The sequence below is a fragment of the Dipodomys merriami genome, unplaced genomic scaffold, assembly GCF_024711535.1.
Source record: "Dipodomys merriami isolate MVZ:Mamm:240054 unplaced genomic scaffold, mDipMer1.0.p SCAF_24, whole genome shotgun sequence".
In the NCBI taxonomy this organism is placed as follows: domain Eukaryota; kingdom Metazoa; phylum Chordata; class Mammalia; order Rodentia; family Heteromyidae; genus Dipodomys; species Dipodomys merriami.
In genome coordinates, this window is record NW_027203826.1 from 2,206,441 (window position 1) to 2,278,529 (window position 72,089).

Here is a 72,089-nt window from a genome sequence, read left to right on the forward strand (position 1 = left end):
TTCCTGGGTCAGCCTGCTGTGCAGCTCTGCTGTTGGGTGTTTCTGTACCGTACCCCTTAGATTGGGTTGCTTATGTGCCAAAGGACTTTGTAGCAGAAGACGAAGCCTACTCTTCTGGCTGGACAGTTCTCTCTGGTCTGCTCCTAGAAAGATTTCAATTTTTCTCTGGTCCTCTCCACTTCCAGAGGAACTTTGGTGCTGCCAGTACCTTCTCATCCTCAGTCTTCTTTTATATTTACCTGGTCATAGGGGGGATTTTTTTTCCCCATGGGATCTGTATACTTGCTCTTGGAATGACCTGCTTTTTTTCTCCCCTCTTCCTGGAACCTAAGATGACCAAGATAGAGGTAGACTGTTTCCATCTAACTGCAGTCAATCACTTCTGAACGAGAAATGTCTCCAATTCCACCTTTAGGGCTTTCAAAACAAGAGAACTCCTTTTCATGTATCTTGTCAGGAATCTGCAATGAAAAAAAAATTACATTCCTAAAGTGAAATACCTTCTCCATGAATTAGTCAGTTCTTCAGATAAACAGAACTGCTATCATATCAATGTATGCATAGATATAGAAGCATGCCGGTAATTGAGAAGGGATTTAGTAGAGAAGCTGACTTAGATGACTGCAGAGGCTAAGGGGGTCTTATAACAGGCTTCCAAGTCTAAGTCCCTATTGTGCTGAGAGGCTCAGTGCAGGTAGGAGGTAGTCCAAGTGGATGGTGTGACTTTCTGTCTGACCCTGAAAGCCTGGAGACATAGGAGCCACTGCTACAAGTCCTGAAGTCCAAAGCCTGATGGTTGTTGGCAGAAGCAGATTCTAGGTCTAGAACCCTCTCTGCCTTTTTATTCTATTTGGTGACCCCCACTCACTTTTTGGATGATGCCTTCCCACAGTCAGGGTGATCTTTCCAACTCAGACCCCTGAGTCAGTCCTCTGGAAACCCCTTACAGTCACAGTTTGGCCAGTCCAGTTATTGTAACCAAATGTCAAAAACAAATAGATTTCTAGAAGAAGAGTTAGTGCCTACTGACCTTTGAGAATAGTTCTTCAAATATCTGGGTATCCTTTTATCCAGTCTAGTTTACAGCTGAAATTTAACCAACATTTATTTTTCTTCATTAACTTGGTACTCATATGCTTGCTTTTAATCCTGACTTAATCCCTAAATAAATTCAATGAAATAGTAATCATTCTGACTAACATGACACAAAACTGAAAAACCACTAACCCTTTCCTAACAGTGGACATAAAGTCCTTCGGTGATATTACTCATGGTCTCTTAATATTCCAAATTCAAAAACTGTGATGAATAATTTGATAATGCTTAAAAACTCATAAAGCCAATAAATACTAAATTAATAAGCTAGCAGTAAGAGAAATAAAAGCATATGTGTTATCCACATGCATGCACATATACTCAGAAACATATTCAGAACAAAATAATGGGGGAATATTCATGACAATGTAGTACCTGTTGTCTGTAATTGATCATATGATCATATTATCTTTTTCTGCAACTCTTTTTTTCCAGAAAGAAAACTATCTTAAGCATTTAGAAATAAAATTTTCATGAATTCCCTGTCCCAAGGCAATAGTGAGCTAGAGAGGTTCCCCATTACAGTGATTTCCCTCTTGCTCCATTATTTTTATTTTATTTTAGATCTTGAGAGCTAGTTGCTTATTGCTCTGACTAAATCACTAGTAACTCTGGCACTTGGCAGTTTTTTAGTCTTCAGCTGTAGTCTTTATTCTTTAGCTTCTAGCAATAGTGAATGTCATCAGTAGACAGTATAAGCAGCAGCAGCTTCACCTTCTCATGCAAAACTAAAAAAAAATTTCCTTTAAAATCAAATGGTTAGCCATCAAAGCTGACCAATTAGAAGGAAAAGAGATAAAAAACAAAGTAGAGAGTCTTGACAGCAGGTTAGACCATGCAGAAGATCGAATCTCAGGGATTGAAGACAGCCTAGATATTATAGAGAAAGAACATACAACCATCCAAGACAAGTCCAAGAAATATGATAGCTCTATCCAACACCTGGAAGACACCATCAGAAGGCCTAATCTAAGGATAAAATCAAATGGTTTCAGGTTTCTGAAGCCCTCTGTACTGTTGGGAGGGAGGGGGAAGGAGGGAGAGAGAGAAAAAGAGAGAGAGAGAGAGATAAAGAAACCATTCATTAAGAATCTTATAAGAAGCCTCTGGCATCTAGCTTTAAGATGTTTTTAATTGTGTATTTTAACATCTGTGCTGCAAACTGAAGCCTTCATGCATGAGGCCCTGGGTTCGATTCCTCAGCACCACGTAAGCAGAAAAAGCTGGAAGTGGTGCTATGGCTCAAATGGTAGAGCGCTATCCTTGAGCTGAAGAGCTGAGGGACAGTGTCAGGCCCAGAGTTCAGGCCCCATGACCAGCAAAAAAAAAAAAAAAGAGTTAAAAAATACCAGTAAAAAGCACAATTTTTTATTATAAAGGTGTTGTACAGAGGGGTTACAGTTACATAAGTAAGGAAATGAGTATAACTCTTGTCGAATATTGTTATCCCTCCCTTGTTTTCTCCTGCTATCCTTCCCTCCTGACTCCCCTACCTCCCCAAGTTGTGAAGTTCATTTCCAACATAGTGTATTGTATCACTGTTGCATTGGTTCACCCTTTGTCCTTTTTCTCATCATTTCTGTGATTCCCTTTCCCATCCCCAAATCAGATAACCTTATATACAAAACAAAGGGTACTAAAATACAATTAAAAAACACTGAAAACAAGAGGTAAACCAAAGGGGGGAAATAAAAGAAATAGAAGTATCTGTGTACATTCCTCCCCCATGGTATAACCCCTGCTTTCACTGTATTTGATGTTGGTATAATTTGTGGAGGGGAAGGGAAAAAACAAATCGTTTAAATAGGGATACAGGTGGATCCATTGCAACAATGAGATGTACAAGTCATTATGTGGAAAAACGAACTTTACAATGTTGGTGGGGGGGGGAGAGTTGGGTGGAGGGGCAGGGGCAGGATGAGAAGGGATGGGAAGGGGAAACAAAGGAGGAGGCTACAATGCTTGATAAGAAATGTACTCATTATCTTGCCCATGCAATTGTAACCCCTCTGTACAGTATTTTCACAATAAAAAATAGAATAAAATAATAAAAAAGAAGTAACTGTGTACAGTACAGTAAGGGAAGAAAAATTTCTTGTTTCTATATCTTGTAGTTCATTTCAATTATCATCATTTTATAAAATCATATATACATAGCTATAAGCTATTGTGATCTTCTGCTAGGACTATCCTAGACATATATTAATTATTACAAATGAGGGAAACCAAGCAGCTGATATATTTTGGGTCTGGCTTGTTTCACTTAATACAATGTTTTGCAAGTCCTTCCATTTCCTTATAAATGGAGTGATGTCATTCTTTCTGATAGAAGCATAGAATTCAGTTGTGTATATATACCATGTTTTATTGATCCATTTATCCACCAAGGAGCATCTGGGTTGATTACATGTCTTAGCTATGGTAAATAATGCTGCAATGAATGTAGTTGTGCTGGTAGATTTAGTGTGGCCTTGTTTGTGATCATTTGGGTAAATGCCCAGGAGTGGGATTGCTGGGTCATAAGGGAGCTCTATGTTTAATCTTTTGAGGAACCTCCATACTGATTTCCAGAGTGGTTGAACTAGCTTACATTCCCACCAACAGTGTAGTAGTATTCCCTTTTGGCCATACCCCCTCCAGCATCTGTTATTATTTGTTTTCTTGATAATGGCCATTCCAACCTGGGGTGAAGTGGAATCGCAATGTAGTTTTTTTTTGTTTTTTTGTTTTTTTTTGGTTGGTCCTGGGGCTTGAACTCTGGGCCTGGGCGCTGTCCCTCAGCTCTTCAGCTCAAGGCGAGCACTACCACTTGAGCTACAGCGCCACTTCCGGTTTTCTGGTGGTTTATTGGAGATAGGAGTCTCACGGTATCTCCTTGCCCGGGCTGGCTTTGAACCACGATCCTCAGATCTCAGCCTCCTGAGTAGCTAGGATTACAGGCGTGAGCCACCAGTGCCCGGCGCAATGTAGTTTTAATGTTGAACATTTCTTCATATGACTATTGGCCATTCTCATTTCTTCTTTAGAGAAGTCTCTTTTTAAGTCTTTAGCACACTTATGAGTATGGTGGTTGTTTCTTTGACGATGTGTTTAATTTTTTTGAGCTCTCAGTATATTTTAGATATGAGACCCTTGTCTGTTGTATAGCTATGGAAGATCTTCTCCCAATCTGTGGGCTTTCTATTTATCTTATTAGCTATGTCTTTTGCCATGCAGAAACTCTGAAGTTTAATGCTATCCCATTTATCCAACATGTATTTGATTTGTAGTTTCTGGGTCATTATTATTATGCTGTGCCATGGAACCCTAGGGTTCCCCTATTCCTTTCTGTAATATTTTCAGGGCATCTGATTTTTACATTGAGGTCTTTGGAGTTGATTCCAGTGCAGGGTGATATATAAAGATCCAAGTTAAAATTTCTACACGTGTATAGCCAATTCTGCCAGTGCCATTTGTTGAAGAGGTTGTCTTTCCTCCATCCTGTCTTTTGGGCTCCCTTATCAAAGATTCGGTGGCCAGATGGCTGTGGGTTCATTTCTGGGTCCTCTATTCCACTGGTCTTCAGGTCCATTCATAAAAAAACTCAGAATTTTATTTATAAATTCCTACCAAGATAGATTAGCTTCAGGAAGCCAATTTGGGTTTACTTCATGTTTTAAAAATATTCATACTTAAGTTATTTTAACCATTTTTATGCGTTTCAACTGTTATGTAGATATTTCTATATACTCATTTATAAAAGAGTATATCTGCTTGTAGAATACATTTGATGATTTTCTAAAGCAGTTATAGCAATTATAAATAATATTAGTACATGCTTATTAACTAAGCAAAGGCTTTGTAATGACTCAGGACAAATAGAAATAATGCCCACCACACAATGTTTACTCATTTATTTCCGTTCACCATGGCGAATACATCTAAAGTATGCTGAACCAGCTGCCAGAAATGCCAGGCCAAATGTTGCCATCTTTATCCAAGAGAGCCATGAGGCCGAGTGACTGTCTTCGCTGACAATGCGAGTCCTCAGGGGCTTAATGATTCTCTCTCTCTGGGTCAGGATGGCTCTCCGGGCTCCAGCCCATTTCCCTGGCCCCTGCAGGCGGTACTGGTATGGGGTACAGGGGCCAAAGAAAACCTCCATAGCCAGCTTTGGATCTGAGAGAAAGAGAAACAGCAGGTTGGGCTTCACCCCCACCAAGGTGGCAATCTCATCCATGTACTCAATGTGGTCCACTTGGATCGTGTGCCGGGCTGTTTTCACATAACTGAAACACAAGGGAAGAGATGTATGACATCTTAGAACTGTAAGACCTTTACTTTTGTTCATTTTACAATGTAGAACCTGAGAACTAGGAAGCTGTCCTGACAACACTTCTCAGCTGTGCAACGGCACTGTAGACACAGAATCTGGGCTTCTGTGCATACTGCCCCATTATCATTTGATTGTGGCAGGGTGACTGAACTGCAGATTTGAGCTTTAAAGTGATCCTTATCTGTTAAGATAATCTGTTTTTTTCCAAAAGGGATCATGCTATAGTAAATATTTCCTTCTGCACTGTATAGGTGCAGCTCCTCCGTGTTTTCAGTCAAGGAGTCTGGAATGGACAAGCAGATAGTCATTGATAATCTGACCCAAGGAGCTTTATAGCCACCTTGGGGTAACAAGGTGATGAATGTTGCCTCCTTCGAGAGCAAAGTGACTTCAGTTCTGCTGGGAATGGTGGGTGCTGGGTAGATCAGTTGCTTGAGATGTGAAGATGGTGCATACCATGGACTGCGAATTTCAAGAGGCCACAGTCACAAGGTGGATACTGTGGATTTGATGTTTGCTATGTTTTACTTTCCATATTTGGAAATAAGGTGTTTTGAGGAAGGAGGGCCATTTCTAAAGTTCTACAAATGCATTTTATAGAATGTTCAGCTGCTGTTCCACATGAGGCAAGGTAGTGTATTTCCCTGATGTGATAGTGTCACTTAGAGGCGGTGTCAACTTGGTGATAGGTGGAACTAGCATCTGTCCTGCATGAACTGAATGTTTGTTCCATGTGACAGGCAGTTCCTTCAATATAGTGTTCATAGCCTTCAGAGCTGAGTAGAAAAAGATGTTTCAGTATTGTCACATAGGAACAGCAGTTCCTCCATTTTTATACTGCTTACCATTTGCTTTGTGAGTCATCATGTTGTAAATGTTTAGCAACATGCCTCTCATAGTGAACACAAAGTAAAGTTTTAATGTATAAAATAGAAATATCTACCCATTCTTTTAAGTACTGGTGAAAATTGCACTTAAAAGAGACTTTTACTGCAAATGGTTTCCCAAAGTTTCTAAAACTGATTATAAAGTATGTAGGAATCATGGCAAAATGTCTAGGGAGAATGAATTCCATGTTTTTATATGAAAACCATTAGATTGCTGATATACAGAAGCAAGATTAAAGTACTAATGTCTATGTTTTCTGTCTATGTTTCTTCCTTCCATATTTCAAAGAATTGGTTGACTCTTTCTTTTGGGTTTCATTATATGACCAAAGACATATTTTACTTGCAAGACACATTCCTCTTAGCTTTTGTTTCTGGGTTCATGGAGGATAATAAGTTTCATGTCTTTAAAGGAAAAAATAGAAATAGAAGTCTGGACTGAAAGAGTCTAGAGACCCATGCTTGCCATGTTAGTGGGAACTGGGCAGGACTTCTGTGAAGTCTGAACCCCAAGATCATCTTCTCACCTAGAGCTTCACCTCAGCAATGATTCCTACATCTTACTTACTATATGGCACCCCAAATTCTACAAGTATTTTAGATTTAGGCCACAACCATGGTAGTAAGTCACATAATTGTGAAGGAAATCAGACATGATTTGGAAAATAAGACCAGCTTCCTGAATTATGGTGACATCTCAGAACAAAGAACAATAATGATTGAGACTGAAATAGAAGTTATCATTTCAGATTCAGTATGATGTAAAGAGAATAAATCTGCATTTAATTGCTGTGCTATAAAACAATATAGCATAGGGTATGGAGAACAAATGTGATTGAGTAAGATGAGGGTCCTTATTTGAAATTCCCTTATCACTATGGTTACAGATTCTTTACTTACCGTTTATCCATAGCCCTTTTTCTTTGAGCAATGTTGGCCATCATGGTTTTTGTTGAGGGTAATTTGCTTAGCCCTAGAAGGGAAATATCCAGTGTGTTAGTATTTGTGGAAGAGAAGAAAACCAGTCAAGAGAAAGGAGGATTAACTTTGTTCACATACCTTTGAACACTCGTGTAGCCCAGCGAGACTGCAGTTCTGCAATAGGCAAAACAATTCCCAGTGGCTGGATGAGCCCGATGACAGCTAGTGTTGGCTTCTCCAAGTCAGGAGGAAACATCAGTTTATACAGGGACACTTCATTATTAGCCACGTCAATCAGACCATCAAGGAAAGGAAAAGAAAAAGAATATCCTGTAGCAAAAACTACAACATCCACATTCTCTTCTACAGTGCCATCCTCAAAAATGACATCTCTCTCTGTGAACTCCCTCACATTAGGCTTCACATGGACTCTTCCAGAAATTATGTGATTTGGCAGGTCATCACTGACAGTTGGATGCTGACTGAGAAGTCTGTATACAAAAGGAAAAGCCATCAACAAGAAGCTATTTAAAAAAGAAAGTAGTGAGTACAATGAGGAATCAAAGCTAGCAAATTGGATTTTCCTGTAAATCTGTGCAGGTCCCTGTCTGCCTCTCAGAATACAGGGGAGTACATTGTAGGCTGAGTGCTTAGTGGTTACCTCAATTCCACATTTCTCCAAGTTTCCCATTATTATCTTGAAAAGTATGTGTAGATCTTGTGTTGTGTGTCATATGTTTATCTTAGTATTCAAATATTTACACTTCTTAGAAATGAAAATGACCTGTGACTGTTATTCCAGTAGAAAACAGTCATAGTTTGAGTCTTCCTTCCACTTCATTTTCTACCAAATTTTCATTATTGTAGGCAAAATCCATGTCCAAATGAGATGTAGAAAATATTTATTACAGAATTGCCCACATATTTCATATGCATTTAATATGCATTCTAGAGAGGAAGAGTGAGAAATAGAGAGGACAGAGATGTTCATTTGCTGAGATTAGCCCTTCTTAAAGACAAACATGAGCCTTCCCAGAAATTCCACTCAGAGGACTTATGTTCCCTCTTATTGGGAAACATGATGCTATGTTACCACCCTGTCCAGAAACCTTTGTTTAAAGAGCTTGATAAACAATCCAGAAAGTCTAGCTACTGATGTCTTAAATTAGATTATATCTTTAAGTTCCCAATACTAGTTGTGAAGAGCTTGAATCTCCTTAATATCTCTTCCTCTTTTTTATGGATGCTGACCTTCTTTTCTCCTCTACTTCCCACAAAGTATGTGTCCTGATTTTCTGAATTTTTTTTCTCTCTAGGGGTTCAGTTACATAGAGATGATATTTTTTTCTTGGTCAGTTCCTGGGAGCTCTTGTCCTGGGAGACCACTTAGGGTGATGGTGCTGCATATGGTACGAAGCAAAGTGGACAAGTTCTCTATGGATCAAGGCGCAGGAACTAGGAAACAGTTCATCTTTTCTTGAAGTAGCTGGAGAAAGCCATTCTGTCCTTTCCCTCCCTGGCTTCTTAGAGAGTGCTACTCATTTCACCTTTTTTTTCTAAACCCCATCAGTGGTAGGAAGGACACTGTTAAAGAGAGCTGATGTGGACTTGCACCAGCATTCTACACAAAGTTCTTCTGAAGATATGTCAGGTCTCATGTTAGAGATCCTTGAAATGAATCTTCAGGCACTGGTCTACAGGAAAGAAAGACTTGCATGGAACTTAAAGACTTAATGAGACTTCTTGTTCTTTACCTCCAACAAATGATTGGCTCAGAGACAGAGAGAGACTAGATGTAATTGGGATTTGAGGGAAAGGGGATCCTATACATGTTTTTCTGTTTCCAGAACCTTTCTGATTTTTTGGTAATTAAACATTTTAAAGATTTGACTTGAATAGTCATGGGATTGTGTTTGCACAAACACACATATATGTATATATGTGTATGTGTATATACACATATACATGAATATTTGTATATGTGTATGTGTATATGTTTGTATGTATATATGTATGTATATTTATCTGTCTCTATATAGATATATGTTTCTGTCTCTATATAACTCTATATATTCTATATAGAGATGTGTAGATATATATCTGTGTGTGTGATTGTGATTCCTGTTAGAAAACAGGTCATAGATTATGAGTCTCCTTCCACTTCATTTCCTACCTAATTATCATTTTTAGGCAAAAATCCATGTCCAAATGAGATATAGAATTTATAACAAAATTGCCCACACATCTACTCAGATATTTATCAAATGTGACTAGTTTGTTGTCTTAAGTAACTCTACCCCAGGCAGCACTGAATTAACATTCTAGAGGGGAATAGATAGATAGATAGATAGATAGATAGATAGATAGATAGATAGATAGATAGAGCATCAAAACATGTGGTACACTATAAACATATAGAATAATTTATAAATTAGAAAGAAAATCCAAACTTGCCCCCATTACCTAGAAATATGTTTTGGCTGCTGCCTTGTTGTAGTCCACTCACTGACTTTGTTTCTTCCTTTCCTTGCCTCAGTATGCGCAAATCTGCTTCTTAGGTCAGAACTTTTAAGAACTTGCAGATCCTTCTATGTAAATGTTTCCTCCTGTCTCTTTTCATTGTGGCATCTTCTTGCCCCTCAAGTCTTAGCTTAAAGACCATTCTCAGAATCATCTTCTCAATCATTTCAATTGATTAGCTGCATGCTCCCATCCTCAGATACTCTTGACCTGTCTTTCATTAGTTCTTTCATAGTTATCCTATTCCACAATTTCTTTAATTATTTGTCTCCCTCCATACAATGCAATATTATTTTACATCTGTAGCATAGTCCAAACTCTTGAAGGATTTTTAATGAATGAGCCAATAAATGCCACATTTCTTTGTCTCATTTGTTGAAATAGTTGAGGAATTTCCTTTTCTGAATTGCCTTTAGAGACAAGTAAGTGCCCACATAATAGTGATATTCTTAAGTTGGTTGTTGGTGGCTCACTCCTGTAATCCTAGCAACTCAGAAGACTGAAACCTGAGAATTTCAGTTTGAAGCCAGTTCTGGCAGGAAACATTTTTAGACTCTTATCTCCAACCACCAAAAAGCCAGAAGTGGAGCTATGGCTTAAATGTTATAGTGGCAACCTTGAACAAAATAGCCTAGACACTGAATTCAAGCCCTAGGATTGGCACACACACATACACACACACACACACACACACACACACACACACACACACACACACACATACACAAAGAGAATATTTTGTCATATGTGTGTGTATGAGCGCACGTGCTTGTGCATGTGTGTGTTTAATCTATCTCTCAGATATTGCTATAGCAATATAGAGATAGTATTGGTAGTTAATTTAAAAAAAAACAAAGTTTATTTACTCAGCTCCCAATTCTGAATACCCAGGGTCAAGGGGCTTATCAGGGGAAGGCCCTCCTTCTGGAGGGGATCTTACAGTCTGAAGTGACTCAGGGCACTGAGAAAGAGAATGACAATTCAGTTTTCTCTTCCTCCTCTTTCAAATCAGTAACCTCTATGAATTATCTACACTTGCCTCCCTTCTAAAAGCACCACTCCAAATATCATCAATACATGACTTGGGAATTTAATTTTCCAACAAGTGAATTCTGGAACACTTCTTTTTTAAATATCATTTCTTCATTCTGTTTATTTTCTTTTCTTAATTCTGCTTCTTAGTGACTAGACTTCAGTCTTTTACCTTTTCAACAGAAGCTAAAGATAAGGGCTGGGAAAGTGGCTCAGTGGTAGAGTGCTTGCCTTGCACGCATGAAACCCTGGGTTTGATTCCTCAGCACCACATAAGCAGAAAAAGCCTGAAGTGGCATTATGGCTGAAGTGGTAGAGTGCTAGCCTTAAGCTGAAATGCTGAGGGACAGCACCCAGGCCCCGAGTTCAGGCCCCATGAGCGACAAAAAAATGTAATTTCTGAGCCAAGAAGCCTCTACAGCATAAGACCTGAAGTCATAATGGCTCTTTTGTAGAAAAAAAAGACCACAGAGATCTTGTTTCATGTGAACTTGCCAGACATTTCACCTCAACTAGAACTAAGTCAAATGTTCCACTTGGGCCTCAGAGTACCCCATTCTGACATCTGTCATTATATTAACCACATTGCTTTGCCCTGACCTGTTTTGTCTTTCCCTGTCCTCTAATGTTGAAGTTTTGCTCAAGGAGGGGGATTATATTCTTATGTGTGTTTGTGTGTAAGTGTGTGTGTGTGTGTGTGTGCATGGCTGGCATAAAACATTTTAATGTGCTGGGTGTCAGTTGCTCATGCCTGTAATCCTAGCTACTCAGGAGGCTGAGATTTGAGGATCTTGGTTTAAAACCAGCTCATGCAGTAAACTCAGTGAGACTCTTATCTCCAATAAACCACTCAGAAAACCGGAAGTGGCACTGTGGCTCAAGTGGTAAAGCACTTCCTTGAGCTGAAGAGCTGTGCCCAGGTTTAAGCCCCATGACTGACAAAAAAAAAAAAAATGCTGCTACATGAATAGACTGTGAAAAGCAAACCAACTCATTGTAATCTATACTTTGTGTGTTATAAGTTCTTAACATTAATTAATGTATTAGATAGGTTAACCAAAATCCATGTCAATTGCTAGCTTCTTGAAGGCCAATTCCATTCTGTATCTACACTTAATTGCATATATGAGGTCCCCTGGTTATATCACCTGTGCTTGGGTTGCAGGCCATAGTGGGAATGATTGAATCTGGAGTTCAGTATCTTCTCCAGGTAGTTATTAATCAGTGAGGTAGTTAATATTTTTTGGAGAAAGCTATTGAACCGAGTGAAAAATGAACTATCCATGGGATAACCATTCTCCCAAACACGGTGCAAAATCCACGATCCTCTTCTGGTGCTGAGGAACACCTGAGGGAGACAGAAATAGAACAAGCTGGCAGTATCGAGAGAGAAACTTTTCTACACTTTACTTATTACTCATTTTTAAGACTGCTCATATTGTGGAAGCCCAGAAAAAGTATTTGATGGTTGCCATGCTCTGCTTTGCCAAAGCAGTAAGTTACAGACTTTCAGTAAAGGAATGTTTCTATAACAACAAATTTTATGAATGAAACTTTTATCAATGAAAAGTAGAATATTTTTACTAGTCTGTATACTTTGGAAGCATTATTTTCAAAGTATTCATTGATACTATTATCACTGTGCTTCACATATAGAGTTTGAATTTAGAAATGAATTAGCATGTTTACTACTGTATAATTCTAGATTGTTACCCATTACAACAATGAGGTGTACAAGACGTTATGTCGAAAAACGAACTTTACAACTTTAGCAGGGTGGGGGGAGGTGGGGTGGTGGTGGTAGGAGGGTGTAGGGGTGGCGGGGGTGGAGATGGGAAAGGATGGTATGGGGAAGCAAAGGAGGAGGCAACAATGCTTGATAAGAAATGGATGTGAAGGGTAAACAAAGGAGGAGGCTGCAATGCTTGATAAGAAATGTACGCATTAACCTGACCATGTAATTGTAACCCCTCTGTACAGTGTGTTCACAAAAAATTAAAATTAAAATTAAAAAAAAGAAAAAAAAAGAAATGTACTCACTATCTTGCCCATGTAATTGTAACCCTCTGTATGGTATTTTCACAATAAAAAAAGTTCTAGATTGTCTTGAAGTAAAACTGTACATATGAAGATGTTATTAAAAATCTCACTGAAATTTACTGAACAATAAAAGCGTTTGGAGATGTAGAAAGAGACAGTAATAGAAGTGTTTATTCTGACAAAATATAATATTTGCCTATGTAAAATACCATAGTGAAACCCTTAGTATAATTAACATGCACTAAAAAGAATGATTGGAGAGCAAATCAGTCTCTGTTTGGCATTGGATATCAGAGGAAAAGAACAGGTGAACAGAGAGGATAAATGAGGGTGAATGTTGTTAAATTTCTTCATATGCATGTATAAAAATAAAGCAATGAAACATGTTTTAAAAAAGAGGGGGAGATAATGCAGAAAGATAAGGGATATGGTTGATGGTGCACAGTGTATGAAAATATCACAAGGAAAAAGAAAGGACTGAGTTTGCACATTTTACAAAGTTAATTAGCTCAGTGAACAGTAATCTGTTTTCTAGTTTGTCCCCATTGTCTATATGAGGGATCTATTGTTTATATTTATTCTCTGCTCAGCCAAGGTCCATAGATTTCTCTGTCTTTTCTGGTCTTTCTAAAGTCATATCTGTCTTCTGGATGGCACATAAACACAGTTTCTCATTAGTGAAATTGTTAAAAACAAACAAACCTGTTTTGCCACACGACTGAGCTCCACAGCAATATCCACACCCGAATTCCCAATACCCACCACTATGATTCGCTTTCCTACAAAGTCCTCAGGACTTTTGTATTCTCGGCTGTGGAAATAACAGCCTTCAAATTTTTCAATGCCTGTGGTGAAAAGAAGATATTTTTTCATTACAAGGAGAAATTTCAATGTAATTCAATACATAGAAAAAAGTTAAATTATGAATAATCTGAAAAGGCAAGACAGAGTCTGGGCCATTCAATTGAATACAGTTGTCTCTCAGTATATCATGGTTCACTTATTGTAGCTTCACTCTATCTTATTTTTGTTTTTTTAAATATGTAAATAGGGATCCCTCACCTATGGTGAGAATTATGTTCCAGAGACCCCTATGATAGGTGAAAATCTGCAAAGTAACAATAGATGAACCACTATATAGCAAGAGACAACTACATAATGTTGCTACTTTGTGGATAGTACATCTCAACATGGTATATCACTCTTCCTAGAAATCCAAGTATATGTTCCCATACATCTCTCTCTCTATATGGGGATTATCTCTCAGCCAGAAAGAAAGTAAAAAAGAAGCCAAATATAGAATAGTTTGTCCTCTAACCTATAGATATATAATAGTTATAAATTGTTTACAGATTCAATATTTGAACATTCAAAAGATCAAGCATTCTTATTTTACAAATATTTCTGTTAGTGGGTAGACCCAAAAAGATAAAGTATTTGTCATTCATAATTCACTTCATTGTTCACCCAAATCCACATTGAGATCCTTTTATTTCCATCTGGGATTCTTTTTCTATTTACTTTGTCTTGATTTACAAGGAGGTTTGGAAGAGCACCTAGTGGTCAAAAAGATCTTGAATGACTACTGATAGCAATTGATGGAACTAGAGGGTAAATGGGCAGAGGTAAAGGGCAGAGGGTGTAGCTAGTAGGAAGGATGGAGACCATCCTTTGAATGGAGCAACAAACAGCTAGTTTTGTTTTATTAGCCAATGAAAATCCATGATACATAAGAGTTAGTAAAGAGTTTTCTCCATACTCTAAGGTTTCTAAATTTGTGGATACACAGGCTTTGCTTGTCATTTGTCTCTACACTCCCCATTTTGAACTAACTTCACTCTTTGAAAGTCAGGCCAAATAAACTTATAAAAATTGAAATGTCAGCTCTGTTGTTTATTGATATCTATGTCGAACTATATTAAGTAAAAAGCATTCATTGCTTTTTTGCTTATGTTTCAATTTCAGTGTAGCATATTGTCCTGTTAACATATATGTTGGATAGTTCTTGTTACCAAAAATTTTTCACTGAGCTTTAATAAAATTCATACCCAATCACTTTGGCATGTAAACGATGTGTAAGAATCTCTGCAAACCTTCTTGTGAACTCACCTGGGAAGGAGTGAAGGGGTAAGTAGGGGTCTGTGTGGTGCCCACTGCAGACTAAGATTCCATCAAAGACCAAGGTCTCTTGTTTTTCATTCATCTCCACAACAACATCCCACTGTCCACTGTTGGAGAAGTCTGGACGCTTCCGCACACTGCACACTTTGGTCTGAAAGGGAGGGAAGAAATACAGGTGACCCACTTTCATGGGTCTCAGGCTTGATTCCTCCTTCCTAAGTCCCACAAGTAGGGTTCATCTGAGGCAACATAATACTGCAATTCCCACTCCCATTCCTGGGAACTCCTGTAGTGAATTTGCTGTACATTTTCAAGATAGTATGGGAATTTTTGTTTGAAATCTATTTTTTTGTGTAACTAGAAACAGTGGAGATTTAACTATAAAATAGCAGAGGGGAGACTGAAGCCACAGCAATGATATCTTCTTTCCAGGAGTACTTTCATGTGGAAGAAAGTAGGATTCCTTATACTTTTTGTATTTTAGTATAGACCTGTTCACTTTTCCTAGACTTGAATTTTGAGTTTCAGAGAATTAATATTTCACCATAAACATCGAGAAAAGATGTTGGTATGTGTGAATTGTGGGTGATAGTGTTAGATTTGGGAAACAGAATGGATGTGATTTATATGAGGTTGATTCTTATTCTATAGGCAATGGGATTTGGCTCAATTATTACTGCTACTGTTCTAAGTTCTCAAATAATTAGATATTTGTAAGGTCAAGGGCCCTTTACACTGCTGCACTGAAGTGCTATAAGAATAGGTTATGATGAGAAAAAATTTCCAACCTCATCTTCAACTGAAGTTTTCAAAACATTACAATAGAGGTGGTGGTTTTCTAGAGTAGACATTCACTAGTAATCTTTCTGGTCACAACAAAAGAGGCCATGAATAACTGAGGTGAATGAGGTTTCATGCATATACACGCATTCACATGCACACACACACACACACACACACACACACACACACACACACACATAAACACAACATAATGTTTCAATTATATTTTACCTTAAAGCAAATGTAATTCAGAAGACCAAAGTGTTTGGCATACATCCTAAAGTAATCCATGAGTTTAGTGTTATGCATATAGTTGGGGAAATGGTCAGGTATGGGGAAGTCACTGAAGCACATCATCTCCTTGGAGGTGTTGATGGTCACAGATTTGTAGATACTGGGCATTTTCTCTGAAGGATTTTTCTATAGGAAGAAGGACCTCTTATTACAACATACTTTATAATTAGAAGGTAATTAAAATAAGATATTTTAAAGAAAAAAATCTCAGGTGTAATAAATCAGTACATTGCCTTTATATTCTCCATGAATATTTTCTCCCCAATGATGATAAAAAAATTTACATTTAATCCACAATAAATCCTTTTTGTTGTTGTTGTTGGTCATGGGGCTTGAATTCTGGGCCTGGACACTGTCGCTGAGATCTTCAGCTCAAGGTTAATGCTCTACCACTTAAGCCACAGTGCCACTTCCAGTTTTCTGGTGGTTAATTGGAGATAAAAGTCTCACAGACTTTCCTGCCCAGGCTGGATCGGAACCACAATCATTAGATCTCAGCCTCCTAACTAGCTAAAATTACAGGTGTAATCCACTGGTGCCCAGCTTCCAAAATAAATCTTGTATCTGACTTCTTAATATGAAGGAGAGAAGGGAGAAACAGGAGAATGATATCTTTGAAATGTTGAAATGTTTGCCTAGTCTCCTAGGGCTAGTGAAAATACACTTTAAAATGGAGGTGAATACATCTTCACACACAAACTCGGAGACTTTGTTGCTAGCAATCTAAAATATGGAAAAAAGTGAAAGTCAATCCTCCAGACGATTTGGGAATGAGCCAAAATGCAAGTATGCAAATGTAATATGGAATAAAAAACACTAGAAATAACAAATATGTGACTCACTATGCAAATATTAAGTATTTTACATGTGATCATAACACAATCAGAAAGTCAAATTGTTGGAGATAAGCTGTTGGAAAATATTTTTTTAGAAATTGGGGAAGTCGTAAATATTAGATAAAAATAATAAATCAAGATGTATTTGAAAATTTGGAGATTCCCATTAATAATATTATTAGGGTCGATCTTTAAATAATTAATATTGAAAAACAACAGAAATAGCTGGTAGCCATGAAACATGCCTGTAATCCTAGCTACTCAGGAGGCTGGGATTTGAGGATCATGATTCGAAACCAGCTGGGGCAGGAAAATCCCTAAGGCCCTTATCTCCAATAAACTAAACAGAAAAGGTTGGAAGTGATGCTGTGACTCAAGTAATATAATACTGGCCTTGAACACAAAGAAACTCAGAGACAGGCTCTGAGTTCAAACTCATAGCAGACTACAGCAACTGAGAGAAGTACATCCAGCACACCCGATCTTGCCAAGAGCACCTGTAGAAGTAAACAGGAGCAGTCTAGGCTGCTCAGTCCTTCTAAAGGTGGGAACTGCCAGTGATCTACAGCAGACAGCCGAGAGCCCTACGTGGGTCAGACTAGCAGCTGGAGGTACAGACTCTCTCCGCCAACACAGAAACAGCAACCAAGCAAAGGCAAACACCGATTGACCAAAACAAAATTTCAGATTAGTCTCCAATAAACCCTGAATTTCCATGCAAAAATCACAGAGAAAAATTACAGGGTTTATAAACACCCAGGATATCAAGCTACCCCAAAAGCCAGTAGCCACCCAGGGGAGAGCCCCAGTGGAAGCAAAGCAGGAATGGAAGACAAAAGCTACATCCAATAGTTGCTGGAGGCAATTACTCAAGAATTAAAGTGAGAAATAGACCAGACATTTAAAGAACACAGGAACAAACTATCAAAAGAGATGTAGGACTTCGAACAGGAGATGCATGCAAAAACAGAGGCAGTAGACACCTAAGAGATGAGATTAGTACTTTGAGAATCAACATCAAACCCATAAATGAGTCGATTTCCTCCATGCAAACCACAACGGAAGCCATAGTTAACAGAGTGAATGAAATGGAATTTAGAGTGTCAGATACAGAAGACAGAATGCACCAACTGGACCAAAAAGTCACAGATATGAAAAAATCACTTAAATTATGTCAAAGGGAAATCCAAGAGCAAGCAGATAGTGCCAAGAAATTTAACCTTCATATAAATGGAGTGGATGAAGGCAAGGAATATCAAAAAGAGAATGCAACACATATTCAACAAGATTATCAATGTAAATTTCCCCCACCTTAAAAGAGAACATCTTCCCTACATAACAGAAGCATATAGAACAACTAACAAGCAGGATCCAAGGAGAAACACTTCTAGGCACATTATAGTAAAATGATAGATCTGAATAATAAGGAAACAATCTTGCATGCAGCAAAAACAAAGAAGGAGCTATACCACAATGGGAAAAAATTAGAATCTTTGCAGATCTTTCCACACAGGCACAGAATGCAAGAAAGGCCTGGGAAAGTACAATCTGAACCCTGAGAACCAATAACTGCCAGCCCAGATAGACCCAGCAAAATTAGCATTCACATTCTATGAAGAAACTAAAATTTTTAATAGTAAAGAAAAACTAATTGAATTCATAAACAATAAGCCAACATTGCAACGAATACTAAGATGGGGGACACAACCTGAAGAAAGCAACCAAGAATGGGAACCTGCACCAGACAGGTATAAACAGAAGTCTAACTAAGTAAGCACAGGAGGAAAAGAAAGAAGAAAAACAGGAAAACAAGGAATGACAGGAACCACAATGCATCTCTCTAGAATAACCTTAAATGTTAATGGACTTAATTCAACAATCAAAAGAAAAAGAACTGCAGATTGGATCAGAAAACATGACCCATCTGTTGCCTTCAGGAGACCCCTCTCAGTCAAACATAAAAACAAACTCAGAGTGAAGGGTTGGAAAGGGAGCCACCAATCAATTGCCCCCAGTAAGAAAGCAGGAGTAGCTATCCTGATATCTGACACAATAAACTTTTCATTAAAATCAATACAAAAAGACAAGGAAGGACATTACATATTAATACAGAGAACAATCCAAGAGGAGGATATGACCATTATCGACTTATACTCCCCAAACACTGGAGCACTCAAATATGTGAAACAAATACTCTCGAAATTACAGAATAAAATAGCTCCACATACAATAATACTAAGAGACTTTAATACCCCACTCTCACCAAATACAGCAATACAGAAAACAGTCCAAAAATTCATATGGAACAACAAAAGACCTAGAATGGCCAAAACAATTCCAGGGAATAAAGACAATGTGGGAGGGATATCCATGCTGAACTTCAAACTCTACTATAGAGCCATAATAACAAAGACAGCATGGTACTGGCACAAAAACAGACCCAAAGACTAATGGAATAAAATAAAAGATCCAGAAATAAATCCACAGGCCTACAGTCAGCTGATATTTGACAAAGGTGCCAGATAGGCAATAGAAGAAACACAGCCTCTTCAACCACTGGTGCTGGGAAAACCGGGTGGCCATATGCAGAAGACTAAAAGTGGACCCCAACCTATCACCATGCACCAACATCAACTCAAAATGGATTAAAGACCTTAACATTAAACCTGAATCTCTGAAACTACTGCAGGACAGAGTAGGAGAGACACTTGAACTTATAGGCACAGGAAGGAACTTCCTGAACAGAGTCCCAGGGTCACAACAAATTGGAGAGAGACTTGACAAATGGGACTACGTTAAAATAAAAAGCTTCTGCACAGCTAAATCTATCACAGCCAAGCTAGAAAGACAACCAACTAATTGGGAAAAAATATTTACCAGCAATATATCAGACAAGGGGTTAATATCCAGTATATATAGGGAACTAAAGAAACTAATCCCTCCCAAACCTAACAAACCAATTACTAAATGGGCAAGGGAACTAAAGAGAGACTTCTCAGATGAAGAGATAAAAATGGCAAAGAAACACATGAGGAAATGTTCACCATCCCTGGTTGTGAAGGAAATGCAAATAAAGACAACCCTGAGATACCACCTTACCCCAATCAGAATCTCCTACATCCTAAAGTCAGCCAATGACAAATGCTGGAGGGGATGCAGAGAAAGAGGAACCCTATTACACTGCTGGTGGGAATGTACACTTATACAACCACTTTGGAAAGCAGTCTGGAGGGCCCTCAGAAAGCTAAATATTGACCTCCCTTATGACCCAGTCATACCACTTCTAGGCATCTATCCTGAACAACAGGAACCAGTACACAAGAACACATGCACCTCCATGTTTATTGCAGCACTGTTCACAATAGCCAGGATAAGGAAACAACCCAGATGTCCCACCACAGATGAATGGATCCAAAAATTGTGGTATCTATACACAATGGAATATTATGCAGCCATTAGAAAGGACAAAATAATGGCATTTGCAGGGAAATGGATGGAGCTAGAAGAAATCATGTTGAGCAAGGTAAGCCAAGAGCAAAGAGACAAATGGTACATAGTCTCCCTGATAAGTGGATGTTAAATCCAAAATGTTAGGTGATATAACAAAATTAAAAGGACTTAAGAAACAAAGAACTTCCACTCATCTGGTCAAATCACTACTAAATAACCCCCATGCTGCTGATCACATGTATGGTGTATATGTGTACACCAGAGGGGAACCAGGAAGATGACAAAGAACTAGAGGGAATAAGGGGGAAACATACAACAGCGGGACCCAATAGCTCCACAGGACATTGACCAAAATGAACTAAGCAACTCAATGGCAGTGATGGGAGGGAGGGAACAAATGGGAAAGAGGGAACAGCTGATTCTATGCAAAACAAAAGAAATGTACATATCACCCAATGTGGAAGAAATAACTGCATCGCAAAGCTAATAGAAGTCATAAATGTTATAGACAGTGATAGACAAATTGCTCCAGAAAAGATAGAATGTGTTTGTGACTTTAACTGAGCATCACTATCCCACAATACTGTGAAATTTGGGAGATTATGTAATCACTTAATAACAATAAAAAAATCATACACTACAACCAGATAGGCTTCATGCCAGAGAAGCAGGGATGGTTTAACATATGTAAATCAATAAATGTAATCCAACACATCAACAGATCCAACGTCAAAAACCACATGATTATCTCCATTGATGCAGAAAAGGCTTTTGGTAAGATACAACATTTATTCATGTTAAAAGCTCTAGAGAAGATAAGAATAGAAAGAAGATTCCTTAAAACAATAAAAGCCACATACGACAGACCAATAACCAATATTATACTTAATGGGGAAAAGCTACAACCAATTCTGCTAAAATCAGGACCAAAGCAAGGATGCCCACTGTCTCCACTCCTCTTCAATATAATCCTGGAACCCTTATCCAGGGCAACAAGGCAAGAAAAAGACATTAAAGGGATCTGCCTAGGGAAGGGAGAAGTTAAACTATCCCTTTTTGCAGATGACATGATACAATACCTTCATAATCCCAAAAACTCCACTCTGAAACTCTTAGAACGTATAAACCACTTTGGCAAAGTAGCAGGATACAAAATCAACCCACAAAAATTATCAATTGCCTTTCTGTATACCAACAATGTACAAGCAGGAAGGGAAATCAAGGGAACAACTCCATTTACGATAACCTCAAAAAAATAAACTATTTAGGAATTAACCTAACCCAAGATGTAAATGAACTATTTAATGAAAACTATAAAAACTTAAAGAAATTATAGAGGACACCAGGAAATGGAAAGACCTTCCATGTTCTTGGATAGGCAGACAATATAGTGAAAATGGCCATACTGCCAAATTAATATACAATTTCAATGCAATTCCTATTAAAATCCCAATGACGTTCATTTCTGAAATACAGAAAACAGACCAAAAATTCATATGGCACAACAAAAGACCTAGAATTGCCAAAAGAATTCGAGGCAAAAAAAGACAACATGGGAAGGATCTCGATGCAGGACTTCAAGCTCTACTATAGAGCCATAATAACAAAGACAGTTTGGTACTGGCACAAAGACAGACCCGAGGACCAATGGAATAAAATAGAAGATTCAGAGATGAAGCCACATGCCTACAGTCAGCTGATATTTGACAAAGGAGCCAAATACTAGATTTTGATGGTGTCAAAAAAAATCTGTAAAACTACAGGGCTCTGGGTTGACTATTGCCTTAAAATAGTGTTCTAGCTCAGAATTGGTTTTGTGTTCAAACTCAAATGTGCTGAACAAGCTGTAGAAATATAATAAAAATGGCAAGTCATACAACCTCATCTCCCACTCATGAGAAACAAGCAATAGAGCAGTTAATGAATAATCCAGAGGAGAGTCCTCAAAATGCTCTACAAAAACTATTGGTAAACATGGTGAAAACTGAAAGCCTGAAAAGGACTCTGTGTGAGCATGAGAGGGAAATGCATGACCATGATGAAGCTAACCAAATATTAATAGAGGAAATGCATAAGCATGATGATGATAACCAAAGATTAATAGAGGAATTACATGAGCAAGATGAAGCTAATCAAAGATTAATAGAGGGATTGTGTGAGCATGATGAGAATAACCAAATATTAATACAGAGATTCATGGAATACACAATCAGAAAGCTGGAGAAATCCAGGTAGGCCACAAACAGAAAGTTGAATGAATTCAAACAAAAGGAAAGGGAGTCCAAGGGAAATATAACTACTTAATTAAGGGAGTTGAGAGTGAACACTGAAAACAAAATCAAGGAAGGAAAGAAGTCCATACAAGGTCTAAAACAAAGCTCCAACAAAGAATTTGAAGCTATCAAATCTGTCCAATTAGAAGGAAAGGAAATAAAAAACAAAGTAGAAAGCCTTGACAATAGGTTAGGCCATGTAGAAGATTGAAACACTGGGATTGAAGACAATCTAGACATTATAGAGAAAGAACAGCCAAGTATTCAAGACAAATCCAGGAAATATGATAGATCCATTCAACAGATAGAAGATACCTTCAGAAGGCCTAATTTAAGGCTAATGGGTATAGAGGAGAGCCTAGAGACAGAAGCTAAAGATCTAGGAAATTTATTTAACAGACTCCTAGCAGAGAACTTCCGAAACATACAAAAAGATAGGCCCATTCAGATACAAGAATCCTTTAGAACCCCAAATAGACCAGACCAGAACAGGAAACCCCACTGTCCTATTGTAATCCACACAGGATCAATAGAGACCAAGGAAAGGATCCTTAATGGTGTCAGAGAGAAAAGGTCAATCACCTATAAAGAAAACCAATCAGAATAACTACAGATTTCTCAGCAGAGACCATAAAAGCAAGAAGAGCCTGGAATAATGTATGCCATGTGCTAAAGACAAACAGCTATCAACCAAGAATACTGTACCAAGCTTAACTCTCCTTCATAATGGAGGGACAAATAGAAACCTTCCACAGGAAAGAAATATTGAAACAATATATCTCCACCAAACTAGTCCTACAAAAGATACTTAAAGAGTCTTACACATAGAAAACCAACAAGAACACAATGAAGGCAGAAAACGGCCTGCAAACAAAGAATCATATAAGCATAGTAAGAACCCAGTAGTCACAGCCCACAAGAGGGTGGATAACACGGCAGATACTACCAAACACCTCTCAATCCTAACCCTCAATGCTAATGGATTTAACTCTCCAATTAAGCGACATAAATTGTCTAGTTGGATCAAAAAGCAAGATCCTTCCATCTTCTGCCTTCAAGAGACACACCTGGCTCACAAAGGCAAACATATTCTGAAAGTGAAGGGCTGGAGCAAAATCTACCAACAAATGGCCTACATAAACAGATGGAAGTAATATCAGATAAAATTGTAATATCAGATAAAGTAGATTTCAAGGCACTGGGAAGGTGGCTCAGTGGTAGAGCGCTTGCTTTGCATGCATGAAGCCCTGGGTTCGATTCCTCAGCACCACATAAGCAAAAAGAAAAAAAGCCAGAAGTGGTACTGTGGCTCAAATGGTAGAGCACGAGCCTTAAGCTGAAGAGCTGAGGGACAGAGCCCAGGCCCAGAGTTCAGGCCCCACAACCGGACCACCCCCAAAAAATAGATGTCAAATTAGTGGGAAGAGATAAAGAAGGACATTGTAAACTAATAAAGGGATCTCTCCTACAGGAGGATATAACAATTCTAAACATTTATTCACCAAATACTGGACCACCCAAATTTATCCAATAAATAATACTTTCCCTAAAATTACACATAGATCTAAAGACATTAATTATTGGGGAATTTAACATACCACTATTCCCACTGGATAGATCAACCCGGCAAAACTCAACAGAGAAACCTCAGATCTACACAACTGCATAGATCAACTAGACTTAACAAACATCTACCAAATATTTCACTGAACAGCATCAGAATACATGTTCTTCTCAGCAATACATGGAACACCCTCCAAAATTGACCACGTTTTAGGTCGCAAAGAAAATTTGTTCAAATTCAAAATCATAGAAATTATGCCCTTCATTCTCTCAGACCACAAGGCAATGAAATTAGAATTCAACACCAAAAACCACCAAAGAAAATCCTGTAACATGGACTGGGAAGGTGGCTCAGTGATAGAGTGTTTGCCTTGCATGCATGAGGCCCTGGGTTCAAGTCCTCAGCACCACATAAGCAAAAAAAAAAAAAAAGCCAGAAGTGGCACTGTGGCTCAAGTGGTAGAGCACTAGCCTGGAGCTGAAGAGCTGAGGGACAGCGCCCAGGCCCAGAGTTCAAGCCCCAAGACCGGACCCAAAAAAAAGAAAAAAAGAAAATACTGTAACATTATTTACCATAGCTAAGATATTGACCTAACCCAAATGCCCCTCAGTAGATGAATGGATCAAGAAAATGTGGTATATATATATATATATATATATATATATATATATATATATATATATATATATATATATATATATATATATACAATGGAATTCATTGACTCCATCAGAAAGAATCACATCGCCCCATTTGTTAGGAAATGGAAAGACTTGGAAAAAATTATATTAAGTCAAATGAGCCAGGCCCAATAGGTCTTATGGTTTTCCTTATTTGCAATAACTAGTATATGTCTGGGACAAGCAGAAAAGGTCAAAAGCTATGTATATATGACAGGATAAGATGATGTTAAGCAAAATGAACCTCAAGATAGGGATACAAGAGGTTTTTTTATTTCTTGCTATTGTTTCTAATATATTTATAATGTGCCATGTGATTTTTTTTGTTTTTTTTGTATGTTCCTCCCCCAAGGTATAATCCCTGTTTTCACTGTATTTGGTGTCTGCACTGCATCTTGTATATACAATTCTCTAGCTTGGGGAGGGAAAGGGAAAAAACAAAATATTTAAATAAGGATATAGTTGACCCATTGTAACAATAAGATGTACAAGACACTATGTTGAAAAATGAACTTTACAATTTAGGTGGGGTGGGGAGGGAAGGGGGATTGTAGTTGTGGAGGTGGGAGGGAAGAGAGGGTAGAGGAAAAACAAAGGAGGTAACAATGCTTGATAGGAAATGTACTCATTACCTTGCTCACGTAACTGTAACCCTTCTGTTCAATATTTTTACAATAAAAACATTTTTTAATTTAAAAAGAAAATCCTGTAACACATGGAGGCTGAAAAACACACTGTTGAACCAACAGTGGGTCATGGAAGAGTTAGAAAGGAAATTCAAATGTTCATGATATTTACCAAAAATGAACATACAAAATACCAGCTCCTCTGGGACACAGCAAAGGCAGTACTCAGAGGGAAATGTATAGCTCTACATCAACAAATTGGAGAGATCTCAAACCAACAATTTAAAAAAAAGCACCTGAATCTCCTTGAAAAAGAGCAACAAACTAAACCCCAATCCAGTAGATAGAAACAATAATTTATATTGAATCAGATTTAAATGAATTAGAGTCCAAAAAAACATAGAAAAAATCAACAAAACAAAGCGTTGGTTCTTTGAAAAAATTAACAAAATTGACAGACCCTTGGAAATCTTATTAGAAAATGAAGAGAACACGCCCAAATCAACAAACTCAGAGATGAGAATGGAAACATCACCACAGAAACCAACAAGATTCAGAACACTATGAGGGAATACTAATCAAACCTTATGCTAATAAATTTGAGAATCTGGATGAAATGGAATTTCTAGCAAATATTGATATACCCAAACTAAACCAAGATGATTTAAACCAACTTAACAGACCCATATTAAGCATCAAAATAGAAAGGGAAATAAGAGACCTCACTTCCAAGAAAAGCCCAAGACAGATTGGTTTATTGCTGAATTCTACAAGGTCTTCAAGGCAGAACTCACAACAATACTCTTTCAACTCTTCAATGAAATGGAAAGTGAAAGTTCATTACCAAACACTTTCTATGAACCCACCATATCCCTCATCCCAAAACCAGACAGAGACTCATCAAAGAAAGAGAACTATAGGTCCATTTCTTTGATGGACAACGGTGCAAAACTTCTCAAGGAAATTCTGGCCAATCGACTTCAACAAGTCATCAAAAAAATTATACACCATGATTAAACAGGATTTATTCATTTCAGGGATGCAAAGGTTGTTCAATATATGCAAATTAATTAATGTAATTTATCACATCAATAAGGGTAAGGATAAGAACCACATGGTTATCTCAATAGATGCAGAAAAAGCATTTGACAAGATCCAACACCGCTTTAAAGCTCTGGAAAAACTAGAAATCCATGGAACGTTCCTCAATATAATAAAAACTGTGTATGACAAACCTACAGCCAGCATTATATTTAATGATGAAAAGTTAAAGCTGTTTTCTCTAAACTCAGGAAGGATACAAGGATGTCTACTCTCTCCGCTCCTCTTCAATTGAGTATTAGAATGCCAAGCTATAGCAATAAGAAAAGATACAAGCATAAATGTGCTCCAAATAAGGAGTAAAACTCTCCCTCTTTGCAGATGACATGATCATGTATTTAAAGAACTCTATGGATTCAACTACCAAGTTATTCGAGCTGATTCAAAATTTTGGCAAAGTAGCAGGGTATAAAATTAACGCTCAAAAACCAATGGCTTTTCTCTATGCCTATAATGAGAAGATTGCAGCTGAAATCAGGAAAGTAATTCCTTTTGTAACAGCCCCATAAAAAATAAAATACCTAGGAATTAACTTAACTAAAGAAGTGAGGACCTCTATGACAAAAACTTTAAAAACCTGAAAAAGGAAATTAAAGTAGAACTAAGGAAGTGAAAAAACTCCCAAGCTTCTGGATTCTGAGGATTAACATCGTGAAAATGGCGATACTGCTAAAGACTATCTACAAATTCAATGTGATACCCATCAATATCCCAACCTCCTTTTTCAGTGAAATAGAAGCAGCAATCCAAAAATTCATATGGAACAATAAAGACCCTGAAGAGCAAAAACAATCCTTCACAGAAAGAACAGTGCTGGAGGAATATCAATACCAGACTTCAAACTCTACTACAAAGCCAGAGTAATCAAAATATCTTGGTACTGGCACAAGAACAGACCTGAGGACAAATGGAATAGAACTGAAGACCCAGAAATGAACACAGAGAATTCAGCCACCTAAATTTCGATAGGGGAGCTTAAAAAAGTAGAATGGAGGAAAAACAGCCTCTTTAGTAGATGGTGCTGGCACCATCTACTAAATTCGATCCTTATCTATCTCCCTGCACAAGAATCAACTCCAAATGGACCAAAGACCTCGAAGTCAAAGCAGACACCCTGAAATCATTACAGGAAGGAATAGGAGAAACTCCAGGGTTCCTTGGCCACAGGCCGAAATTTTCGTAATAAAGACCCAAAAATACAATAAATCAAAGACTGGTTGGACAAATGGGATTGTATTAAAATTCAGAGCTTCTGCATGGGAAAGGACATAGCTAGCAAGATCAATAGAAAGCCCACGGACTGGGCAAAGATGTTCACTAGCTATAAAACAGAAAAAAGTCTCATATCTAAAATATACTTAGAACTCAAAAAATTAAATCCTCCAAAAACAAATCGTCAAAGAAACAACCATCACATTAATAAGTGAACTAACGACTTAAAGAGAGACTTCTCTGAAGAGGAAATAAGAATGGCTAATAGACACATGAAGAAATGCTCAACTTTTCTGTACATAAAAGAAATGTAAATCAAAACGACATTGAGATTCCCCCTTACCCCAGTTAAAATGGCTATAATCAAGAAATCTAATAACAACAGATGCTGGAGGCGATGTGGCCAAAAGGGAACCCTACTGCACTCTTGTTCAACCATTTTGGAAAACATGGAGTTTCTTCAAAAGACTACACATAGACCCTGTGACCCAGCAATAACACTGCTGGGCATTTACCCCAATGATCACAAACAAGGCTATACTAAAGCTACCAGCACAACTATGTTTATTTCAGCTTTATTCACCATAGCTAAGATATGGAACCAACCCAGATGCCCCTCAGTAGATGAATGGATCAAGAAAATATGGTATATATATACACAATGGAATTCTATGCTTCCACCAGAAAGAATGACACCACGCCATTTGTTAGGAAATGGAAAGACTTGGGAAAAAATCATATTAAGTGAAGTAAGCCAGGCCCATAGAAACCTAAGTTCCATGCTTTCCCTCATTTGCAGCAAGTAGTATATGTCTAGGGTATTTTTATCAGATGAGCAGAAAAGCTCAAAAGCTATGCATATCTATCTATCTATCTATCTATCTCTATCTATCTATCTATGAGCATATAAGATGATTCTTAAGATATGGATACAAGAGATCTTTCTTGGTTGTTGTTTTTAATGTATTATGAGATTTTTTTGTTTCCTTTGTATGTTTTTCCCCCTATGGTATATCCACCATTGTCACTGTATTTTATTTTGGTACCCTGCATCTTGTATATACATTTGTCTAATTTGTGGAGCAGAAGGGGAATAACAAAATGCTGAAACACAGACACAGGATGACCCATTGCAACAGTGATACCCACAAGACAGCATATTGGAAATGAACTTTACAACCTCAGGGGTGGAGGAGGAGTGAGGGAGGTGGGAGAGGGAAGGGATAGTGGGAGAGCAACAAGGGAGGGGTTAATAATTCTTGACAAGAAAAGTACTCATTTGTTTTTAATGTATTTAATGTACTATGTGATATTTTTGTTTCTTTGGTATGTATAGCCGGTGTTTTCACTGTATTTGATTCCAGTGCCCTGCATCTTGTATATACATTTTTCTAATTGGGGAGGGGAAGGGAAATAACAAAGTGCTTAAATAAGGATGCAGGATGACTCATTGTAACAATGAAATGTTCAAGACTCCATGTTGAAAACGAACTTTACAACTTCGGGGGGGGGGTGAAGTAGGGAAGGTGGACAGAGAAGGGATGGCAGGGGAAAAACAAAGGAGGAGGTAACAATGCTTGATAGGAAATGTACTCATTACTCTACTCATGTAACTGTAACCCCTCTGTACAGTATTTTTATAATAAAATACATATAAACAAAAAAATGTACTCATTGCTTTACTCATGTAATTGTAACCCCTCTGTAGGACATCTTTACAATAAAAAAGGAGTTAAAAATAACAAACAAATCAAATATCATTGAAAAAATAAATAAGAGATAACCAGATATTCCTCAGTATGGCATAAAGGTAAATTCTACAGAAATGCATTTAAATCTTAAATTGAAATATACCTAAAACTCTCCCTCTTTCAAGATGCCATGATCTTGCATTTAAAGAATCCCACAGACTCCACTCCCATATTACTCAAGCTGATTCAAAACATTGACAAAGTAGCAGGGCACAAAATTAACCCTCAGAAATCAATGGCTTTTCTATATGCCAGCAATGAGAAAAGTGGGGCTGAGATTAGGAAAGCAACTCCATTCATAATAGCCCCACAAAAAAATAAAATACCTAGAAATTAACCAAAGAAGTGAAGGACCTCTATGATGAAAACTTTAAAAACATGAAAAAGGAAATCAAAACAGAACTTAGAAAGTGGCAAAAACTCCCATGCTCCTGGATTGGAAGTATCAACATTGTGAAAATGGCAATACTTCCCAAGGCTATCTACAAATTCAATGCAATACCTATCAAAATTCCAACCTCATTCTTCAAGGAAATAGAAGTGGCAACCCAAAAATTCATATGGAACAATAAAAGACCCCGAATAGCAAAAACGATCCTCATCAGAAAGAACAGTGCTGGAGGAATATCAATACCAAATTTCAAACTCTACTATAAAGCCATAGAAATCAAAACAACTTGGTACTGGCACAAAAATAGACCTCAGGACCAATGGAATAGAATTGAAAACCCAGAAACGAACCTACAAACTTATAGCCATCTAATCCTCGAAAAGGGAGCTAAAAAAAATAGAATGGAAGAAAGGCAGGCAGTTCAGTAAATGGTGCTGGCAAAATTGGTTAACTCTTGTAGAAAACTAAAGCTAGATCCTTATATATCACCTTGCACCAGAATCAACTCCAAATGGATCAAAGACTTCAGAGTCAAAGTAGACACTCTAAAAACATTACAGGATGGAATAGGAGAAACCCTAGGTCTCCTTGGCACAGGCCCAGATTTTCTTAATAAGGACCCGGAAACACAACAAATCAAAGAAAGGTTGGACAAGTGGGATTACATGAAATTGCAGAGCTTCTGCATGGCAAAGGACATAGCTAGCAAGATCAACAGAAAGCCCACGGATTGGGAGAAGATCTTCACTAGCTATACAATGGACAAGGGTCTCATATCTAAAATATACTTGGAACTCAAAAAATTAAATCCCCCAACAACAAATCTTCAAATAAACAACTGCCCAATAAATAAGTGGGTTAAAGATTTAAAGAGAAACTTCTCTGAAGAGGAAAGAAGGATGACCAATAGACACATGAAGAAATGCTCAACCTCTCTAGCCATAAAAGAAATGCAAATCAAAACAACACTGAGATACCACCTCACCCCAGTTAGAATGGCTATAGTCAAGAACTCTAATAACAACAGATGCTGGAGGGGATGTGGACAGAAGGGAATCTTACTGCATTGTTGGTGGGAGTGTAAACTTGTTCAACCACTTTGCAAAGCAGTAGGGCGGTCCCTCAAAAGACTCCACATAGAGCTCCCCTATGACCCAGCAATCCCACTTTTGGGCATTTACCCAAATGATCACAAACAAGACCACACTAAAGCTACCAGCACAATTATATTTATTGCAACATTATTTACCATAGCTAAGATATGGAACCAACCCAGATGCCCCTCAGTAGATGAATGGATCAAGAAAATGGAATTCTATGCCTCCATCAGAATGAATGACATCGCCCCATTTGTTAGGGAATGGAAAGACTTGGAAAAAATTATATTAAGTGAAGTAAGCCAAGCCCAAAGAAACATAGGTCCCATGGTTTCCCTTATTTGCAATAACCTTTGTATGTCTGAGTCAAGCAGAAAAATTCAGATAAGTTGATGTTAGGGAGATGAACCCCAAGATTAGTATTCAAATGTCTTTTTTCTTTCATGCAATTGTTTCTAACATATTTATAAGATGATTTCTTTGTTGCTTTGTATGTCCCTCCCCCACAGTATAACCCCTGCTTTCACTGTATTTGATGTTGGTATAATTTGTGGAGGGGAAGGGAAAAAACAAATTGTTTAAATCGGGATACAGGTGGACCCATTGCAGCAATGAGATGTACAAGTCGTTATGTCAAAAACAAACTTTACAACTTTGGTGGGGGTGGGGAGTTTCGGGTGGGGGGGAGTGGGAAGGAATGGGAAGGGGAAACAAAGGAGGAGACAACAATGCTTGATAAGAAATGTACTCATTATCTTTCCCATGTAATTGCAACCCCTCTGTACGGTATTTTCACAATAAAAAATAAAATAAAATAAGAAATATATCTAGTGATAGTTCAAAATATAAATAGTATTAAGAGAATAAAAAAGAGCTTAGAAAACTCACATTTATAGTTAAAGTTTTAATTTTATCTAAGTAGCTGCTAGAATACCAGAGCAAATATTTGTAAGCACATAGGAAACTGGCAAACACAAATATACCCCACAACTTTATACATCCATTTTTGTTTGTTTTTTGGCTGACTGGTTGGCTGGTTGTTTCAGTCAGAGATTCGCTATGTAGTTGTCTTGACTTTGCAATTCTCCTTCCTCACCAGGGAATGTAGAACACTAGAACTGTCTTTGTAATATATATACTTTGGAGTTATATATAATATACCTTCCAGAACTTGCCATCTGCTTGAACATCCACAAAGTATAAAAGAACTCCAAGCATTAAAATAAGAATATGTTCTTCAACAATAGTGGAATGAAATGAGAAATTTATAGGAGAAACATAATCAGAAAAGACCCAATTGTATAGAAATTAGGAACATATGTAAAATAGTTTTTTGATCAAACAACATATCATGAGTAGTAGAACAAACTTTCAATAGTGATGAAAAAGTAATGTACTAAACTTGTGAATAAACAAACGAATGATTAGGATAAATGTGAACATAAAAGATCAGGCTGGATAGAAATAAAAAGTTGCAAGCAAATCATCTGAAGCCTAAAGTCAGATCCTAGATAATAGTGAAATGATTTCAAATCTTTAGAAAAAGATAGATACAAATAAAAACCAATTAAATGCAAATTTAATGTACAGTGGAAGAAAAACATGACCTTAACTTCATTTACTGAAGTGACTAATAAGGTTGACAGAAATATTGACCAAAAAGGAGGGAAAGAGAAACCATAAACTATCAAAATGAGGACAGAAATAGAACATCTTTACAAAATATATAATAAAATGATTTTGTGAGAATTTGATGAATAAAATCCCAAGACTGTCAACTTAGAAAAAGACAAATTCCTCAATAAATAATATTTAATCAATCTGACATGAAAAGAAGCAGAAAATTTGACATCCTTGTATCTGTTGAATTTATCATTAAAAACCATCTTACAATAAAACTAGGCTCACATAACTTCATGGTTGAATTCATCAGGACATGTAAAGAAAAAGAATAATGAATTACATGAATTCTTTAAGAAAACAGAAGAGCAGGAGACGTTTCTTAATTATTTCATAACCTTGAGACAGAGAATGTGTTATCAAACCTCATATAGACATGATAAGGAAGAAAACTTAAAGCATAACTTCCTAAAATTATAGTATAATATCATAAATGTAGTGAAAATATTAAAAGAGGTTTCTATATTAGCAAGATATGAATGCCAGCATAATCTGTAAAACTAATACAGCAAGAATATTTACAACAAACAGGTAGGAGTATCTCTAGGAATGAAATTTTGCCTTATCATTTTAATATTCATCAGTGAAATGCATTTCACTAGAATAAACAGAAAGAGTAAATGATAGTATTAGATGATTTAGAAAGATCACTTGATAAAAGCTCACATGGGTCTCTGACTTGGGAGCTGGAGAATAAGAGAAGAATATGTTATATTGTTGCTTTCATGCAACATCGTTGTAGACAGCTTGGCTAATGCATTAAGAGACAAAAAGAAATAAAGGTCAAAATTATTGAAAAGGAAAAAGGAAAGATGTTACGAGGCATAGAAGTGATGTGAATAGAAATGTCTAAGCCAAAATAATCTCCATGCAAAGCATTAGTGGATTTAGCAAGAGATATAAAGATACCAAAATTGTTTTTCACACTGGCACAAATTAAAGTCAAAATTTTGGAACAAGAAAATGGATAGAATTGAAGATTGCAATGGTAAGGGAAATAGACCTAAACAGATAAAAATAACATGCTTCTTCTCATATGCAGAATCTAGATTCAAAAGAAAAGGACATGAAAGTAGAAAGTGCACTACTGGGTCAAAGGAGAACAAGTGGAAGAAAGGAGGAAAAGAGAGGATGATAGAGGTGGGTCAGTATGATCAGCATGCAGAGAATGAATGCATGGAGATGTTATCATGCAATACATAATTTTATACAGTTAATAAAAAAATCCAAAAGACTGCATTGTCTGGGTAGTAAAGCAGATGGAATAGTTAGGAAAACACTTGCATATCTAAATACACATATAACTTAAAATTTTATATACATAAATCTATATCTCCAAATCTTACCATATAAAAAAGATATTTAAAATGGGTTCAAAAGCTAACCATTAAAAGTAAATCAATAAAGATTCTAGATGAAAATATGACATAGTAGCTTCAGGACCTTTGGATAAATGATAGTCTCTTAAATATGTCACTACAAGTACAAATCATAAAGAAGTTATAAACTTGACTCTATTAAAATTAATAGCCTGTCAAAAATTGGCACTATGATAAGTAAAAGACATTCACATACCAGAAGATACTTATAATAAATGTAAAAATAACTTTATGAAACAAAAAAGGGATACTACCAAACTAAAGAGTCAAAAGACCCAAACAAGTGATTTCCATAAAACCTCGTCCAAATTGCCAGTAAACATACCAAAAGATGTTTGTCATCTATATCCATAAATGAAATTCGAAACAAGGCTACACTCGAGTTCACCCAACAGAAAATGACCAAAATAAAAATCTTAACAATGCCAAGTATTTGGAAAGACATTATTGGTCGACATGGAAATGGATATATTGGTTTTATAAAAATGGCAGTATCTACTGAAGCAAAATATGTGCCAATAGAGCCATAATTTTACCCCTAGAAGTGTATTCAAGATAAACTAGTGAATATCTAGTGAAAGACATATACAGGAATGTTCACAGTAGTTTTATCCATAGTTGCTAGATAACTGACAACAATCTGAAAGCCAATCAGCATAATAATGGATGGATTGATTGTGGTACATTCAAGTAACATTACACAGTAACAAACATTTTAAGTATTTTACTGCAATTCTCATAACATAAATGGGTTTGATTTGGAATGGGAAAGAAATCAGACATAAAGCCACATGGTAAAAACAACCCAAATGTCATCAACAGAAAAATGAAGGAATGAATTACAGTATATATTCTTATATGGAAAAATTACACATCAACAGAAAGTGAAATACAAACTACTATTACAAGCTCAATGTAAATGAATTTCAAATACATAAGTGAAGATAAATATATGATTCCAAAGGCCAGCAAGAATAATTGAAGTGTTAGAAATGAAAGAAGTGCTTACTTTAGGGATCCTGATTACTGACTAGGAAGAAACACATGGAAACAAAGTTTCTAAAGTTCTGCAAATAGGAAAACTCTTAAATTCATTAGAGGTTGCAGAGATGTGTAAATATATAACAAATTTCAAGCTGTATGTGTAAGCTGAGTATATTTCATGTACTTAATGCATGTATTATTCCTCAGTATGTTTAAAAAATTATTTGAAAATCTAGACTTACTTGATATTTCCACAGGACTCTGTTATCATGTTTTTCCTTTCTTTCAAATCAGGTGGTACACAAGCATCATTCTTAAATCATGACTGCTATGGGTTCCATTAAGGAAACCATCTGAATTGTTACAGCTATATTAAGGGGTTATATACTTACAATTAAATAAAATAATCTAGACTTACTTGAAATTTCCACAGGCCTCCAATATCATCATTTCTCTCAAAGCAGGTGGGCTCCAAATCTTCATCTAAGCAGCACTTGATGGCACCTAGTCCACTAATTCCAGCCCCAATCACAGCAATCCGTTTCTTGGTCATAGTGCTTTAGCTGATTAATAAAAATTAAGAGTTCTAATGTTACTTTGTGGCAAGGACCTAAAATTGGCTTTCATAAATCTTTAACATGAACTGTGATAGAGACAAAGGATGCAAAAATATACAGAAGTCAACTTTTTTTCTCCTCTCAAATACTCTTCATAGTGATGAAAGAAACTTAAACATAATTGCAGGTTACATGATAAATAACACCATTACACCGTGTGGAACATGGGCAAGTAGTACAGGTAAGGAATACCTGGCTTGGTAGGGAAAGTGACACAGAGGAAAGACTTACAGGTGTAAAATTCAGGTTAGCATAGAGGGAAAGTGGGAGAAAAACAATGGAGGGGGTAACAATGTTTTACAAGAAGTGTACTCATCACCTTATGTACGTAACTATAACCCCAGTGTACATCACCTTGACAATAAAATTAAATTTTTTAAAAAAACCAGGAAGATGTGTGTGTATGTGTGTGTGTGTGTGTGTGTGTGTGTGTGTGTGCGTGCGTACATGCACGGGTGCATGGGTGCATGCATACCTGCATGCATGCCTGTTGCCATTCTGGAAGGTGGAGACAATATGAATAAAGGCTGGCATAGGAGGAAGCAGTGTAGATGTGGCGAGACAGAAGTTGTCTAGTAAGGCTAACTTCAGCAAGAACAACTGAAATGGTGCACTCTGTGCCAATGGTAAATTCTGTAGCAATGGTTTGTATCAAAGGTTATTTGTGATCTTTGACAGAGATTCAGAGCTAGGGTAGAGTAGAAGACATCTTACAGCAGTCTGAGGACACAATCAAGCCAGTGAAAGCACACACCATGATTGTCAATCACATTCTACATAAGCCTGCAAAAGTAAAATCCACAGATTATTAATTTTCTCTCTTTAATTGCCCAGTAAAAGCTACCTGAATTTGTTGGTTAATCTTCAAAACTTATTTATAGAATTATGACACATCGATGCTTAATGTCTTTGTGCCTTAGTTTTTACATCTTCATATTGACCCTTTTATTTATTGATATGTTCAACAAACACTTACTGGGCCAGGAATTGGGCTTGTGGTTGAAGTCACAAAAATGGATTTGACATAATTCTTGACTTCAAGAGCTCATTCTAAAAGGGGAGATAAAGCTAAGCTAAAGACACCACATGGTGATTTAGAGGGTTAGAGCACATGCAAATAGTACTTTATTCTCTCTGAACTATCTATAGTGACTATGCATACATGTTCTTTTGTGATGAAAATGTCATCTTTTGAAAATACGGTTTCTACTTCAGAAATATCTTTCTTTTCCCACTGGTTACTTCCTGGTAAAGCTTTCCTTAAACTTCTCAAGTAGAGTTAAGCACACAGGCATTTTAATAAATACTCCCAATTTGACCTCTTACAGTGTAGCTGCTCTGTATGTGAGATACAACAGTGAGTATTGGAATTCCCATATAACAGGACTGCCATACACAGACTATATATCTCTGCTAATGCATTTAATATACTTTTATTAGTTATAATTCTAGTTTATATTGATTTCACCTATCAAGTACCTATCAAAACTTGAGATTCATTATGTATCCTAGACTGTGGATATCAGTGAGTTAATTAATTTATTAATAAGCTTCACTTGTTACTTATTACCATGGCTGAAAAGTATTATACCATACAATTACAATCAAGTAAAATATATTAATAGCTCTTCCATACTTTCTCCCCACAAAACAATATATAAGGAAAAGATAAGAGATCAAGCTTCAGAAAGATAGAATTTCAAGCTTACGTTCAGATGCTTAGTAAATGTAGTCTTGTTGTGTCTGGTTGTAAATAAAGCCAGGTTCCATAGAAGTCTTTTATATCTTGTTGAGTTAATTCATGTATAATCCTTTCCCATGACTCTTCAAATTTGGATTAAAAAAATTGCCATGAGCCTTGTAGGTAATGGACCATGTCTAATGGTGACATTTGTCATTCTACACTGACACTGCTGTGCTCTGAACTTTAACACTAACTGGGACATCGAAACACCACTCACAGGAACCATATGATTGTTGCTTATTAATAGATAATTTTGACCAGCATTTTGACCACCACAAATACTTTCACCATGTTAGATGGTTTTATACTATAAACATTGTAGACAATGAAATAGTGGTCAGCTATTGTTTATAATTTAATCTTATGAAAAAAATTAAAAAATATGCCAAAAATAAGTTACAAAAATAAATCAGTCAATACTATAAATGACAGACTGCACCTAGTTTTGGTGAAATGAAGTATTTACTGAACTGGCGGTAGAAGAGTGGCCTTGCGATGCCCGCAAGCTCTGATACACTAAGAAATGTAAAATTGAACAGAAAAAGAGTCATGGAAGAAGTTCAATAGCTCTTCATGCAGATTATATTTTAATTTTACCAAATAGTGTAAAGCTTGTCATTTTGCCATTGAAATTGTGTAATTCAGTGACATCTTTCTGCTCAGTACTTGAGAAGTTACAAGACATAACATAAATGTATTCAACTCACTCAAACCATCATAGGAGAGTTCCTTGTTTCTCTGAAACATCTTTCATATTCTCAGTTTGGCTTTCTTTCTTCTAAAAAGATATATGGTCAATCTTTCTCTTTTCTGGGATGGATCATATCCCAGATTAATTTATAAGTCATACTAAAGGTAGAGGATCTCTGGTCCTGTGGACTTTTCTTCAACTCCTGATGCTTATTTAAAGCAAATACCATCTCTGAGAGCAACTCTTTCTTCCTTGTGCTTAACAAAACTATTTTGTATCTAGGAATGGGAGAAAAAAAAAAGCAAGAAGGAAATATACAGTAATAAACTGCTGAACTGATAATCTTAACACATTATCTTGTTTCTGAACTATAAAATACAATAAAGTTGTGTGTGTGTGTGTGTGTGTGTGTGTGTGTGTGTGTGTGTGTGTGTGTGTGTTTGTAGTGTAGTGTAATTGGGTTCTAAAGTCCTTGGTATGACAGAGATATTAGTTTCTAATGTCTACAATTTGATGAATTTTTTTCTCCTACATTCTCACCTGGATTAAGTTTAGCCTTTTGTGCTGATTCATAAAAGAAGTCATGGGAGGGGGGAGGGGGAGGGAGATGGGAAGAGATGGGAAAGGGAAATAAAGGAGGAGGCAACAATGCTTGATAAGAAATGTACTCATTACCTTGCCCATGTAATTGTGACCCCTCTGTACGGTATTTTCACAATTTAAAAAAATTATTAAAAAAACAAAAAACATAAAGGAAGTCACCTGTTTATCTTTCTCCTTAGCATGTTGTTATTATAAAGCATTATGTTGTAAGGCGATACACAATTACATTTAGTCAGATGTAATTGTGACTAATGTAATTACAATTACATTAGTCAGATGAGTGCATTTCTTTTGAACAGTGTTACCTCTTCACTTGTTTTCTGCCATTTTTTCCCTCTCTACCCTCCTCCTCCACAAATTGTATAGTTCATTTTCAACATAATGTCTAGCGCATATCACTGCTACATTTGCTCACTCTTTGTTCCTCTATTTCTGTGTTCCCCTTACCCTTACCAAAACTTAAAAATTTATATAAAAGACAAAGGTACAGAAATCAAAAATAGTAACAAAGGAGAAAGCAAGAAAACAAGAACAAAATAACAAAATTTCTTGTTTCCATTTCTTGGAGTTCATTTTGATAAACATCATTGTATATAATACTATGCCCATAGCTATTGAACCTTTCTGATCCTCTCCTAAGAATATCCTCTTTTGGTCTCACTGTGTGAATGTTTAGAGTCCTGTATAATTTAATTTATCATGTTGGATATAGTTGTAGACTTGTACGTGCTGTGGCTGTTTCCTAAATGCTGCATTTGGGTGACTTAGCAGTGCAGAAATATGCTGAAGGGTTATACTAAAGAAAATAATCTATGACTAAAGAGTTTAATGTTAGTGTAAATGTTAAAAGGCTAACTTGATAAATGCAGATTTGCTTGAGAACTGTGACCACATCAGATATGCTATTCTGACTTCTCTCTGCTCCCAGTTCACCACCATTCCCATGTGCAGAGTCCCCCATTGAGAAAATTCTCTGAGCTCATTTGTTTGGCCCTCTCTTATGTGCTATCATTGTGTCTGAGGTACATTTTATTTCCTTGTATTTTGTAGAAACTTGTCTCTTTATCTTTCTATCTACCTCTATTCTCATACTCTCTCTATGCATTGTATGTTTATTTCCTCTCCTGGAAGATGAGATTCTGATTAATAAAACCTGTATTATTCATCTATACCATAAGGATAGAAGGGACAGAGTGACAATAAAAGAGAAAAAGATTACAAACAGTAATATTTCAGGATTGCTGCCTATATCTAAAGAGTGAACCAGTATTTAGTGGTGCAAAGCTAAGTACTCATAGGCATTATAGTTAAATTTCCCTATAAAATGATCATGATGTACTGCTTTATTTCTCCTTCTAGGAAATAAGCCACATTTAAGAGACTAGTTAAAGATAGATTCAAACATCAAAGCTGGCTTCAAGTCTTTCTATCCAGGATGGAATGATCCCATAACGAAAATCCTGTTTATCTTCCCACTTGTCATTTATTCCAACTTTCTGTTTCCTTATATATTATTTACATCTTTCATGATTCCCAATTAGTTATAATTTTTACTACTTTATAGCAAGTGATTTATTAGATTGACACATTTTTATTAATGTGTTTAATGTGGTTGCATCTTATATTTCATTCCTTCTGTGTTAAATTTCCTTTATTTTGAAGATTGTACTTTAAAGTTCTTTTTAGTTAGGACATAATGGCAAATGTTTAATCTTGGTTAAAAATGGCAAGCAACAAAAAGTAAAGTTTTATTTTCCTCAATTACGTTAGTTTAGCTGGTTGAAGAACTTTTAATTTCAGCTTCGTTTTCCCCTCAAAAACATATTTTTATTTTCTCTTCTTTCTTTCTGCTGTCAGTATAACTATTGTTCCTTGCAGATAGTTATTTTTCCTTTTGTGTATATTTAAGGTGTTGTCTTCACCCCAAACACCATGAATTTTCTTTGTAACACTATTTTTGTCAAAAATCACTCATCTGAAGATTCATGTTAATGATAAATTCTGAAAACTTCTCAGCCTTTTCCTTTTTGAATATTGCTTATTTGCTATTCTCTTGCTTTCTTTGTCTGGACTCATTTTAATCATACATTCCACTTCTCATGCTAGACCCAATGTCCCTTAATTTTTTCTTTAATGCTTCTAAATTTTCACATTTCCTGCTAAATAATTTGTCTATTGGATCTTCTGACTCTTTGAATCATTCTTTTGCTATATCTAACCTAATGTCTATGGAATATTTCTAATAATTCTACATATTTGTGGGGTAACTGCATAAATTTTCATTTATTTATATTCATTCATTTATTCCTTAAATATTCAAATTACATTATATTTTCAGGATATTTTTCTGTTTTTTCTGAAATTATCCCACATGACTGACTTTATTTTTCTCTTCTAAGGCAACATGGAATTAGTGAATATGACAATTTTTAAATGTTTGAAGAAGCTAATACCAATTTTTCCTTTTTTTCTTTTCTTTTTTTTTTTGGGGGGGGTCTGGTCATGGGGCCTGAACTCTGGGTCTGGGCACTGTCCCTCAGCTCTTCAGCTCAATGCTAGCGCTCTACCACTTGAGCCACAGCGCCACTTCTGGCTTTTTTGTTTTTGCTTATGTGGTGCTGAGGAATCGAACCCAGGGCCTCAGGCATGCAAGGCAAGCATTCTACCACTGAGCCACCTTCCCAGCCCCATTTTTTTTTCTTTTCTTGGTAAGATGGTCCTTGGCCCAATCTCATGGTTACAATTTCAATACTGTCTCAGTCATTGTTTTCTTGATGTGGTCCAGTTCGCCAAGTCTCTTCTCAGGATGTTACTCTCAGTGTATGATACTCCTACGGCAGATACGAGCATAGTAAAGGGCCTGACAACTCCTAATTTCCTGTTTCTAAAGAGCTTCTGTTGAAAGTTGATGTTTCAGTGAGAGTCACTGATACTCAATATTCTTAGCTGGCTAGGATTTGTTTTAGATTTTTAATTTTAGTTTTATTAATCTTTATAATTATAATATTCAGAAGAATTAAGGGCAACTTAATGAGTTGTAGCTTCAAGAAAATGACTTGAGACTATCTTACCAAGAAGAGTAGAGACTTGCAGTATCAAATGGCAAATAGGAAGTTTCCTGTGGTCCATTCTTCAAATGAGAAGAGGAGTCAGGATAATAAAGGTGCTATATTTCAAGGAGGAAAAAAAGGAAGAAGAGCACTAGGAATAAAGAAAGTGGTGACAGGCGAGCTAAAGAGCATAGAGAAACAAAAAGATAAAACAGAAAAGTAGGATACAGTCTTATACCCCAATCTCAGCAATCCTCAGTGTAGAAATTCAAAGCCATAACCACAAATTCAATCTGGAGAGTTAAAGGTGTTCTGGCATTTCTCCTGTGGAATTTCTAGCCTCTACAGAGACACATTGCACTGAGAAGTTTTTAAATCCAATAGAGGTGGAGTACTGGTGTGAAAGTGACTCCCCTTGAATGGTAAAACAAACTATTCTTGGCTTATGGGCTAGATTTGGCCTATTGACAACAATTGATAGTCTTTGCTATAAACCACCCTCTCACAAACTAAATTGTATTATGAAAGAAAATGGAAATCCTGAGATGTATTTAAGGGAATGTGGTGGGAAAGTAGATGTCACTGAAATTTGATTCAGCTTATATTTGTTTATCTCTATTTTCTTACTGATATAGAAGACAGGCTGTGTTCTGAAGGAGCTGAGGATAAGCTTAGAATGGATCTGAAGAGGGACTTGGAATATAGCTTAGGGGTAAAGTGCTTGCCTAGCATGCATAAAGCCCTGAGTTCGATTCCTCGGTACTACATAAACAGAAAAAGAAGTGGTGCTGTGGCTCAAGTGGTATAGCACTAGCCTTGAGCACAGAGGTTCAAGGACAGGACCAGCAAAAAAAAAAGTAGCAAGAATTGCAAAGGGGGGTGGGGAGTGGGGGTAGGGTGGGGTAGGAGATGGGAAGGGATGGGAAGGGGAAACAAAGGAGGAGGCAATAATGCTTGACAAGAAATATACTCATTATCTTGCCCATGTAATTGTAACCCCTCTGTATGATATTTTCAGAATTTAAAACAAAGAATGGATCTGAAAAAAGAGATGGAAAACTGTGGGGATTACTGAGCGTAATGTGGGAGGGGGTCTGATAGACAGACTCTAGTGAGGTGGATCCTGCCAGTTCCATCTAAGCTTGTAGCCTTCTGTCCAGACTGTTCAGTTTCCTCATATCTGATCTAATTAACTTACTAAATTTGTGCAAAGCATTTGTTTTCTTTCCTTATTTTGCCTAGCTCAATATAGGTCTACCAGCACCAGACTTGAGCTTCATGTTGCCTGTTTTAATTGCCAGTGTGTTTTCTGTAAGCAGATCTGGCAGAGTAGGTACTGGCATCTGTTGAATCTCCAAGCATCACTGAGGATGGAAACAGAATCTTCAACAGGTACCTACATCCAAAGATGTGATTTCATCCTACAGCATGTCATAGGAGAAGGTGGAGATTGTACTGAGTGTTGGGCAAAGATTTGCTAAGTGGATGCTATAGAAGAGGAGGATCCAAAGAGGAAACTCCTAAGATGTAATGCACCTTATGCAGTTAAGACATGACTTCAGCCCTCTCTCAAGGTGCAGATGACCAGGGTTTAGCACAGTCCAGATGCAAGGCCATCACATTTCTGTCCCACCCAGGTATGGCAGTGGAGCTTAGTACATGTAATTCCCATCAGAACATTCTAAAGAAAGAAAAGATTTCAGATGACACCACTCAACAGTTGCTGCTAGCCAGGGAAAGGAAAAAAGAGGCAAAAAAAGGAAAAATATTTTAACATATTCTATTTGTTAAGGTTGTTTGAAATGGATTCGTCTCTAGTTTTATGTAAGGTGGTCTTCAGAGGGGTCCACCAATAAAACCACTGATTTGTAAAATGAAAAAAGACTATTACATAGCTATCACCTTTGTTCTAAGTTTTTTAGAATGCATTAAACTTTGTTGTATTTAACCTATGGGTTAATATTAATATAAACCCGGTGTTGAGAGGTTGGAGGCACAGATGGTTTGTCATGATCCCCAGGGATATGACTTGTTTCATCAAGTCCACTGGAACCCAGATTCTCTGCATATTGTGGCTTGCAGTTTTGGTTATATTACATGGATAGTAAGATCTATATAAATATTTAGATTTAGACACTTAGACTTTTAAAAATCTTTCCAGCTTAATGAAATAAACCTTTCAAAAATGATATGTAGCTTATAAAAGATTATTGCCAAGAAATCCTTGATTGAAAATGATATAAATAATGAAAGTGCATGTCAACAAAATGTCAAAGCTGATACTTCTATGACATTCCTTTTCATGATTCCCATGCAAATTTTTAATCTGCCTACTTAATAGGTAAAAAATGTAATGAACTTACTAAACTTGCCAAGTTCACCTTTTGGGCTGTTGTGGATGATCTAAATGTAGATAGATTATAAGGGAGATAGAGAGATCTATATTTATCTAAATCTATAGATGTAGATATCTATCTATCTTACTCTCAGCACAATTCTCCTAACTTCTGGCTGTGCCTTTCCTTTATCTTTCACAATATGATTTAATTTGGCTTTTTGGCCAAATGTAGCCCACAACCCAAGAGTGAATTTTACCTTCTAAATTGCTACAGGGTAAAAAGGTATTTCATAACACCTGAAAATTATATCCAGTAGCTATTCATAAAGTTGTACTATAATCTATATTTATGATAGAGATCTTATGTCTTGCAAATTCTATTACCTAGTCCTTACAGAAATAAATGCTACTCATTGCTTTGAGCATATATTGCACAACTCTTATGTTATATACACAAAATTTGAATATAAAATTTCTTCTTTTTCCTGCAGAATTATTATGTGATACTGACTACATGAGTGAATGAAACACATTGGTGTAAACAACGGGAATGTACTAGTAGAGAAAACAAAGGTGCCTAACCTTGTGGAGCTTAGCAGGGGAATGGTCAGGGGAATTTATACAATAATTATTAAGTTTAGGGGCTGGGAGGGTGGCTCAGTGGTAGAGCACTTGCCTTGCATGCATGAGGCCCTGGGTTTGATTCCTCAGCACCACATAAGCACAAAAGAAAAAAGCTGGAAGTGGTGCTGTGGCTCAATTGGTAGAGCACTAGCCTTGAGCTGAAGAGCTGAGGGACAGTGCCCAGGCCCAGAGTTCAGGCCCCACGACCAGATCCCCCCCCAAAAAATTATTAAATTTAGAGTACATCAGTGGGTGAAAAATATTATGGAAAAAGAAGAAACAGAAGGAATTGAAAGTAAAACCAGTGATTTTGAAGACTGTGTACTTTATTCTTTAATTTACTTACTTTTTAGAATATAGTTATGGCATAAATCATGTAGTTTGGGTAAATATATATACATAAATATAGATTGATCTGATCTATATAGATAGATTACAGATTATATCGAGAGAGAAAGAGGGAGAGAGAGAGAGAGAGAAAGGGAGAGAGAGATGCTTACTATGGCTAAGTCAGTAAATTTATCTTCTTAACCTTAGTGACTAATTACCATTTTCTCTCTAATTTTGTTTTGGAAATACAGCACCAATCTGCTTGAAGTAGTTCAAAAGCAAGAGATACTGTAGAAAACAAACCAATGCTCTTCAGAGCTTCTGCGGTCTAACTTATCTGAGGTGGAGAGTGGGAAGAGAAAAAATGCAAGTTAAATGTTCTCAATTTTGGAACACTTTCTTGCAGAAACAGAAGCTCAACTGTAAAGATGGCTGAGAAAATTCCTTGACAGTTCGTACAGGTAATCCTCTGAAATGGTCTGAGTGCACAGATCAGCAGTTTTCTAGTGAGATAAACTTAAAGTAAGCGATGTTTTTTCACAACATCATTATGTTGTCATAGCAATAACAGAAATTGTGATCAGTTAAGCTATGTACCGGCTCTTGTTCACTACTAATTCTACTAACTTCATTGCTTATATGAACAACACCCTCGAGAATGTTCTTCAGGAATCATTTTAACCTGTTTTGCAAACATTGGAAACCCATGGTAATATCTTCATGGTCATCTGTATCTAAGTGCAAAGGCATGCTAGAAATGTCTGCTCTACTCTTCTGTATCTTCCTAGTTACTTTTTTGCCTCATATGTAACCCATTCATTCAGTCTAATTAGTACTTTCTGATAGGTGGCTATCTCCTAAGGATAAAACAAAAAACAAATGATCACAAGAAAGTACAAGAATAAGGAAAATGTAAAAGGTATAATTCTAGTGTTTGAGAAGTTTCATTAGGAAAGAAATACCAAATGATCTCCCGTCTTAGCATTTCTGTACATTTTTCTTTTTCTATTTTTTTATTGTAAAGGTAATGTATAGAGGGGCTACAGTTGCATAAGTTAGGAGCTGAGTCCATTTCATCTTGAACTTTGTCACCCTCCTGTTTCATTTTCTCCTGGTGTCTTGTCTCCCAACTCCCCTTCCCCTACACAGTTCATTTTGAACACAATGTCTACTGAGTATCACTGCTGAATTGGTTCACCCTTTGTCCCACGGTTTCTGTGGTTCCCTTTCTCCTCCCCAAATCAGATAAACTTACATACAAGACAAAAGGTACAGAAATTTAAAAAAAAAGTGACAAAAAGGATAAAATAGAAGAAAAAAAGAACTGCAAAAATGCAAAATAAAAAGCCTCTTGTGAAGATGGCGGTGCTCTCACAGGTAGCTCCACTACATGTCTCTGAGCAAATTAAGATCTAGGGGGCACAGCCACACTTTACCACACTATACCTCCACTACAATCAAACTCTAAATACCTAAAGACATTTTCTACTACAGGCAAATAAGAAAAGGCAAAAGAGAAACAATGAATGGGACCACTGCAGAGCAGCTGCACCACAAGGCTCTGCACCATGCTCTGGCAGGATCCCCATGGGCTCCCACCAACCCCGCACAAGGCCCCCAGGAAACCACAGCCACAGCCAGTCCATCACGCTACACTCTACAGGCCAATCACCCTGCAATCTGGCACTCTGCTGGGACCTGCTCCCTCCCTGCTGCCACCTGACTCAGACCCAGGGCTCTCACAGCCAGTGCACCACCAAGCTGTGGCAGGCATCTCCACTGACACAACAAGTAGCTGTAGGCAGCCACTCCCAAGGCTGCCCACCACCTCTGCTGCAAACCAGCATGCCCCCCCCAGTCCACACCAACCTGCTGCACCAATCTCTATCCAGTCCTCCCAGTGCCAGGACTCTCCACGCTGCCACAGAGGAGACCCTTCAGCATCAGCAGAGCCACCACCCCACCTACACCTGCCAACACCCACATCCTCTGACTGAGAACCTGCCAACTCCATCTTACCCGCCACTGTACAGGCTCTGTGATCCAGCGCACCACCAGCTACAGACCTCATGCGTAACCCAACTGGGTCCACTCCCTGGGGCTGGCAATTCCCTGTGGGATCCCAAAGCCCTCTGACCCAAGGCCCCTTCCAAATGGGAGGGATCAAACCAGAACAGAACACAGACATAATCTCTGTTCCTAAGGTTTCTGTGGCTACCTGAGAAAGCCTGGGAACACAGTTCCAGGCCTATGATAGCAGTCTACAAACCTGAAATCGCCAAAAGTCCCTTCCACCAGGCCTGAGAGTGGGATTGTAGATAGCAGGCACCTTCCCCCATTAAAAAGCCATTTGCTCCCAACCAAGCCACAAGGAAAGTGGACTGCAGCAAGGTACACAAGGCTCTATGAAGAATTGGCTCTGAGGACTACAGGAGACTAAAGGTCCCCCAAAGAACAAAAAAAACCCATTCTTCATAGCTACCCCATCAGAGCTACCCTGCCTAGTTCTATACACAAAGTAAGGCCTCTTTCTATGTGTGTAAACAATAATTACAGGAGTTAACTTACTTTAAGCGACTTTCCAATAATATCTGAATAATCTTTTTCTAACTTCAGCAAGTCTCCCAAATACACTTATATATAAGACTTCTTTTTTTTTTTATTTGTGAACATACTGTACAGAGGGGTTACAATTACATGGGCAGGATAATGCGTACATTTCTTACCAAGCATTGCAGCCTCCTCCATTGGTTTACCCTTCACATCCCTTCCCAGCCTTCCCCCTCCCCCCAATCCCAATCTTTCTCGTTCCCCCCCTCCCCCCTGCCCCCCCCCCACCGACTTTGTAAAGCTCGTTTTGGACATGACAACTTGTACTTCTCATTGTTGCAACAGGTCCACCTGTATCCTTAAACAACTGGTATTTCCCCATCTCCTCCACAAGTTATACTGACATCAAATATAGTGAAAGCAGGGGTTATACTGTGGGGGAGGGACATACAAAGCAACAAAGAGATGATCTTATAAATGCTTTAGAAATACATGCATGAAAGAAAAAAACATTAAGATACATATCTAAGGGTTCATTTTCCTGACATCACATTATCTGACCTTTTCCGCTTGACTCAGACATATACTAGATATTGCAAATAAGGGAAACCATGGGACCTATGTTTCTTTGGGCCTGGCTTACTTCACTTAATATAATTTTTTCCAAGTTTTTCCATTTCCTAACAAATGGGGCAATGTCATTCTTTCTGATGGAGGCATAGAATTCCATTGTGTATATATACCACATTTTCTTGATCCATTCATCTGCTGAGGGACATCTGGGTTGGTTCCATATCTTAGCTATGGTAAATAATGCTGCAATAAACATTGTTGTGCTGGTAGGTTTAGTGTGGTCTTGTTTGTAAACATTTGGGAAAATGCCCAAAAGTGCGATTGCTGGATCATAGGGGAGATCTATGTGAAGTCTTCTGAGGAACCTCCATACTGCTTTCCAAAGTGGTTGAACAAGTTTACATTCCCACCAACAATGAAGTAAGGTTCCTTTCTGTCCACATCCCCTCCAGCATCTGTTGTTGTTAGAGTTCTTGATTTTTTGCCATTCTAACTGGAGTGAGGTGATATCTCAATGTTGTTTTGATTTGCATTTCTTTTATGGCTAGGGATGTTGAACATTTCTTCATGTGTCTATTGGCCATCCTTCTTTCTTCTTCAGAGAAGCTTCTCTTTAAGTCTTTCGCCCACTTATTTATTGGGCAGTTGTTTATTTGAAGATTTGTTGTTGGGGGGTTTAAGTTTTTGAGTTCCAAGTATATTTTAGATATGAGACCCTTGTCCATTGTATGGCTAGTAAAGATCTTCTCCCAATCCGTGGGCTTTCTATTGATCTTGCTAGCTATGTCATTTGCCATGTAGAAGCTCTGCAACTTTATGCAATCCCATTTGTCCAACCTTTCTTTGATTTGTTGTGTTTCCGGGTCTCTATTCAAAAAATTTTGGCCTGAGCCAAGGAGACCTAGGGTTTCTCCTATTCCATCCTGTAATGTTTTCAGAGTGTCTGCTTTGACTTCAAGGTCTTTGATCCATTTGGAGTTGATTCTGGTGCAGGGTGATAGATAAGGATCTAGCTTTAGTTTTCTACAAGTAGTTAACCAATTTTGCCAGCACCATTTACTGAAGAGGCTGTCTTTCTTCCATTCTATTGTTTTAGCTCCCTTATCGAAGATTAGATGGCTATAGGTCTGTAGGTTCATTTCTGGGTTATCAATTCTATTCCATTGGTCCTGAGGTCTGTTCTTATGCCAATACCAAGCTGTTTTGATTACTATGGCTTTATAGTAGAGTTTGAAATTTGGTATTGATATTCCTCCACAGTGTTCTTTCCGTTGAGGAGCGTTTTTGCTATTCGGGGTCTTTTATTGTTCCATATGAATTTTTGGATTGCCTCTTCTATTTCCTTGAAGAATGAGGTTGGAATTTTGATAGGTATTGCGTTGAATTTGTAGATAGCCTTGGGAAGTATTGCCATTTTCACGATTCTTTCCCTATTTGGATCCCCTTTATGTCTGCATCTTGTCTTATTGCTGTAGCTAGGCATTCTAATACTAGATTGAAGAGAAGTGGAGAGAGTGGGCATCCTTGTCTAAGACTTCTTTTTCTTATCTTCATCTAGAGCTCTTACCTATTCCTACATAACCTTTATTCAAATTATTTTCCACCTCTTACACTCAGTATCAAGGTCTTTTTTCTCCTTGTACTACATATACTCCTCCCTACTACTACCATTATACCCAAGTTCTCTTCTGAACTTAAATTCATATCTATCCAATCCTAACGCTTCACTTCTCCATCTGCTCCAGCCCATTGATCCCTAACAGTTTATATCTGACCCACCTTACAGTTGGTTCTATATTTGACTAAAAAATTAGTTCCACAACAGATGCTGGAGGGGATGTGGACAGAAAGGAACCTTGCTTCATTGTTGGTGGGAATGTAAACTTGTTCAACCACTTTGGAAAGCAGTATGGAGGTTCCTCAAAAGACTTCACATAGATCTCCCCTATAATCCAGCAATCACACTTTTGGGCATTTACCCAAATGTATACAAACAGGACCACACTAAAGCTACCAGCACAACTATGTTTATTGCAGCATTATTTACCATAGCTAAGATATGGAACCAACCCAGATGCCCCTCAGTAGATGAATGGATCAAGAAAATGTGGTATATATACACAATGGAATTCTATGCCTCCATCAGAAAGAATGACATTTCCCCATTTGTTAGGAAATGGAAAGGCTTGGAAAAAATTATATTAAGTGAAGTAAGCCAGGCCCAAAGAAACATAGGTCCCATGGTTTCCCTTATTTGCAATATCTAGTATAGGTATGAGTCAAGCGGAAAAGGTCAGATAATGTGATGTTAGGAAAACGAACCCTTAAATATGTATTTTAATGTTTTCGTTTCTTTCATGCATGTGTTTCTAACGCATTTATAAGATTATTTCTTTGTTGCTTTGTATGTCCCTCCCCCACAGTGTAACCCCCGCTTTCACTTTATTTGATGTCAGTATAACATGTGGAGGAGATGGGGACAAACAAGTCGTTTAAGGATTCAGGTGGACCTGTTGCAACAAGGAGAATTACAAAATGTCATGTCAAAGCAAGCTTTACAATGTCAGTGTGGGTGGGGGGAAGGGGGTACGATTGGGTGGGGGGGAGGGGGGAGGCTGGGAAGGGAGGTGAAGGGTAAACAAAGGAGGAGGCTGCAATGCTTGGTAAGAAATGTATGCATTATCCTGCCAATGTAATTGTAACCCCTCTGTACAGTATGTTCTCAAATAAAATAAAATTAAAAAAAGAAAAAGAAAAAGAAAAAGAAAAGCAGTGTTAGGTCGGGCTGGGGGCTCAGCAGTAGATAACCTGCTACCCTGTCCCAGATCTTAGTTTGATCTTGTGCTGGGGTTGTATAAATAAAGTGCTAATACTAAAAAAAAAAAAAATTAGTTCCATTTTGGCTGGGATGTAGCTCAGTGGCAAAGCGCTTGCCTAGCAAGTGCTACGTCCTGGGTTTGATCCCCAGTACCAAAAAAGAAAAGACAAAAAAATACAGTTAAAAAAAAACAAACAAAATTAGTTCCATTTAACTATTTTGAGTACAAGGGGCCCATCGTGTCAACTCTAAGGAGCAGACTATTTATCAGCCAAACCCAGATTGTCTCAAAAGTTATAACTATACATAATCTAGACCCCAAAGCCACAATATCTCTCTCCAAGCAAAGAAAAAGAGAGGTAAATAGGAAAACACATACACATAACTTTGAAACCCTAGGATCTATACATCTACATGACTCCAGGTTGGCTCCAGTCCAAAAAAAGACTGTCCTGCTGTTGTACCAGTGTGTTTTTTTTTTCTCCTACTGGGTAGAACTAACTGCAGGAACACAAGGAACATGGCCAATCAACAAACCCCAACACTATCACCACATAAATGGCTACAGAGCAGACCCAGAATGACCTAGAGGATAATGCTCAAATTAGATTAAAAGCATGGCTGGTAAACCTGCTGAATGAAAAATTGGACACCCTGCATAGGGTTATCAGAGAACAAGATGAGGCCAACCAGAAGTTAACAGATGACTTCATGACCTCCACAAAGAAAAAGATAAAGGAACTCTAGCAGAGGGAAAAAGAAACTAATGAAAAGATAGGAACCCAGATTAAGGAGTGGAAAGAGAAGTCTGATAACCAACTCTAGGAGGTAAGGCAATCTATTCAAGACATAAAAGAAAACCGTAATAAAGAGCTGGCCACCATTAAGAAAGACCAACAAAAAGGAAAGGTGATCAACACCAAAGTAAAAAGACTTGAAAGTAGAATGGAGGAGGCTGAAGAAAGAATATCGGAGATGGAAGACAGCTTAGATTCCATAGAGAAAGAGCACACAATTATTCATAACAAAACTAAGCATGACAGGTCACTGCAGGAAATACAGGATACATTCAGAAAGCCTAATTTGAGAATAGTAGGAATACAAGAGGGCCTGGAGAGGGAAGCCAATGGATTAGGAAATATATTCAGCAGAATACTAGCAGAGAATTTCCCAAATATACAAAAGGACAGGCCCATCCAGATACAAGAAGCTTTTAGAACTCCAAATAGACCAAACCAGAACAGGTAATCCCACCGCCACAACATAATCCATACCAGATCAATAGCCACTAAAGAAAGAATTCTTAAAGCTTCCAGGGAGAAGAGAACAATCACATATAAATGTAACCCAATCAGCATTACCTCAGACTTCTCAGCACACACCATAAAAGCAAGGATGGCCTGGAAAGAGGTATGCCACCCCCTAAAGTCAAATAACTACCAACCAAGAGTAATCTACCCAGCCAAGCTCTCATTCACAGCAGAAGTGCAATAAAAACCTTCCACAGCAACAAAAATCTGAAGCAATATATTGCTACCAAATCAGCTCTTCAAAAAATCCTCAAAGACGTTCTATATACAGAAAACCAATAAGAACAGAATATAGGCAATGAAGCAGTCCAGAAACAGAGAAAGATGTAATCACAACAAGAACAGGCAAGGCACAGCTCCCCCCACCAAAAAAAAATGGATAAAAAGATAGGACAAACCCCAATACAGTAGACAGAAAGAAATAATTAAAATTAAATCAGAATTAAATGAATTAGAATCCAAAAAAACTATAGAAAGAATTTAAAAAAGAGTTGGTTCTTCGAAAAAATTAACAAAATTGACAGACCCTTAGCAAATCTTATCAGAAAAAGAAGAGAACACACCCAAATAAATAAACTCAGAGATGAGAATGGAAACATCACCACGGAAACAACCAAGATTCAAAACATTATAAGGGAATACTTCTCAAAACTTTATGCTAATAAGTTTGAGAACTTGGCAGAAATGGACCTTTTCCTAGCAAATATTGACATGCCAAAACTAAACCCAGATGAGTTAAACCATCTTAACAGGCCCATATCAAGCACTGAAATAGAAACAGCAATAAGAGACCTCCCAGCTAAGAAAAGTCCAGGACCAGATGGTATTACAGTGGAATTCTACAAGGCCTTCAAAGCAGAGCTCACACCAATACTCCTCCAACTCTTCAATGAAATTGAAAGTGAAAGTTGATTACCAAACACATTTTATGAAGCCATCATAACCCTCATCCCAAAACCAGGCAGGGACTCATCAAAGAAAGAACTGTAGACCCATTTCTTTGATGAACATTGATGCAAAACTTTTCAACAAAATTGTGGCCAATCGACTTCAACAATTCATCCAAAAAATCATACACCACGATCAAACAGGATTCATTACAGGGATGCAAAGCTGGTTCAATATACGCAAATCAATTAATATTATTCATCACATCAACAGGAGCAAGGATAAGAACCACATGGTTATCTCAATAGATGCAGAAAAAGCATTTGACAAGATCCAACACCCCTTTATGATGAAGGTTTTGGAAAAATTAGGAATCCATGGAACATTCCTCAATACAATAAAGGCTGTATATGACACACCTACAGCCAGCATTATACTTAATGGTGAAAAACTAAAGCCATTTCCTCTTAACTCAGGAACAAGACAAGGATGTCTACTCTCTCCACTTCTCTTCAATCTAGTATTAGAATGCCTAGCTACAGCAATAAGACAACATGCAAACATAAAGGGGATCCAAATAAGGAAAGAAGAAATAAAACTCTCCCTCTTTGCAGATGACATGATCTTGCATTTAAAGAATCCCATAGACTCCACTCCGAAATTACTCAAGCTGATTAAAAACTTTGGCAAAGTAGCAGGGTATAAAATTAACCCCCCAAATCAATAGCTTTTCTGTATGCCAACAATGAGAAAAGTGTGGCTGAAATTAGGAAAGCAACTCCATTTGTAATAGCCCCACAAAAAATAAAATACCTAAGAATTAACTTAACCAAAGAAGTGAAGGACCTCTGTGATGAAAACTTTAAAAACTTGAGAAAGGAAATCAAAACAGAACTTAGAAAATGGCAAAGCCTCCCATGCTCCTGGATTGGAAAGATTAACATCGTGAAAATGGCAATACTTCCCAAGGCTATCTACAAATTCAACGCGATACCTATCAAAATTCCAACCTCATTCTTCAAGGAAATAGAAGAGGCAATCCAAAAATTCATATGGAACAATAAAAGACCCCAAAGAGCAAAAACGCTCCTCAACGGAAAGAACACTGCTGGAGGAATATCAATACCAAATTTCAAACTCTACTATAAAGCCATAGTAATCAAAACAGCTTGGTATTGTCATAAGAACAGACCTCAGGACCAATGGAATAGAATTGAAAACCCAGAAATGAACCTACAGACCTATAGCCATCTAATCTCCAATAAGGGAGCTAAAACAATAGAATGGAAGAAAGACAGCCTCTTCAGTAAATGGTGCTGGCAAAATTGGTAACTACTTGTAGAAAACTAAAGCTAGATCCTTATCTATCACCCTGCACCAGAATCAACTCCAAATGGATCAAAGACCTTGAAGTCAAAGCAGACACTCTGAAAACATTACAGGATGGAATAGGAGAAACCCTAGGTCTCCTTGGCTCAGGCCAAAATTTTCTTAATAGAGACCAGGAAACACAACAAATCAAAGAAAGGTTGGACAAATGGGATTGCATGAAGTTGCAGAGCTTCTGCATGGCAAAGGACATAGCTAGCAAGATCAATAGAAAGTCCACGGATTGGGAGAAGATCTTCACCAGTCATACAATGGACAAGGGTCTCATATCTAAAATATACTTGGAACTCAAAAAATTAAATTCCCCAACAACAAATCCTCAAAGAAACAACTGCCCAATAAATAAGTGGGATAATGACTTAAAGAGAAACTTCTCTGAAGAAGAAAGGAGTATGGCCAATAGACACATGAAGAAATGTTCAACCTCCCTAGCCATAAAAGAGATGCAAATCAAAACAACACTGAGATACCACGTCACCCCAGTTAGAATGGCAAAAATCAAGAACTCTAATAACAACAGATGCTGGAGGGGATGTGGACAGAAGGGAACCTTACTTCATTGTTGGTAGGAGTGTAAACTTGTTCAACCACTTTGGAAAGCAGTATGGAGGTACCTCAAAAGACTTCACATAGATCTCCCCTATGACCCACCAATCCCACTTTTGGGCATTTACCCAAATGTTACAAACAAGACCACACTAAAGCTACCAGTACAACTATGTTTATTGCAGCATTATTTACCATAGCTAAGATATGGAACCAACCCAGATGCCCCTCAGTAGATAAATGGATCAAGAAAATGTGGTAGATACACAATGGAATTCTATGCCTCCACCAGAAAGAATGACATTTCCCCATTTGTTAGGAAATGGAAAGGCTTGGAAAAAGTTATATTACGTGAAGTAAGCCAAGCCCAGAGAAACATAGGTCCCATGGTTTCCCTTATTTGTAATATCTAATATATGTCTGAGTCAAGCAGAAAAGGTCAGATAATGTGATGTTAGGAAAATGAACCCTTAGATATGTATGCATTTGAATATTTTATGCATTTGTTTCTAATGCATTTATAAAATCTTATAATAAATAATATCTCATAATAATATAATTATAATAATCTTATAATAAATAAAATCTTTGTTGCTTTGTATGTCCCTCCCCCTCAGTATAACCCCTGCTTTCACTATATTTGATGTTGGTACAATTTGTGGAGGAGAAGGAGAAAAACAAGTCGTTTAAGGATAACTGTGGACCCATTACAACAATGAGAAGTACAAGTTGTCATGTTGAAAACGAACTTTACAACTTTGGGGCGGGGGGAATAGGTGGGGGTGTGGGGGATGCTGGGAAGGGATGTGAAGGGTAAACAAAGGAGGAGGCTGCAATGCTTGATAAGAAATATACTCATTATCTTGCCCATGTTATTGTAACCCCTCTGTACAGTATGTTCACAATAAAAAATAAAAATTAAAAAAAAGAAAAAGAAAAAGAAAAAAATTAATTCATTTTAGGTTTCTTTGAACATCCTGCTCAAGTAATTTAATACATCTGTTCAATAGATAACATCAATTAAAATGCCAAATGATAGTTTAAAATACCAGAGGCAAGAGAAATACTACAAAAATCAGTAATATGTAACACAGAAGATTTTGGCTTACTTTTTATTCCACAATTAAGAAAATCTAACTCTTCTGTAAATAATCAGAAAATAAAAAGGATGACAATGTAAGCTTTTTTCCCTATTATAATTCTACATGCATAACCTTTAAAACAGTTGGTGCAAGTTGATCTCAACCAAAAAAAAGTCATAGGAAACAAAATGCATGTAGTCTAGAGATCAAGAATATGATTTTAAATCCAGCTACATCAATTTAGAATTTATGTACTCAATTGAAGTTTATGTTATTTGAAAGAAAAATAAGAATGTAACAAGATTTTTTTCTTCATTTAAAGAAATAGACAGCAGGCAGCGGTGGCTCATGCCTGTAATCCTACCTACTCAGAAGGCTGAGATCTGAGGGTCATGGTTAGGAGCCAGCCCAGACAGGAAAGTCCTTGAGACTCTTATCTCCAATTAACCACTAGAAGACTAGAAGTGCTGAGACTCACAGTGGTAGAGCAAAACAGCTCAGAGGCAGAGCCCAGGCCCTGGGTGCAAGTTCTACTACCAACAAAAAGTAAGGGGAAACAAAGGAGGAAGCAACAATACTTGATAAGAAATGTACTCAGTACCTTGCTCATGTAATTGTAACCCCTCTGTATGGTATTCTCACAATAAAAAAACCTTATTAATAAAATAAAAAAGAAAAGAAAGAAAAAAATCAATAGACCATTTTTCAGCTTTAAGAAATAACCTTTCTTCCCTTATTTGCAATAACTAGTATATGTCTAAGACAAGTAGAAATGGTGATGTTAGGCGAAATGAACCCCAAGGTAAGGACTCAAATGTTTTTTCTTTTTTGCGATTGTTTCTAACATATTTATAAGATTTTTCTTTGTTGTTTTTTATGTCCCTCCCCCATGGTATAACCCCTGTTCTCACTGTAGGTGAAAATGTAGGCATAATTTGTGGAGGGGAAGGTGGACCCATTGCAACAATGAGATGTACAAGTCTTTATGTCGAAAAACAAACTTTACAACTTTGGCGCACGGTGGGGGTGGTGGAGGGAGGGGGAGATGGGAAGTGATGGGAAGGGGAAACAAAGGAGGAGGCAACAATGCTTGATAAAAAATACTCATTACTTTGCCCATGTAATTGTAACCCCTCTGTACAGTATTTTCACAATTAAAAAAAAAGAAATAAAAAAAAGATAGGACAAACACCTCTCAGTCCTTGCCCTCAATATTAATGGTCTTAACTCTCCAATTAAGTGACATAGATTGTCCAGTTGTATCAAAAAACAAGATTCTTCTATCTGCTGGCTTCAAGGGAAACAACTTGCCCACAAAAATAAATATATTCTGATAGTGAAAGGTGGAATAAAATCTATCAAGCAAATGGACCCCATAAACAGGCAGGAGTTGCGATCTTAATATCAGATAAAATAGACTTCAAATTAAAATAAATGAGAACTGATAAAGAAGGTCACTACATATTAATTAAGGAATTTCTTCTTCAGGATGATATTATGATTCTAAATATCTATTCACCAAATAACGGGCCACCCAAAGTTATCCAAGAAACACTACTTTCCCTCAAATCTCACATAGAGATTTTAAAGGTTGGGGACTTTAACACACCATTATTCACACTAGATAGATCAACCCAGCAAAAACTCAACAGCAAAACCTCAGATCATAAAATCTGCATAGATCAAGTAGACTTAACAGATATTTACCGAATATTTCACCCAGCAGCATCAGATTACACCTTCATCTCAACAGCACATGGAGCATTCTCCCAAATAGACCATATTCTAGGCTACTAAGCAAATCTGTCCAAGTTCAGAAACATTGAAGTTATGCCCTACATTCTCTCAGACCACAAGGGAATAAAATTAGAATTCAACACCAAAAGCCACTAAAGGAAATACTGTAACACATGGAGGCTGAACAACAGACTGTTGAACCACCAGTGGGTCATGAAAGAGATTAGAAAGGAACTTCAAATGTTCATGCTATTTAACAAAAATGAACACACAAACTATCAGCTCCTCTGGGACACAGCAAAGGCAGTACTCAGAGGCAAGTTTATACCTCTGAATGCCTACATTAACAAATTGGAGAGATCTGAAACCAATAATTTAATGAGACACCTGAAGCTCCTTGAAAAAGAACAAGCTAAACTCCAATCCAGTAGATGGAAAGAAACAATTAAAATTAAATCAGAATTAAATGATTTAGAATCCAAAAAAACTATAGGAAGAATTAACAGAAAAAAGAGTTAGTTCTTTTTTTTGTTTTTTTTTTATTGTGAAAATAAAAGTTAGTTCTTTGAAAAAATTAATAAAATTGACAGACCCTTTGCAAATCTTATGAGAAAAAAAAGAGAACACATCCAAATAAACAAACTCAGAGATGAGAATGGAAACCTCACTACAGAAACAGCCAAGATTCAGAATATAATTAGGGGATTCTTCTCAAATCTTTTTGGTAATAAGTTTGAGAATCTGAAAGATATGGACAAATTTCTAGCAAACATTGACATGCCCAAACTAAACCAAGATGATTTAAACCAATTTAACAGACCCATATCAAGCATCGAAATAGAAGTAGCAATAAAAGACCTCCCCCCACCCAAGAAAAGTCCAGGAATGGATGGATTTACAGCTGGATTCTACAAGGCCTTCAAAGCAGAACTCAAAACAATATTCCTCCATCTTTTCAATGAAATTGAAAACAAAAATTCACTACCACACTCTTTTTATGAACCCAACATAACCCTCATCCCAAAACCAGGCAGGGACTCATCAAAGAAAGAGAACTAAAGACCATTTCTTTGATGAATATCGACACAAAACTTCTCAACAAAATCTTGTCCAAATGACTTCAACAAATCATCAAAAAATCATACACCACAATCAAACAGGATTCAATTCAGTGATGCAAAGATGGTTCAGTATATACAAATCAATTAATGTAATTCATCACAACAACAACAGCAAGGATAAGAACCACATGGTTGGGCTGGGAACGTGGCTCAGTGGTAGAGTGCTTGCCTTGCATGAATGAGGCCCTGGGTTCTATTCCTCAGCACCACATAAGCAAAAAGAAAAAGCCAGAAGTGGTGCTGTGGCTCAAGTGGTAGAGTGCTAGCCTTCAGCTGAAGAGCTGAGGGACAGTGCCCAGGCCCAGAGTTCAGGCCTCACGACCGGACCCCACCCCCCAAAAAAAGAACCACATGGTTATCTCAATAGATGCAGAAAAAAGCATTTGACAAGATCCAAGATCCCTTTATGATGAAGGCTATGGAAAAACTAGGAATCCATGGGACATCCCTCAATATAATAAAGGCTATATATGACAAACCTACAGCCAGCATTATACTTAATATGGAAAAGTTAAAGCCATTTCCTCTAAATTCAGCAATGAGAGAAGGATGTCCACTCTCTCCGCTCCTCTTCAACCTAGTATTAGAATGCCTAGCTAGGCAATAAGAAGATGCAGACATAAAGGGGATACAAGGGGATCCAAATAGGGAAAGAAGAAGTAAAACTCTCCCTCTTTGCAGATGACATGATCTTCTATGTAAAAAACCCCATGGACTCCACTTCCAAGTTACTTGAGCTGATGGGGAACTTTGGCAGAGTAGCAGGGTATAAAATTAACCCTCAGAAATCAATGGCTTTCTTGTATGCCAATAAAGAGAAGAGCACTGAAATTAGGAAAGCAACCCCTTTGTAATAGCGCCACAAAAAATAAAATACTTAGGAGTTATTTTAACAAAAGAGGTGGTGAAGACCTGTATGACGAAAACTAAAAACCAGAAAAAGGAAATCAAAGCAGAACTAAGCAAGTGGAAACCCCCCACCCATGCTCCTGGACTGGGAGGATTAACATCATGAAAATGGCAATACTTCCAAAGCTATCTACAAATTCAATGTGATACCTATGAGTATTCCAACCTCATTCTTCAATGAAATAGAAGAAGCAATCCAAAAATTCATATGGAACAATAAAAGACTCAGAATAGCAAAAACTATCCTTAACAGAAGAACAGTGCTGGAGGAATATCAATACAAAATTTCAAACTCTACTACAAAGCCATAGTAATCAAAAGAGCTTGGTACTGACACAGGAACAGACCTGAGGACCAATGGAATAGAACTGAAAACCCAGAAATGAACCCACAGACCTTCATCCACCTAATCTTTCACAAGGGAGCTAAAGAAATAGAATGGAAGAAAAATAGCCTTTTTCAGTAAATGGTGCTGGCAAAATTGGTTAAACACTTGTAGAAAACTAAAGCGAAATCCATATATATCACCCTGCTCCAGAATCAACTCCAAATGAATCAAAGACCTCGAAATAAAAGCAGACTCCATGAAACATTACAGAAGGAATAGAAGAAATTCTAGGGCTCCTTGGACAGGCTGAAATTTTCTTAATAGAGACCCAGAAACACAACAAATCAAAGAAAGGTTGGACAAATGGGATTGCATGAAACTGCAGAGCTTCTGCAAGGCAAAGGACACAGCTATCAAGATCAATAGAAAGCCTACGGATTGGGAAAAGATCTTCACTAGCCATACAATGGACAAGGGTCTCATATCTAAAATATACTTAGAACTCAAAAAACTAAATCCCCTAACAACAAATCCTCAAAGAAACAACTGCCCAATTAATAAATGGGCTAAAGACTTAGAGAGATTTATCTGAAGAGGAAATAAGAACTGCCAATAGACACATACAGAAATGCTCAACTTCTCTAGCCATAAAAGAAATGCAAATCAAAACAACAATGAGATTCCACCTCACCCCAGTTATAATGACTATAATCAAGAAATGTAATAAGAACAGATGCTGGAGGGGATGTGGCCAAAAGGGAACCCTACTGCATTGTTGGTGGGAGTGTAAACTTGTTCAACCACTTTGGAAAGTAGTATGGAGGTTCCTCTAAAGACTCCACATAGAGCTCCCCTATGACCCAACAATCCCACTTTTGGGCATTTACCCAAACAATCACAAACAAGGATTTACTAAAGCTACTAGCACACCTATATTTATTGCTGCATTATTTACCATAGCTAAGATGTGGAACCAACCCAGATCAGATTCCCCTCAGTAGATGAATTGATCAAGAAAATGTGATATATATATATATATATATATATATATATGCATATATATATATGCATTTTAAATTCTATGCCTCCCTCTGAAAGAATGCCACCACCCCATTTGTTAGGAAATGGAAAGACTTGGAAAAAATTATATTAAGTGAAGTAAGCCAGGCCCAAAGAAACATAGGGCCCATTGTTTCCTTTATTTGCAATAACTAGTATATGTCTAGGACAAGCAGAAAAGGTCAAAAACTATATACATATGACCATATCAGATGATGTTAAGGGAAATGAACCCCAAGACAGGGACACAAGTGGTTTTTTCTTTCTTCCTATTGTTTTTAATGTACTTATAATGTACTATGTGAATTTTTTGTTTCTTTTGTATGTTCCTTCCCCATAATATAAACCCTGTTTTCACTGTATTTGGTTCCAGTGCCCTGCATCTTGTATATACACTTTTCTAATTTGGGTAGGGGAAGGGAAAAACAAAATGCTTAAATAGGGATACAGGTTGACCCATTGTAACAATGAGATGTACAAGATACTATGTTGAAAATGAACTTTGCAACTTGTTGGGGGAAGAAGGGAGGAGTTGGGGAAGTGTGGAGGGAAGAGATGGTAGGGGAAAAACAAAGGAGCAGGTAACAATGCTCAATAGGAAATGTACCCATTACCTTACTCATGTAATTGTAACCCCTCTGTACACTATTTTTTGCAATTAAAAAAAAGTATTTAAAAAAACTAGGGCCTAGAATGGAGGAGAAGTAGATAAAGTCAATGTGAAAGGAGGTTTGAAATGGAAATATATGATCACAGGAGAATTAACCAAAGGCTGAGAGAAAACTTAAACTGCTAGAAATTTAAAATAGCCAACTCTATCTGACGGCATTACTCCCTCCCTGCTGCAGGGGCTCTCTGCTTCTTGTTCTGACACACCTTTTATCTTTAAAAAGTCTAAGTAACAAGCTACTGTTGAGTCTTGAGTAATTCCATCACAGTTGCTCAACTATCTAATTAACATAGCATTTCTACCCGTTTCTCAATCATGAACATTATGATACATTTGGGAAGGGCTTGAGGAGATTTTGTAACTAGAAAGATAACTTTTGTGTTATACCATACTAACATGTGCAGACCAGAACAAAAGAAAGTCTCATGTGATTATTCCAGTGAAACAAAATATAAAATATGGCCCTGTCACAAGAGAAATGTTGGTGAGGTCTTTTTATTATCATCATTCTATTTTATTATCTGTAAGTAGCTGTACAAAGGGGTTGCCACTCAAAGCAGTCTGTGAATGCAGTACATCTTGATTGGTGTCACTCATTTCATCATTCACATTGGTCAAGTTCTGTAACTAAATTTAATGACTTTCCTTCAGGGTTGAATATTTTAGTGTGTTTTCTCAGTGAGTCCTGCAAAGGTACAAATAGAAGAAAAATGAAGACATAAGAAAGGCACAAAGAAGGTAACAGCTATTTACTGAGTACTTTCCCATGTGTCTTCCAACTTGGTGTATGGTAGAAAGAAGTAATCTTTGGTGACCCAGAGGAATGTTAAAGTGACTTGCAGTGCTTTCCTTACTGAAGATGTAATAGCTGGCATTCAAGACAACATATCTATCCCCCACCAGTAACCTGTATGGCCAAGTTTGCTTTAACAGCATGAAGTTCTATGCTCTTTCCACGTGTAATGTCTCTTCACAGTTCACATGAATTCCATTTTGTTCTATGCACCTTTGTTGAGTGTTATTTACGATCATGGGTCAGTCAACCTAGTTTACTACTTTGTGTCCTCAGAGCCTAAGGAACAATAGTCTTGATAATTCATTTTATCTGTCAGTTTTGGCTAGGATGTGGTATCTATCATCAAATGCTAGCATAGATGTTATTGTATAGGCGTTTTCAAAAATGTGGGCAAAATTCAAATCAGTAGACTTTGGTAAAGTGGATAACTTTTCATTATACCAGTGGGCCCCATCTAGTCAGTCAGAGGCTTTAAGAGAAAAACATTGAGGGAGGGGTTTGATAGGAAAGGAATTCTGTCTTTGGCCTCTAGACTGCAACAATTCTTTCCTGGCATCCAACCTACTGGCCTTGCAGATTTTAGATTTGATATCTCCTATACTCTCAGGTGCCAATTATTTAAACTCATATATCATATGTCTGTATCCATATAATCTTTATCCACATCATCTATACCAATTATCTATGTATTTATCTATGTATCTATGTATCTATGTATCTATCTATGTATCTATGTATCTATCTATGTATCTATCTATCTATCTATCTATCTATCTATCTATCTATCTATCTATGAGCTATTCATTTCAGAAGTGTTAAAGGAATAAGCTACTTTTAAGGCAAAGTGTGGCTTAGCTCTTGGAAGGTAGAGAACTCCTGTGAAACAAGAGCAGAACTTCCTATCGTTTGAAGAGCACATTGTACATAGTCAAGCTGGGATATATCAGATTATAGTTTATTCATTTTTCTTTTACTTTCTATTTTGACATAATCTTAGAATGAGGAAAAAGTTGCAAGAACAGTCAACACAATTCCTATTAAATCATCTCCCCAGGTTTTCCTAATGATAATATTTTACATAAATATGGAAGTTACATTCAAAACAAGAAAAGTAATGTCAATCTGGTCCACTCTCTTTTCATATAACTTGCAAGTGAACAATAGTTCTTAAAGTTTTAAATGGTTGATACCAAACAGTTTTTGAAGTATTATTTCATAATGTGAGTAAAATATAAAAATTAAATTTTTGTTGCTTATCAATGAGTTTTTCTCAGCATCTAGGCACACTAAAATTTTAAAGTACTAGTTATAGCTGTGTGACATAGGCAGAGCTAAGAAGTTGTGACAAGACTATGTGGACTAGAGTGATAAAATATTTACTATCTCAGCTGTAGCATAAAAAGTTTTCTAGCACAACTATGTTGATTTCAGGATTATTTACTATAGCTAAGTTATGGAACCAACCCAGATGCCCCTCAGTAGATGAATTGATCAAGAAAATGTGGTATATATACACAATGGAATTCTATGCTTCCATCAGAAAGAATGACATTACCCCATTTATTAGGAAATGGAAAGACTTGGAAAAAATTATATTAAGTGAAATAAGCCAAGCCCAAAGAAACATAGGTCCCATGGTTTCCCTTATTTGTAATAACTAGTATATGTCTGAGTCAAGCAGAAAAGGTCAGATTAGTTGATGTTAGGGAAATGAACCCTAAGATATGTATTCAAATGTTTTTTTTTCTTTCATGAGATTGTTTCTAACACATTTATAAGATTATTTCTTTGTTGCTTTGTATGTCCATCCCCCATGGTATAACTCTTCTTTCACTGTATTTATGAGATGTACCCGTCATTATGTTGAAAACAAACTTTACAACTTTGGTGTGGGGGTGGAGGGGTGGGTGGGAGGGTTGGGTAGGGGGACTGGGGGAAGATGGGAAGGGGAAACAAAGGAGGAGGCTACAATGCTTGATAAGAAATGTACTCATTATCTTGCCCATGTAATTGTAACCCCTCTGTTCAGTATTTTCACAATAAAAAAATGTTTTCTGACTTCTGCCCTAGACTCAGAAGGAAAGTGTTGCTAAATAATCCTAAAGGAGTGCATGTGTCATTGTTAATTGGTTTAGTGCTGCAAGAAAGAAATAACACAGTCAGAAAGTTGGCCAATTGGCAAGCGGTACAGAGAATCCAAACTATTAAGGCCTTTAAGTTCTGACACAGCTATTTCTTCTATTTCTTACATTTATAAAATATAAAAATAGGAAAAACTTTGAGTCACAAAGGTTGATTGAAATTCAGCCTTGGCACCAAGGACAAAATAAAGGTATCACCATTCTACAAATTGTTAAAGCCTCTGAAGTGGAGTAAGATGTCAAGATACTGTGATGGAATGAAGAAGTGTAGCTGTGGAAGCATAAAGAACATGGCAAATATAGGAAGTATAAATTAAAAAAAAACAAAAAAAAAGTTGCTATGGCTACTGGTACTTGGAATGATAGACAAGAAGCTAAATAAAGTCTTGCAAGTTGGACTGACAGAGAAACCATCTATCTAAACTAAAATAGGCTGACATTATGTGTGTGTGTGTGTGTGTGTGTGTGTGTGTGTGTGTGTGTGTGTGTGTGTGTTGGTCGTGGTGCCTGCACTCTTGGCCTGGGCGCTGTCCCTCAGCTCTTCAGCTAAAGGCTAGCACTCTACCACTTGAGCCACAGCACCACTTCTGGCTTTTTCTGCTTACATGGTGCTGAGGAATTGAACCCAGGGCCTAATGTATGCAAGGCAAGCACTCTACCACTGAGCTACCTTCCAAGCCCTGTAGGCTGAAAAATTTGAAAGAACAAATAATCACTAAATTGCCAGACATATACAAATGTTGACCATATACAGGAAAATCTGCATCGCTAAAGGAGGAGAGCAGAGTTTTCTAAAACACATTTCAGAAATGGCCACGGAGGATAATTGAAAGTGTGGACCTGTCAGAAATAATCTCCATATCCAGTGATGTCTCACAACTGTCATAATGAACTCAAGAGTACTTGGTACTTAGACAGGACTTAGCATGCTGTGAGACTCTCATCATCCCAACTTGTATTAATGTAATTGAAACTTTTACATGTGGGTTTCCTACAATTATTTTTCAAAACCATAATCACTATGTAACTTATTTTGACCAAAGAATAACATGGACTTTGTTAGAGTAAATTAGACTCTGCCAGAAAACCACACAGACATCCAGGTACAAAGAACAACAACAACAAAAAAAAGGTTTATTGCTAGTAAAGGGACCAGCAAGATCCCTTCTCACAGGTAAGAGAAAGTGAGAAGTGCCAACTATTGTCTCAGGTGACCTTTTATAACATCCGGGATTTGGGGGCTCTCACTGCCTTATATGGTCATAGCTATCCTAAAAGGGTGATCTCTCAGGAAAAGTGGGTAGGATTAATCATTTGCTGCCTTTACTATAGGGCTAGTGTTGCCTTGGGAAAGAGCATGTTAAGCTATGAGGGAGGAGGCTTCTAGGCTAACAGACTTTGATGGATCTTGTATTCAGAACTGAAATAGTAATTAAACAGTTCTATGTTTACATAGGCTCAAAGCATAATTCCAGATTTACAACTTATTTTTTAATTTGTTTATTGTTATTGTAAAGGTATTGAACAGATGAGTTACAGCTTGATAAGTCAGATAAAGAGTTAATTTCTCTTTGAACAATGTCACCCCTTCCCTTGTTCTCTCCCAGTTTTTCCCTCCCATCCCCACCCCAAAATTGAATAGTTCATTTTCAATGTAGTGTCTAGTGAGTACCACTACTGCATTTGTTCACCCTTTGTCCCACCATTTCAGGACTCACCCTTACCCTCCCAAAGACAAATAAATTAACAAACAAGACAAAAGGAAAAGACAGCAACAAGAACAACAAAAATCCTTGCTTCCATGTCCTAGAATTCATTTTGATAACTATTATTTTATATGATCAGATGCACCTAGCTATTGTACCTTTGTAATCCTCTCCTAAAGTTCTTATTTTTTCTTTCCCTTTTAGTAATTTTTTTTCAAGATATATGAAGGCACTGTGACTAGACATAATTCTTAAAGAGTTCTGGGACTTTCAGTGCCACACCCTGTGACTTAGTGTTCAGCCTCAGGCCAGATAGCTTAATTTATGTGTTTCTTGTCTCAAGATTAGAGGATACTAAGACATTTTGACCTCTAGGGGATTCTAAAGCATGGGTAAAAATTTAAGAACCCTTGTTGGAGAGGAACATTTGATAGTGATAGGTCAGACTAAAACTACAAAAAACAAAATCAATGAAACAACAACCACAACAGCAAAAATTGAGAAAGCTCTTTCTGTATTTAACAGTTCTTATGTGATTATGTGTATAAAGAGCTTGGAAGGTGTTAGTTCTCACATTGGGTGGTTTGCAAGTGTATACAATATATTAATTGAAATATGGTAGATTCAAGGAAGAGCTCACATAGTGTAATTCATCAGAAAGCTAAAATCAAAGTTCAGCAAAATAAAGCACCAGGAAGCAAATACTTGAAGAGATGGAGTGGTGTGGGGCCAAGAGGAAATGGGTAGATGAATGAAAAGAGGAGAATATGCAACCAAGTTCTTTTTTTTTTTTTTTAATTTTATTTTATTTCATTTGAGAACATACTGTACAGAGGAGCTACAATTACATGGGCAGGATAATGCATACATTTCTTACCAAGCATTGCAGCCTCCTCCTTTGTTTACCCTTCACCTCCCTTCCCCGCCTCCCCCCTCCCCCACCCAATTATACCCCCCTCCCCCCCCACACCGACATTGTAAAGCTGGTTTTGACATGACATTTTGTACTTCTCATTGCAACCAAGTTCTTTAATAAGTGGGCTAAAGACTTAAAGAGAAACTTCTCTGAAGAGGAAATAAGAATGGCCAATAGACACATGCAGAAATACTCAACTTCTCTAGCCATAAAAGAAATGCAAATCAAGACAACAATGAGATTCCATCTCACCCCAGTTAGGATGGCTATAATCAAGAACTCTAATAACAACAGATGCTGGGAGGGGATGTGGCCAAAAGGGAACTCTACTGCATTGTTGATGGGAGTGCAAACTTGTTCAACCACTTTGGAAAGTAGTATGGAGGTTCCTCAAAGACTCCACATAGAGCACTGCTATGACCCAGCAATCCCACTTTTTGGCATTTACCCAAATGATCACAAACAAGACCATACTAAAGCTACCAACACAACTATGTTTATTGCAGCATAATTTACCATAGCTAAGATATGGAACCAACCCAGATGCCCCTCAGTAGATGAATGGATCAAGAAAATGTAATATATATAGAGAGAGATAGAGATAGAGATAGAGATAGATAGATATGAATTCTATGCCTCCATCAGAAAGAATGACATTGCCCCATTTGTTAAGAAATGGAAAGACTTGGAAAAAATTATATTAAGTGAAGTAGGCCAGGCCCACACTGAATTTTTTACTGTGAAAATACTCAACACACTGCACTACATAGTGCCTACAGTGGGTCAACCTGTATCCCTATTTAAACATTTTTTCCCTTCCCCTCCCCAAATTATACCAACATCAAATACAGTGTAGTTGTGGAGGTGTGAGGAAAGGAATGGTAGGGGAAAAACTCACTTCCTTGCTCATATAACTGTAACCCCTCTGTCGAGTATTTTCACAGTAAAACCATAAAAATAGAATTCAGTGTGTATTCTACAAAATTAAAAAGTGAGAGGGAAATTGTTGGTAATGGAGGGATGGGTGAAAATGTTGAAAGGGTGACATTGATCAAGATATATTGCATTTGTAAATGTTTTGTGAAATGGTGACTCCTTTGTACAAATACTTAAAGGTAATAATTGTTTTTAAACTTGAAGGAAGGAAGGACAAGATAATGAAAACTCCTCTCAGAAGTATGAAGATTGCTGACAGAAGGTTGATGTGGAAGCCACTGGCTCCATATCAGATTCAGTTAAATTTCAGTATTCATTCTTCTTACATGAATAAAGACAATTTAGATGAAAGTGGAAATGTTTACCTTATTTTCGACCTACAAAGGAACCTTTATGAACAAAGTGTGAGGTGTTCATGCATGGCTCCATACACAACAGAGAAATTTAGGTTTAAAAGCAGGGAAGGACATAGATTTGATTTGTTGGAAAATCATTTCTGGTGATCATTTAAGAAATGTAGTGGTATGGAGGGGAGGAAGAATGTAGATAAAGCAGACTGGGGGTGACAAGCTGGCCAGGGTAGAGTGAGGATGGGATTTCATTGAGATGAACCAAAAGATGGTGAAAGATGTGGAAGGGAGGTTTTCCAATTATGGTCCATACCCCTTGCCCAGGTTCATTATGTTACTTCCAAAGTCTAGCATTTCCAGACTGTTTTGCCCATGGACACATTGCATAATTGATGACCTCTCCTTTTCCAGAAAAAATATCCTAAACCTCTTTCTTAATTCAGATCAATTTTCCACATCTCCATGAATCCTTTCTCATTTTCCTTCATTCAATTCTTTTTTCTGTCTTTTGAATTCCAACAGAACTTGGCCTGTGTGAGGCTCAGGAAAAATATGTTTTAGGAAAGGGAAAGGCAAGTATGCTGCAGTGAACTGGAAGTGGTCTTGTCTTATTCAGGGAATGAATATTGAAGAAGGGGGTATAAGACAAGGTCAAAGAAGCAGGGAAGAAGTGCAAAAGACTTGATTGAAGACTGAATAGATGGAGGTTTCCATTTATAAATGTGATTTTAATGGTCTTAATAACTTGAAATCATGTGTTGTTGTAGACTTCTATATTTCCTCTTCTCCCCATGCCAACTTCATGTTCTTAAAAAAAACTACAGAAAAAGCCTGAAATCAATTTCTACCTCACTACCCACAGTACCATAGAGTATATACATCATAGGAAGGATTCTTCTAAACTATTTGAAAAGATGCTTTGTCCAAGCCTATACTTTAGATATAAAGCCAAGAATTTTCCAGTGGAAAGAGCTGGCAAATCCCATGTTTGCCACAAATGCAGTCCCAGGAGAATATAGTATCTCTAAAAACATTTGCAGAATTTTATAAATTATATATACTCCAAAGCAAACTTAGACTTTTTGGGGGGGGTCTGGTCATGGGGCCTGAACTCTGGGCCTGGGCGCTGTCCCTCAGCTCTTCAGGTCAAGGCTAGTGCTCTACCACTTGAGTCACAACGCCATTTCCAGCTTTTTTCTTTTTTGCTTATGTGGTGCTGAGGAATCGAACCCAGGGCCTCAAGCATGCAAGGCAAGCGCTCTACCACTGAGCCACCTTCCCAGCCCAACTTACATGTTTTTACTTTGCAATCAACCCATAATAATTATATACATCTTTATGGGGTATGGTGTGATGTTTTAGTACATGTATGCAATATGTAATGATCAAGTCTGAGTGGTTAGCATATTATTTATCACCTCAATCATGTATCCTTTCATTGTGGTGGGAAAAGTTCTTCTAGCCATTTTGAATTATGGATTATTAGAGACAGTAGTCCTTCTACTATCAATGGAATAGTAGAACTTATTCCTGCTATTGGTAACTTTGGAACTGTTATCCAATTTCCCCACATCCCATCCACCTTGCTCAGTCTCTGGTAAATACTATTCTGCTTTCTACTTCTCTGAGCTTACTAAGTTTAGATTCCACATATGAATAAGAACATTCAGTATTTGCCTTTTTGTGCCTAGATAAATTCATGTAACATAGTACCTTCCTGATTTACCCATTGTGGCCCCAAAATGGCATTATTTTCTCTTCTTATGGCTGAATAGTGTTCAATTGTGTAAGCTACCACATTTTCCATATCCATTCATCCATTCAAAATTTAAATTGATTCCATTTCTTGTCTATTTGGAAAAGTCTTGTAATAAAATGGGAGCACAGTCTTTTTTGACATATTGATTTTACTTTCATTGGGCAATTTCCAATAGCTAGAGTGCTGGATTATATTAGGACTACTTTTAATTTACAGAGAAAGTAAACTTTATACAAATCTCTTTTTTGAAATCTGTATTAAAGAAATCTCCAAGTTTGCCTAAATATTTGTACATGAAAATTGTGGAACCATTGTGCTAGTCTAGTCTAAATGGAGGTTAAAAAACAGCACTTGCACTTGCTTTAATTATTACTTTGTGCCATTATTGGCTTATAATTTAATAATAAAGGTAGGATGAAAGGTTATCCTGTAATGGTGATTAGAGTGAGACAGAAATAAGGACTGCACAGTTACGTTTTGGCCAAAGGCACAGAAGATGGAGGTTGGTTACTGGTAAGGATGGGAGTCTTCAGAGGCTTGATGATCATTGCTTGGCAGGTCAGGATGGCTCCCTGGGCCCCACCCATTTCCCTGACCACTGTAGACACTCTTGGAAAAGTATGACTATATATAAGGAAGGTTTCCATAGCCAGCTTGAATCCCAGTAAAACAAGATCAAGTTGAGTTTCACTTTTCTTTCAGAAGCAGAATCATTTATGTACCCTGCATCATCTTCTATGGGTAGCATTAGGATTAATCAGGAATCTGAAACTAGAAGAAAAAAACCCACAGAAACCTTGAGTTAAATGCTAACTTCCAACCTGTAAGTGTAACTTGCTCTAAATATTGGGTGAAACTTGTGTGAGGGGACAATTACAGGAAAGAGTTAATAGCAAATAAACCATTGATGATTCTTGAAAGTAAGAGAAAAAGATGACCCCTTGTTTTTAGTAACTCTAGTCTTAGTGGTTTCTAAGGAAAAATTCGTGCTGGTATATTTTTTTCACCTTCAATCCTTTTAAGTATGTTGGATAGTAGTAGATGGGTTACAGAGTTTTGTCTTGTTGACAATACTTTCCTTTTTCTAAGTTCTTTCTTTTGCCACATATTCAAGATATAATGTCTTCTTGGTAAAGACTGTTATACAAATTTCACGGGTCACCTCTTTAGATATGTGTGACATTAATTTCATTTGATGTATTACTGAAATGCAATTTCTAACCCTTTCTGTTCTTCCTTCTCCTTCTCCTCTTCTTCCTTTCCACTTCCCTGTCTTCTTCTCCTTCTCCTTTTCTTCTTCTCCTTCTTTTCCTTTTCTCCTCCTCTCCCCCTCCTCCTTTCCCTCCTCCTTCTCCTCCTCCTTTTCCTTCTTTTGACAGAACTAAGGGCCTCCTCATATTTGCTACCCTTCCTTGTCTGGCTGGTTCACTATCACTGAATCTATGACTCTTGCACAGCTTTTATTTACTGTTTTGG

General features: G+C 37.2%; 1 protein-coding gene across 1 annotated transcript; it reads right to left on the reverse strand.

Annotated features, from left to right (window-relative positions):
• Window positions 1–4,987: 4,987 nt before the first annotated feature.
• LOC138835483 (flavin-containing monooxygenase 5-like) lies at window positions 4,988–35,585 on the reverse strand. The gene is made up of 8 exons (XM_070033987.1): window positions 35,451–35,585; window positions 15,946–16,134; window positions 14,920–15,082; window positions 13,513–13,655; window positions 11,919–12,118; window positions 7,357–7,709; window positions 7,198–7,270; window positions 4,988–5,363 (listed from the first exon to the last, which is right to left on the reverse strand). Exons 1-8 carry the CDS (start codon window positions 35,583–35,585, stop codon window positions 4,988–4,990), a joined length of 1,632 nt encoding a protein of 543 aa, XP_069890088.1.
• Between the last annotated feature and the right edge of the window lie 36,504 nt (window positions 35,586–72,089).

What these genes read in the sequence shown, in the direction of transcription:
- LOC138835483 (XM_070033987.1), bottom strand. Translation starts at nt 35,585, where the DNA reads ATGACCAAGAAACGGATTGCTGTGATTGGGGCTGGAATTAGTGGACTA. An exon ending in GGCCTGCAACCCAAGCACAG is followed by an intron (nt 7,710 to 11,918) that starts GTGATATAACCA and finishes TTTTGTATACAG; the next exon opens with ACTTCTCAGTCAGCATCCAA. An exon ending in GGCTACACGAGTGTTCAAAG is followed by an intron (nt 7,271 to 7,356) that starts GTATGTGAACAA and finishes TTTCCCTTCTAG; the next exon opens with GGCTAAGCAAATTACCCTCA.